The sequence below is a fragment of the Mustela putorius genome, unplaced genomic scaffold, assembly GCF_011764305.1.
Source record: "Mustela putorius furo isolate JIRA1106 unplaced genomic scaffold, ASM1176430v1.1 tig00003893_pilon_pilon_pilon, whole genome shotgun sequence".
In the NCBI taxonomy this organism is placed as follows: domain Eukaryota; kingdom Metazoa; phylum Chordata; class Mammalia; order Carnivora; family Mustelidae; genus Mustela; species Mustela putorius.
The window spans coordinates 67,106-139,194 of record NW_025422042.1 but is presented as its reverse complement, the minus strand read 5'-3'; the positions used below and the strand labels follow the sequence as shown (position 1 = coordinate 139,194).

Here is a 72,089-nt window from a genome sequence, read left to right as displayed (position 1 = left end):
TGTGATTTCTCACTGTCAAATATATAAATAAAATATTTTAAAAAATAGCTTAAAAGTATATGATAAAATAATGATAAACATATACAAAGTAAAGAAAGATACTATACTGTGAATATAAATTAAGTGAAAATTGTTGAAATAAAGAATACAATAAATGGAGACTAAGATGAATATAGCTGTAAAATGAATAAGTGAGTTGGGAAAAACAAACAAACAAACAAATTAATGACTTCTGCCCAAATGCAGCAGAAGAGAAAAAAAATAAAGAAAAATTTTAAATAAGTACTGAGATAAATTTTGGAGAATTAAAGAAAGATAAAAGATACCAGACTTAAAATGATGCCAAACATGAGAAATCAGAAACAAAACAAAACAAAAACCACACACACAAAAAACCACTCATATAGGGCGCCTGGGTGGCTCAGTGGGTTAAGCCGCTGCCTTCGGCTCAGGTCATGATCTCAGGGTCGTGGGATCGAGTCCCACATGGGGCTCTCTGCTCGGCGGGGAGCCTGCTTCCTCCTCTCTCTCTCTCTGCCTGCCTCTCCAACTACTTGTGATTTCTCTCTGTCAAATAAATAAATAAAATCTTTAAAAAAAACACTCATATATATTATGGTGAGCTTTAAGAATATCAAAAACAGAGAAGAGCATAAATGATGCCCAAGAGAAGAACAGATCACCTAAAATGTACAAGAATAATACTGACAGCAGAATTCTCAATAGTAATAGTATATAAAGGAGACAGCTGGGTGTTTTTATAGATGGAAAAGATATTTGAAACTAGATATTATACATCAAGCCAAATTATTGATTAAATTTGAGAGCACAGTAAAAATACAGTGAAGCATGTTAGGTCTTAGAACATTTATCACACAGAGACACACATTTTAGAAAACTTCCTTGGAGGACAGCTCAATTTAGATAGAGAAAACAGAATTATGTACTCAAAGGCACATTTTGAAGGAAGGATTGAATATAGTCTGCACTGCAAATATTCTTTAATCGTATGTTCTGAATTTCCTAAATTTAAGAAGTATTTGTTCAAATATTTATCTTTAAATAAACCCTAGGAGACATTTTCTTGGATTCTGGAAAATCAGTCCATTTGGATACAAATCTTTTTGTCACTGATGGAAATTTTGAAAGCCCTTAACTGTGGAATGTCTAATGTATTGTTACAGCAATTGTGATTTCCAATACATGGGTGATGTGTGTTTGTTGTGCGTGTTTATTTTTATTTTTGATGGTTTTACTCTTCTATGAGATTTTTAAATAGACATAATTTTAATAAATTATGATTTGTTGAAATCTATCTGAGGTTATATATAATAAAATGAAATTTGTGTGAACTGAAGAAGTGCGTCTCCATTTTTTTTTTAACAGTAGACTGGTCTTTAAAACTTGTCCAAAGAAGTACATTATATTCATTATTAAATTTGATAATATACAATAAAGTATTTATGGTCATATAGAACCATATCAAATTCTACTATTAATTCATATTAATAATTACCATAAGAGGAAAAAGGGATATTTTTCAAAATGAAAATTAGTGTATTTTTCAAAATATAATATAGTGTTATTCACTGAACAGAGGGAACAAATGTCAAAGTTTAACACAGTTTACAGAATGTTTTAACATAAATTGAAATTTAAATCTGACCAAATTTCACAGTTTTAAGTAAAATGATAGCACTTTAAATCCTTGAAAAGTGGTAAGTGACCCAAAAAATTGCTTAGAAAAACAAATTTAACACTACATTAGTATGAGATGGTTACGTTATGGTACAACTTGCCATTGTGTATCATCAAATGGTATATTTTTTTCTTTTGGTCTTGTCATTATATTTTATTTTAGCCATTCTGATAAGTGTGTAGTGATATCTCACTGTCATTTTAATTGCATTTCCTTGATGTCTAATTATGTCAAATTATATTATTTTGATGTTTAATGTTCTGAGCTTTCTCAGTTCAAGACCATGAAGCCACTTAGGAAAAATACAGTTGCAGATGCACTCATAGAACAACTCTATTTAGAAATAAGAACAAACATTACTACCCATTCCAACAAAAAATAGATTTGTTATGCAGTAGGGATTTTATAAATTACCTGACACAACTTATATAGTAAGATGAAATGGGACAGGCGGCTTCTTGCAGCTATATACAACATCATTTTAATTTCAATTTTCAGTATAATTTTTCCAAGGTATACACAGAATATATATTTAATGTAAATTGTGAACATTTTAAACTCTGTATATGGAAATTAATCAATTTTAAGTTTATAACAATCAAAATTAACGGAAGATTATTTTAAATTAGTTAGCTTTCTCTGCATTGCAAGACAGAATAATCAAGAATTGGTAAGAAAAAAATAATCTCTGTATAATTACTGGGGGTGCATTATAAAGTGTTCGGTAACCCATCAAACTCACAATTTGGATTGAATGGCAAGTGACTTTTAAAATCTGGAACTCATTGTCAATTTTTTTTTCTTCATTGTGTCTTAAATGTGGAACAACAATGAGGTATTTCAAAGAGGTGAACCACAGATAAATTTCTCTAAGGTTGGGGTGAGGGTTACTCAAAAAGGAACTTGACAAGGCTTTTAAAGATATCGACAATCATTATAACATAACGTGACTGATTGTTACCGTGCTCTTCACTGGGCAAACACTTGTTGGCTTCCAAGATAGACTAACATAGTTGAGATGGTTCTACCGGCCTGCTAGCACAGGGTCTCATGAGGCAGGGATTCTAGACACTTGGTGTGCAAGGCATGAGGCCTGTTAGTGATTCTATTTTTTCCTCTGCAGAATGGGTCTTTCTACATTCCAGGTCCTTTCTACCCCAATAAATAATGCGGCGAATCTCTCAGTGAGTTGTACTTTTGGTTTAAACAGCCAACTGTCTCTTAAAAAGGAATTTTGTTTAAATTCCTTTAAAAAAAAAAGTTCTTTCAAAAAAATATTTTTTTTTATTTTTTATTTTTTAATCCCATATGTTTACTCTGATCCTGGAAATTTGTAATTTTGACCTTCTCTGCTGATAAAAATATTCTTCATCATCAGCACCTACTGCTCTCCTCTCCTGGTGGTCTCTCCGGAAGGGGTCTTCTCTAGCTCTTCTAGCAGGAGATGGGCACTTCCCCTCTACCCCTGTTGCCAGACCAACCCAACCTATCCTGCAGGTTCAGGTCGGCCTGGCCTTTTATCTGTTGTTCTCTTCTGAGTGGTTAGTTTTTCATAGATACGGTGCTTTGCTTTTGGCAGGAATACCCTGGACTATCAAAACCCTTTTCTTGTTCCAGTGAAGCCTAAGAAACAGTCCTGATGAGAGAACCAGGAACTCAAACAGATCATATTTATCCTGAATGTTCCATCCAAAATGAAAAATACATTTCTGAGGAACCTCAAGATCTCTGAGAAGGGAAGTTTCACCAACTCTGTCATGTAGGGGCATCAATTCCAATTCTGTGTCAATTTTCCTACTTTCCCAGCTAGTAATTCTCTACCTCAGAAAGCCCACTCTCAACCGTTTCCTCTCTCAAAGGCAGTTGCTCTTAGAGTCTACACATGGCACTTGGGGCCTGCTGTCGTTGGCTACTGCCCTCTGTACCTTGGGTCTAACAGCTGCGGGGCATCAAGATGAGAACGTCTCTTGTTCAAAGACTTAATATAGTTTGGGGCACATGGTAAGCAATGTTCACTTTTTTTGTTGATCCAAGTGTTCGACATTTCTTAATTATTCTAGTACCACAGTTTACTTGTTCTAAGATTTGTCTCACCCCCCCCATTTTAATATCTCTTAAGGTGGCACTCACCTTGCACTTGAGGACATATCCTAGTTTAACTGACAGCATTTCTCTTTCTTAGTCGAACATAAAATATAGTGCATCTTACCCTTGATGAAAGCTAGGATGCAATTAAATACTCTATTATGGTTACGATTCTGATATTTGAAATCCTCCAGTAGCTCCCTGTGCCCCCACAGTATAGTACCTCACCTCCTCAGCATAGTATACAAACCATCTCAGCCCCAGTGTTAACCCCGGGGCTCAGCCTCCATCCCCAGGTGATGCTGTGAGATCAGCTGTCGGTTGACATGAACTTGTTGTAGTTTCCCGAATGCACTGTGCTGCCACCTGGCACTTTGAAACTTGACACACTCATCCTCATTCTTCGCATTGCCCTTGTCCTTCACCTCAACTGAAAATCTGTTCCTAAGTGGCTTTTTCCAGCTCCAAACTTCCCTTGGCAGTCTTTTATCACCCTGTGGTAAAGCCTGTCACACTGCACCATGGACATGCCTGTTGTCCCCCTGAGAAGAGAAAAGGGACAGTGAGGGCCCCCCAGCATTTGCAGCTCTAGTGCAGAGCCCCATGCCTGGCTTGCAGGAATGCCAAATCATGAACGCAAACGGAGATCATCCTCTGGCTAAAACCAGCTCTTCTTTGCCTAACGCAGGATCTGGTTCAATAAAGAGCAGCCAATTATTATTGCTGTTTTTCTAGGGATTTTTTCCCCATATATTTCCGAGGTCTTTACTCTTTTTATAGCACTTTAATTCAGGCTTCAATCACTTCTTAGTCAGATCAGGTGAAATCATTTTCCTTTCCATACCCCCAATGTATTTCACACCTAGTAATTGTTTTTTTTAAGGATTTTATTTATTTATTTGACAGAGAGAGATCACAAGTTGGGAGAGGCATGCAGAGACAGAGAGAAGAGGAAGCAGGCTCCCTGCTGAGCAGAGAGCCTGATGCGGGACTCGATCCCAGGACCCTGAGATCATGACCTGAGCCGCAGACAGAGGCCTAATCCACTGAGCCCCCCAGGAGCCCCCATATCTGGTAATTTTTAATCAATGTGGATTTGCTGCGTCAAATAGTTCCTTCTTCAAATATAAATATATAAATATATTGATCAAGTCACACGCATGTCTTAGGAGAATGTCATACCTTTAGTAGCAAACTTGAAATCTTGGCCATTGGTTTTGATTTTTGTTTTGGTTTGATTTGGTTCGGTTTTTGTAATTTTAAAAATCCCTCCAGCCCTTGGCTTTGTCTGACCTGATTGCTTTCAGATGTTTCTGCAACAAAATTTTCCCGGCAGCGAAATCTCTCATTGTTTACAGTGGCGCCCCCTTCTGAACAATTTGTTAATAAAAAGCTTTTTTTGGGGGGGGGTGGCTATGGTAAATGTGGAATAACAGTGAGGTATTTAAAAGAGGTGAACCACAGATAAATTTCTCTAAGGGTGGGTTGAGGTTTACTCAAAAAGGAACTTGATAAGGCTTTTAAAGATATCGACAATCATTATAACATAACGTGACTGATTGTTACCGTGCTCTTAACTGGGCAAACACTTGTTGGCTTCCAAGATAGACTAACATAGTTGAGATGGTTCTAGCGGCCTGCTAGCACAGGGTCTCATGAGGCTGGGATTCTAGCCACTGGCTATGCAAGGCATGAGGCCTGTTAGTGATTCTATTTTTTCCTCTACAGAATGGGTCTTTCTACATTCCAGGTCCTTTCTACCCCAATAAATAATGCAGCGATTCTCTCAGTGAGTTGTACTTTTGGTTTAAACAGCCAACTGTCTCTTAAAAAGGACTTTTGTTTAAAGTCCTTTAAAAAAAAGTCCTTTCAAAAAAATCTTTTTTTTTTTAATTTTTTATTTTTTAATCCCATATCTTTACTCTGATCCTGGAACTTTGTCATTTTGACCTTCTCTGCTGATTAAAATATTCTCTCCAAAATGTCAGTTATTTGCAGGTACTTGCACTGTAGACATTCTTTACATATTTTTTTAAAAATCCATTCACGATTCTTAGTGAAAATCCCAGGAATCTGAAAGACTACCATTGCTATTCATCGAACAGTTACTGTCTCCAGTAAGTGACAGGGTTTCAGAGAACGTGAGCTCACAAGAGATGTAACCTTTTTTCCACTTTCTGCTACCATGTTCATTTCTATGTTACTTAGAGGAGCCTTCTTTGTAGAAACATATTATCCAATCTTTTATAAAGCTGAATTTAAATTCTGTCCCTTAATTCCCCACAAAGCTTAAAAAGCCAAGCAAATTTTGTTCCATTTTTTAAAAGCCCATAGATGGCATTTTTTTAATGTTGCATTTTTGAGTTTTCATCACTCTTTATGTTACTTCTACTTCACAGATAAACAATTGCTAATGACAATGTGAACTTCCTACAAATGTGCAATCAAATCCCTAGGTACACATTACTGAAGTTCTTCGTTCCCTTTAAACATTATTTCTCTCTTGATATGCATTCTTGTTTTGTATTATATTGCGTTATAAAGTTTTTTTAACAGACTGCATTTTTTAGAGTAGTTTGGGGATCAAAGTAAAATTCCCTTTCCCCACATACACACAGCCTTCCCCATTATCCACATCTTGTACCACGGTGATAATTTTTCACGCTCACTGACCCTACATTGACACATCATTATCACCCCAAAGTCCACAGTTTACATTAGAGTTCACTCTTGGTGGGGCACCAGGGTGGCTCAGTGGGTAAAGGCTTCTGCCTTCGGCTCAGGTCATAATCTTGTGGTCCTGGGATCGAGCCCCAGACCAGACTCTCTGCTTGGCAGGGAGCCTGCTTTCCCCCAACCCCTGCTTTCCCCGCCTGCCTCTCTGCCTGCTTTGATGCCTGTCAAATAAATAAATAAAATCTTAAAAAAACCTTTTGTCATAGAGTTCACTCTTGGTATAGTATCTTATGCATTTTGACAACTGTGTAGCGATATATATCTAAAATATCATACATGTCATACAGAACATTTTCACTGGCCTAAAAATCCTCTGTGCTCTGCCTGTTCATCCTCCTCCTCTCCTAACTGCTACAAACCGCTGACCTTTATACCATTTGCATAGTTCTGCCTTTTCTAGAAGGTCATATAGTTGGAACCTTGCAACATGAAGCTTTTTCAAATTGACTTCTTTCTCTTATTATGACGGATTTTAAGTTTGTTCCATGTCTTTTCATTGCTTGATAGCCATTTCTCTTTATAGCTGAATCATATCCCATTGTTTCAATGGACCACAGTTTATCTATCCATTCTCCTCCTGAAGGACATCTTCGTTACTTCCAACTCTTGGCACTTATGGGTAAAGCTGTTACAAACACAGGTTTATATGCAGGATTCTGTGTACACAAAGTTTTCGCTCTTTTGGGTGAGTACCGAGGAGCACAATTGCTGGATCATATGGTAAGAATATGTTTAGTTTTGTAAGAACCTGCCCAACTGTCTTCCAAAGTGGTAGCACCATTTTGGTGTTCTCACCAGAATGAATGAAAGTTTCTCTTGTTCCTCATCGTCAAAAGCATTTTATGTTGTTAGTATTTTGGATTTTAGCCATTCTAATAGATGTGTAGTTATATATCATTGTTTTATTTATTTTTTTTAAAAGATTTTATTTATTTATTTGACAGAGAGAGATCACAAGAAGACGGAGAGGCAGTCAGAGAGAGAGAGAAAGGGAAGCAGGCTTCTGCTGAGCAGAGAGCCCAACGTGGAACTCGATCCCAGGACCCTGAGATCATGACCTGAGCCAAAGGCAGCGGCTTAATCCACTGAGCCATCGAGGCGCCCCTCTTTGTTCTTTTAATTTACAATTCCTTAATTAGACATGCTGTGGATCATCACAGCATCTTTTCATATCATTATTGCCATCTCAATATCTTCTTCAGTGAGGTGTCTGTTCCAGTCCTTACCAATTTTTCAATCAGGTCATTCCTTTTCCTGTGTTTGAGTTAATAAATAAATACATAATGATAATAAATAAATAATAAATAAATAATAAATGAATGAATGAATTTATTATATATTATATATGTCATATATGTTACATATAGTATATTATATATATTATTATATATTAAATAATAATTTATTAAAAATAAATTTACTAATGAGGCCAAGATTTCAGAATCACAAATACTTCAGAACTAATAATAACTGCCTTCACTTGATGTTATTCTATAAGATAAACCCTACGATCAAGTTTCAATTTTAAATTCTTACAATTTTAAATTCTTAAATCCTTATGAAGAAGCATCATTTGGAGGGAGCAGTTTTCATAATTTAGCACCCATCAGCCTTTTTTTAAAGATTTTATTTATTTATTGGACACACAGAGAGAGAGAGAGAGAGAGAGATTACAAGTAAGCAGAGAGGCAAGCAAGCAGGGAGGGAAGCAGGCTTCCTTTTGAGCAGAGCCCGATGTGGGGCTGGATCCCAGGACCCAGAGACCATGACTTGAGATGAAGGCAGAGGCTTAACCCACCACCCACGTGATGAGAGAGCCCCTCAGGTGCCCCTCATCCATCAGTCTTAATTGTTTGGAGGAAAATGTGTGGATGAATAACGCCTTAGGGAGCTAATCTCTCTAAAGAATTTTCAAGTCTTTACCCCTTCAAGGTTTTTGTACACTTCTGATAGCCTCTAAATATCCAGCTGATTTCTACAGTGACAGGCCTGTAAAAACCTGTCCTCAAACCAGGAATAGAGCTTGAAACATACCAGTCAAGAGCAACTTTGAGTCTTTTAAGGAATTTATCATCATTTCTTTGTTTTTGGTTAATATCTGAAATAGTTCCATATTACACTTGCATAATTTCTCCAGAGCTGACTTTGAAGGAGACATTCAGTTCCAGCTAGTTCCATATTTTGGCAAGAACTATAATTATATATATAAAAAAACATATTTTAGGGCACCTGGGTGGCTCAATGGGTTAAAATCTCTGCCTTCGGCTCAGGTCATGATTCCAGGTTCCTGGGATTGAGTCCCACAGTGGGCTCTCTTCTCAGCAGGGAGCCTGCTTCCATTACTCTCTCTCTGCCTGCCTCTCTGCCTTCCTGTGATCTCTGTCAAGTAAATAAATAAAATTTTTAAAAAAACATATTTTATACCAGTTATTCATGTTTATTAACTAAGATATCACAATACAAATAATACAAACAGTTGCTCTTTATTAATACCTTCAACCAAGATCAAAAAAATAAGTCATATTTTCTCCAAAAATTTTATATCATCTGATAGGTCAGATAGATATAAAATTACATTTAACGTTTAAAAAATATCAGCAAATATTTTCATTTAAATGCAAATTTCAAAGAAAATCTACTTTTCGAAACACGACTTTTTATCCTATTTTTTTTTTAATTTTGTCGACAACTGCTAAATTGTTTAGCGAGACTATAAATGTTAGATCGAAAAAATGATTGATAGATGTAGGTTCAAATTATTATGTTCCATTAAAAATGATTTAGTCTTTGATGAACATCTGTTTGGTAATATGTTGTATCCCGATACAGTAAATTAATGACATATATAAAATTATAGGGAAATGACACCTTCCGTTCCATTATGAGTAGAGCTTTTAAAATGCTATTTGTCACACCCTGTCATCTTGTCATTATGTAGCATTATGTAGCATTTAAAAAATGTATACTCTTCACTTTGAAGTCTTTTAGAAATCTAAAATATGACATTCTATGGTTTGTGTTTCCATATTCCTTTATTGCCAGTTTGAACAAATCCACATGCTTTGATTCAAAGGTAATAAATTCCTCTTATTTGGAAAAATGATGTTTATTTTTGTTCTCTCACCCTTAGCAGGTGGTTTCATTTTAGCACACTTCAGAGTTATAATTTCATGCTTATTAAAAACATTTATTATGATCTACATAGATGAATGAAACTTTTATTTTATTAAATTATTTGCCAAAAAATCTGTTATTTTTAAAAATGTATTTCCTTTGAAGGGTTATTTTAGAGCATTCAGAGAGGATCTAGGAGTGTGGTATTATGCAATTTTTAAGTAGGTATGAAATGGTTATTTATATGATTGTTTCTTTAAGGCTTATGTATATTGTCCATTATATGCTATAAAATATTTTGAAAGTAAATTTAAGGTATGTTTTACATAGTTTATTTTTTGGAAAAAAATATTGAAATGACTTATGAAATTCAGTATACTCTCAACATTAATTTTTTCTGAAATTTACCAATTGTCTACTGAACCTATTATATGGCAGATATTACTTCAGACTACACTGGTAAATGAAATACTTGGCTTTCTAGAACTTTTATTTAAAGGGTGAGACAATTAAAAGCTATAAACCTTAACAGAAATTGCATAGTGCATTCAAAATGATGAGTACAATGGGGAAAAAGAAAAATTAGATCAGGGTGAAAAAATCAAGGTTGCTAGGCAGGGGATGGGGAGTTAAGAATTTTAATAGGAAGATCAGGGTAGTTACAATGAAGCTGACAATTGAACAAAGGTATGGAAAGGTGATGAATTTGCCCAGAACTATCAGCAATAAGGTCACTCCAGACAAAGGAATTGGCTATCTTGAAGGCCATAAGGTTGGGTCGTGCCTGGCATATCTGAGGAATAGCAAGGAGGCCACTGTGAGGGACTGAAGAGTAGCAGGGAAAGAGGTCACAGAGGTTAAATGAGTGGCTAGATCATGTAAAAGCTTAGAAGTCATTGTAAAACTCTGGCTTTTATATTTGGAAATTTACTGTGTGATAGAATTTCTGCTAATAACTGAGAGTTCAAATGTCCATAAAATTTCAAGGATTCTTATTCTAGTAAGACAGAATAAAGAAAAAGAGTTCATATTTTCACATGGTGTAACAAATGCTCGGAGATCCAAGTGTAGGAAGCTATGGGAGCACAGAAGAAGGCACTAAATTCACACCAATATATTTGATGACTGTGACTATATATAAATTTGTATTTTCTAGATTTTTTTATAGTCATGGAATCACACAGTATATACTATTCATTGCCTGGCTTTTCTTTTCTCAGCACCATTACTTTGAGAATTTCCAATTGTAAATAGTTCATTTTGATGTTGAATAGTAATCTCTTTAATGAATAGATCATAATTTGTCTTTGCTCTATTGATGGACATTGATGAACATTTCCACTGTTTTCAATTCTTAAAAATAAAGCTGCTATGTAATTCATAATCAAGTCCTTGCATGAACATAGGGTTTGTTTCTCTTCGTTAAATGCCTAGAATTAAAATGGCTATTTGTGTAACTGCAACATATTTTGCATTTAAAAAAATTTTCAAACAATTTTCCAAAGTGGTGGTATCATGATATATGTCAACAAGAGTTTAGATTTTTTGTTGCTTCTCAATCTAGCTCAGACGAAGTACAATTAGCCTTTATAATTTTAGCCATTCTAATACATATGTAAGCATGTCTCATTATGATTTTAATTTGTATTTCTTTAATGTCTAAATGTTGAGAAATTTGTCATTTGCTTATATCCTTTTGGTGACATGTCTCTTCAATAATTTTCTTCACATGTAAAATTGGATACTCTGTTTGGTTATTAGTAAGGTTTTTTATTTTTATTCATTTTTTAATAATCAGAGTTGATGTCCATTATCAGATATATAATTTGCAAATCCCTTCTCCATCTTTACGGTTTCTCAATGGAGCTTTGATAGCTGTGTCTTTCAAAAATTATGCTACTTCTTTCCTGGTACACAGAGGTATGACTAGAACATTATCAATGTTGACCTTTGCAAAGAAAATCATGGCTTAAGATATATGTAGTCTGCAGCTGTTGGGAGTGTTCTGTAATATCAAGCATATCTAGTTAGTTGATAATTTTCTTCAAGTCTTACATATCTTACCAATTTGATGACCATTTGTCTATATAATCTTAAAATAAAGGTGTTGCAATTTTTTTTTTCCATTTCTCTTCTAAGGTAGAAGTTATGATTTTTGTTCTTAGTTTTTCCCTATATATCCCCAAATCTGTTATTAAGTATTAAAAGTCAAGAATTATTATACTCCCTGATGAATTCATCCGTTTACTCTTCTGTAATTTTGACTTGATCTTTATGTCTGATAATGAAATTTGCTTTAAAATCACTTTTCATTATATTGATATAACCACCAAAGTTATAGTGTGATTAGTGTTAATATAGCATATTTTTTCTTTTACTTTATAAAGCACTTCTATATTTAATCGTGAAAAAAAAAACGCGCTTTTTAGCTCTGGAAGCATCTTTCTAATTATCTCTTCTTTTTTTTTTTTTTTAATGAATCAGTAGCAATTTTTGTTAAGGGACCTAAACTGAAAGTAGGTTTAGAACTTTATTTATTTATTTATTTATTTAGTGAAAGATTTTATTTTGTTTATTGACAGCGAGAGAGAGAGAGAGAGGGAGAGAGGAAGCGCACAAGAGGGGTAAATCACGTGCAAAGGGAGAGGAAGAAGCAAGCTCCTTGGGGTGCAAGTAGTCCCATGCAGGGCTGGATCCCTGTACACCGGAATCATGACCTCAGCAAAAGGCAAACATCTGCTTAAACAACTGAGTCATCCATGCACCCCAAAAAATTAAAAATAAAAAAGACCTTTTAAAAACATTTTTTAAAAAATATTTTATTTATTTGACAGACAGAGAGACAGGAAGAGAAACTATAAGCAGGGCAAAGGGAAAAGGAGAAGCAGGTTTCCCACTGAGCAGAGAGCCTGATGTGGGGCTCCATCCCAGGACCCTGGGATCATGACCTGAAAAGAAGGGACACTTATGGAGGAAGCCCCCAGACACCTCTTTTCTTTGTTTTTAATATATGGCAACTGATGCTTCCCAGCCACGAGGAGCATATTACCCATTGATTAAATCTTTGATAACAACCTATTTAAAAAGGTGTGTAAATATATACTTACTCAGATTTATACACTTTGTGTTTTCTTCATAGTTTGGGGCTGGACCCCATGGTCACAACACTGCTTCCAGCCTTTGCCTTCCCATCTTTTGATACCAGGTATTTGGTCAGCAAAGCAAATTAGTATCAAAATAAATAAGCCCTTGGCATCATATCTCTGGAGCAGGGGTTGCTCTTAGCCAAGGCCCAGAGCAGTGACCTCCCCTCGCTAGTGCTATAGCCCCAAGGACTAGGTCCCTGCCACCAGAACTCAGTCTTACATGTTATGCTAATCAGATAAAACCAAAACAGGAAAGCTCTGACAGCTCTCACTGGCATGCCTCATCTCCCAATCCCTCGACGTCCAGGCAGTACCAGATGCCAGGGAGGGGTCTTGGTCCAACTTATGGGAGGGAAGGAAGTAGCCATGAGCAAGTACCTGCCTCTCTGTGCCTTTCTTTCATGAGCAGGTTGTAAGGAGGAGGAAGAGGAAGGGGAAGAGAGGTGAACTTCAAGGGGTGAAGGCCTCAGGTAGGCAGCTGGCTCCTGCCAGTAGGAAAGGGACAAAGGAGAAGGCAGTGAGTCTTGCAGGGAGGGTGGGGGGTAAGGGTTACAGCTTATGACGGAATCTGGACAGGAGTAATAGGGATACTAGTCATTTGAGTCCACCATTGGCAAGCTGGGCTGGGTTCGGGGCAGATAGGCCTCCCTGGGCAACGGCACATGAGAGAAGGTGGAATTCTTCTCTGAGGAGCAGGTGGAACTTTGGGTGTTGGGAAAGCATAGACAGTATTGTTCCAGGGCCAAGGAGAGGTCCGGGTACTCCTGGTTGGAGGTCAAGGCCACAGTATGATCCCGGTCTTCTACGAGCAGCTTGAACGTACCACATGCCAGCCACCCCTCATTATTGTATATAACTCTCTGGTGCACTTATTGGCTTATCCATCAAATGACTCCTTCAGCAGCTTGAAAACCACCTCCACAGGCACTCCAGGATATGGGAGGCTTCCAGAGTGAAGATTTTGCACAGGATCACCCGAAAAGACCAGAAGTCACTCTGGTCGATGTAGATCTGGTCAAACATGGCCTTAGGGACCATTCACTTCACAGGCAGTCCACTGTTGGTTGTCTTTTTATAGTAACTAATGTGGTGATATCTCTGGCAAGGCTGAAGTCTGAGATCTTCATCATGCTGTCCTTTGTCACCAGCACTTCCCTGGTGGCCAGGTCTTGGTTATGCACTTCTTGGAGGCAAGGTACTCCATGCCTCAGGCTACCTGATAGGCACAGGATACCAGGTCCTTGGAGGAGAGTTGCTCTGCTGCATTGTGGCTGATATTGTAACAGTACTCCAGGTCAGGAGGCCTCTGGGCCTGCAGGTACTCCTGTATGTTGTCTTTGGAAGCATATTCCATGAGAGTGTACAAAGAACCGTACTGTGTGCAGGACCCAGCAGGTTTATGGTGCACTTGTGCTGTCCAATCATCTTCATCATCTCCATTTCTGAGATTAGGTTTGACAGGCCTTTCTCTGCATCTGACTTCAACATCTTCACACACACTTTAGTCAAATGGTTGGATTTGTCTTTGTCCAGCCCAATGGCCTCCTCCAACACCACCTGCCCAAAGTAGGCCTGTCTTAGGGGTCTGCCTAAACTGCCTACAACCAGCCTGCCTCAAGGCAGTTATGAACTCTAGATTATCCTCAAAAATATTAAACCAGAAGCTAAAAATTGTCTTCACTAGGTCTCTGTCGCAGGTCTAATTTTCTTATCTTTCATCATTTATCTTTTTCCTAATTCTTATTTTCAGTATAGTTTATTTTGCTTCCAGGTGTTTCCCCTCGTTTCTGTATGCTGTTTCATAGGGAAGAATTATCCTGTCATAAAATTATTTCTTGAGCATTCATTATATCTCTCAGATAAAATGGGTTCTTTTATGGTATTGATTCATTTGAGTATTCTCAAAATGGGAAGAATTTTCAAAATGGTGTTTTCCTCAAGGTTCAGAGTATGTCTTAGCCTCATCTTTACTCTTTTTGAAATTCACTTTTCAAATTCTTGTCCCTCTTTTTATCTTTTTAAATTAAAATGTTTTATTTTTACTATTCTTTTATTTGAGTATAGTTGATATTCAGTGTTACATTGGTTTCAGGTTTTCAATATCTCCATACATTATTCTATGATCACTAAAAACATAGGTACTATCTGTCACGATATAACACTATTATAATATCATTGACTATATTCTCTACACTGTCCCTTATCTCTTTAAAATCTCTGATTTTTATGTTTTCTGTTATTCCAATTTTCGACCATCATTTTACTTGGTTACTTTAATAAAATATGCCTGATTACACACTCTTTGCTGAAAACCATAGCATTTGATTTATATTAGTCTTCTTCTTCTTCTTTTTTTTAAAATTAACATATAATGTATTATTAGCCCCAGGGGTACAGGTCTGTGAATCGCCAGGTTTACACACTTCACAGCACTCACCACAGCACATACCCTCCCCAATGTTCATAACCCCACCACCCTCTCCCTACCCTCCCCACCCCCCTGGCAACTCTCAGTTTGTTTTGTGAGATTAAGAGTCTCTTATGGTTTGTCTCCCTCCCGATCCCAACTTGATTCATTTACTCTTTTCCTGTTCCCCATATTGCACCTCCATTTCCTCATATCAGGGAGATCATATGATAGTGTCTTTCTCTGGTTGACTTATTTTGCTAAGCATAATACCCTCTAGTTCCATCCATGTCATCGCAAATGGCAAGATTTTATTTCTTTCGATGGTTGCATAGTATTCCATCATATATATATATATATATATATATATATATATATATATATAATTCATTTGTTGATGGACATCTAGGTTCTTTCCATCGTTTGGCTATTGTGGATATTGCTGCTATAAACATTTGGTGCACGTGCCCCTTTGGATCATATAGTAGTCTTCTTTACCTCTATCAGAACCCCAGGAAGCTTTATTTATTTATTTACTCACATAAACAGATGATCCAACACGAAGTTTTTTGATGTTCAAATGTATTATAATGTCTTACCTCTTAACACTATGCTTACTGCTCTCTTTCACTGTCTGACTAAATCCTCATCACCACTATGCCATTTAATCAGAAAGAACATTTGAACTCAGAGTTCTCTCCATATCAGGGAATGAAGACTCCACCCTTCTGTTTGTGCAGGTAAAATAAATGTTGATATTGTCTGTCCTGCACATACTCCATCCTGTTCACCAGAATATTCACCATCAAAATATATACAAAATAAAAACCATACCTCATCACTTCTATTACCACCCAGCATGCTAAAAACACCATCATATGTTCCTGAATTATTGACTTGATTGATAACCCCACTTCCACACATACTGCACTCCTTTCTCCCTGCAAATTTATTTTGGTACAGCAACTTAACCTAAAAATCAAGTCAGATTATTTTATTCTGCTGTCGAAAGTCTTTTGGTATCTTCCCCTTTCATATTAAATAAAAACTGAAGGCGTTTCAATGTACTAGAAGGTCATGCATCAATACGTTCTTCCTCTCTCCACCACTATGAACTCCTCATTGGCCTCCTTGCTTTTCCTCAAAAGTAACAGAGCAGCTGTTCACACAAAGTCTATATACTTACTTGCTCTGCCTAGAGCAATCTTTTCCTTTAATATGTGTATAACACCCTCCTTCACTTCATGGGACTTTGTGCAAATAACATCTCATAAATGAGATATAACCACCCAACACAAAATAAAATTAACTTCCTCCCAGCATTCTCCAATGGCTTTTACCTTTCTTGTATTTCTTTGTAACACTTATCACCATCAACCATCAATCATTATTCTATTACTGGTTTATTTTCTTATTGGAGACAGAGACAGAGAGAATTGGGAGGGGGCGCAGAGGAAGAAGAAAACACCCCACTGCCTAGAAAGCCTGCTGGGGAGTTACATCCCAGGACCCTGAGATCATGACCCAAGCCAAAGGCAGTCACTCAATGGACTGAGCCACCGAGGTGCCCCTCTATTATTGGTTTATTTCACTATTATATTTCAAAAGAATGTAAGCTCTTTGTGGTCAGGTATTTTATAGTTTTATTAATTGAAGTATTCTCAGAAAGGTAGCTGGCAGATTGTAAGGGCTCAATAAACTGTATTTTGTTGTTATTATTGGGCTCCTTTATGGGCTTTACCTCTTAACGCTAGAAGTCTATCCTTCAGATGTAAGCAATAAGAATAGAGCCCTGCTGCCTGTTCAAATGAGTAAGAAGCCTGTATTAAGTGGATATTTTAAAAGCTAAATGAATGGCTTAATAGTTGTATATAGGGGGAAAGGGAACATATTTTCCACGGTTTAGAAGTGGAGTTCTTTTATTGAGTTCTTGTACAAGCCGACACTACTGTACGATAATGGGCAGTTGTACATTCCAATTATACAAACACTTTGGTAATTTATATCCTTTTTTTGTAATTCATGACTGGATCATTTAATTCCTTAGGAGCATTATAGCATTTCAACTTTTCCTGTTCAATAAACTTACTGGGGTTGCTACCTTTTTTATTCAAATGGAGAAATAGTCATGATTTCATCTAAATAAAGTGTTATTGATTGTGTTGTTTTCTAGGAATGAGTCGCACATGCTAGTTTAAAAGTTTTGTTAAATTCCCAAGTCTGTCACCGATAAAAGCCTTTTGTAGATTAGTAACTTGATCAAAACAGAAAAGTTATGTAACACTCAATTGTTATACTATCTTAGTTTCCATCTTGCATTGTAATAACACCCATCTTAACTCTATTTAAGACAAGTCATCGCCAGATGGCTTTCTGGCATTGATTGCATGATATGAAATCTAATATAACTAAAAGATTTTGGTTTTAGTAGCATATAAATCAATTTAGAAAAATATATGTATTTGAATATAACGTAAAGTTTTAAATTATTTGGCAATAGTAAACTAAACTTTTTTTTTGTAAATTTTTATTTTCTAAAATTTCATTGAGCTCTTTTGCAATAAGAAACAAGTTACAAAAAATTAAGGTTTATTTACCCCAATTCAAAATTATTAGGTATATAATCATAGAGGTTGAAGTATTTAAAATATTGAACCCAAAACATTTTATTAGGTAAATTCGTGAATGCTGAGCATTCACTGTTAAAATATACTAATACTATGGATAGACTGGTAGAAGCCTAAAATCAAATATTTATTAAATATATATATCCATATCTTTTCATGGCGTGGTAATTCATTTCTCTAGCATTAAATAATATTCCATTGTTTGCATGTACTACACTTTATTTCACCATTCAGGTATGGAAGGATATCTTGGTTGCTTCCAAGCTTTTGTCAGTTATGAATAAAACTACTATAGACATCTTTGTTGGTATAGATTTCAACTTCTTTGGATAGATACCAAGAACTGCTACTGCTGAATCATCTGGCAAGATAATGTTTAGTTTTGTAAGAAACTGCCAAGTTGTTTTCCATTCTTTATTCTCAATAGACATGGAAGAACATTCTTGTTGCTCCACATCCTCACCAACATTTCGTGTTCTGTTGTCAGTGTTCTGGATTCTGGGTATGCACTGGTGTCTCTTTTTTGTTTTAATTTGCATTTTCCTGATGACATATGATGTGAAGCATGTTTTTATATGCTTATTTGCCATCTGTAATATTTTCTTTTGTGAGGTATCTGCCAAGGTCTTTGGCTCATTTTTAATCAGGTTTCTCCCCCATTGTTGAGTTTTAAGGGGTCTTTGTGTATTTTTGATTAACAGTCCTTTGCCAGATGTGTATTATGCAAATGTTTTCTCATAGTCTATGCTTTGCCTTTTCATTCTCTTGGCATTGTGTTTCACAGAGTAGACATTTTTAAATTCAGTGCTTGTGCTTTTGTAGCTAAAGTTATTTCCAAAACCAAGGTAATTAAATTTTCTTCTATATTACCTTCTACATGTTTCATGTTTAGGTTTATAATCCAATCTGAGTTAATTTTTGTGAAGAGTGTATGATATCTGCTTGGATTTATTTTATTTTATTATTTTATTTTATTTTTATTTTATATTTTTACATTTAGCTTCACCATTACTCCAGAACCATTTGTTTAAAAGATTGTATTTTGCTCTCTTGTATTGCTTTTGCTTTTATATTAAATATAAAATATAATTGATAATATATATTCCGTTCCTTTAATCTAGTCTTTCTGTGGTATTACAATATCTTGCTTACAATTATCGTTATGGTATACTTTTTTTTAAAGATTTTATTTAATAATTTGGCAGAGAGAGAGATCACAAATAGGCAGAGAGACAGACAGAGAGAGAGATGAGGAGAAGCAGGCTCGATTCTGAGCAGAGAGCCCTATGCGGGACTCGTTCCCAGACCCCTGGGATCATGACCTGAGCCGAAGGCAGAGGCTTAACCCACTCAGCCACCCAGGCACCCCATCATTATGGTAAACTTTGAAGTCAGTCCTCAGTCTCTGTTCTCCTTCAACACTATGTTGACTATTGTGAGTCTTTGCCTCTCCATATAAACTTTAAAATAAGTTTGTTAATAGTAAAAAAAAAAAAAAGAACTTGCTGGAATGCATTAATTGTATAGATAAACTTGGAAACCAGTGACCTCTTGAGCTTAGAAGGAGATAGACCATGGACATCAGTTGTTACAGTGGTGCCTCTGGCAGAACCTATTGCAAATCCCTAGGGAAAATGAGACCTCAAGGATCTGAGAGAATGTCTAAGAAGTACTTGATACATCCCTTGGGTATGGTTTATTGAAGTGTCCACCTGTCTGAAAGCTGGGGAATCAAGATAAGGGAGGGAAAATTAGTTATGATAGTTATGGGAGCGGACACTGTGCCAGCTGCGGAGGTCTGTGAGAATTTGGGGGAAGGATCAAGAACCACAGAAAATGAAATAGGGGGACGCCTGGGTGGCTCAGTTGGTTAAGCAGCTGCCTTTGGCTCAGGCCATGATCCCAGCGTCCTGGGATCAAGTCCCACATCGGGCTCCTTGCTCGGCAGGGAGCCTGCTTCTCCCTCTGTCTCTGCCTGCCACTCTGTCTGCCTGTGCTCGCTCTCGCTCCCTCTCTCTCTCTGACAAATAAATAAAACCTTAAAAAAAAAGATTCTCTTCAAAAAAAGAAAATCAAATAGGTAAATGGCTTCTTCTGAGTGACTTAGATAATTAATACTTCTTGAAATAATTTTAGTGCAGCCAGACCCCTGCAAAGCAGCACAAACAACTCTGATGAGTGCTGCAATCTACCACTTCTTCCTAGGGCTTCAATCAATTGCTTTCAACAAGTGAACATTGAGATATTTAGAGCAACGAAAAAAAATAAATATTGGAAGTTCGCATTTTTTTTTAAGATTTTATTTATTTATTTGACAGAGACACAATGAGATAGGAAATACAAGCAGGGGGAGTGAGAGAGGGAGAAGCAGGTTTTTCCTCTGAGAAGGGAGCCCGACACGGGGCTGGATTCTCAGGCCCCTGGGATCATGACCTGAGCCGAAGGGCAGATGCTTAGCAATTGAGCTACCCAGGCTCCCCTGGAAGTTAGCTTTTTATATTCTTGGAAAATGGGATTTTGTACATTTATGTACTTTTTCTGTCCCCTTGTGGATATTTTCCCTCTTGAAACACACCCAACCCCTGCTCCACAGTTGTCCAGTAAAATAAAGGGATCTGAGTGCCATCCCCAAAGTTCACTTGCGTTTAAAGGAGAAACAATCCTGGGAAGCTGTTTTACACAAAAGAGTAGATTGCTCAGTTGTAGAAACTCAGGTATTATAAGAAAAAGGGAGAGATATTCCTTACTAGAAGGGGGACCTGCTCAGCGTTTCTAAATTCACATTGGTAGATTGTTGAACTGTTGTAGGCTGAGTGTTAAAATCACATCTTTCCCTCCGTTTTCTTACAGAGACAATGATGGTTCTTCCAAGATTGTCTGTGAAAGGCTAGGCACCTGCAAAACCACACATTTGACCTGAGCCATCACCCAAGTAGAATGTAATCCGCTCTCAGATCATAGGAGAAAAAAGAGTGAGAGAGAGAATCCCAAGAAGAAACACTCACGTCAGGAGTTTCATCAAATTTAGTGCACGTCTCACCATTTATCTTCATTTGTGGTAATTTTTTAAATAAACACTAATGTCGAATTGCCCTGCGTTACAACGAGCAACTCAGTTCTCAGAAAACCACGAGTCTCCAACGTTTGTTCTAATTACTAAAGCAGAAGAGCGGACAGAGTTTAGAAAATTTTCAACAAGGCTTAAACAAGAGAGATTTTCCACTTTTTTCTAATCAGGTCAACAAAGATACCACTTTCCCTACAACCTTGTAGGCAGTTGGTATTTTTCAGAGATATCATTTGGTTCTTTATAGAAGGCTTAAAGTTGGAGGTCCATAAAAACGATAATCAACTTTTATGTGTGCCTTCTATAGGCCAGAAACTGTGCTAAATGAACAGTATCTAATTTCATCCTCCTAATAAGCCCTGTGAAGTCAATACTACTGACTATTCTCACTCCAAGGGGGAGCAAAGCAGATGCTTCGAGAGTTGAACTCAGTTTTCCAAGTTCATACAGCTCGTATATGATGGAATCAGGACTTGAGCTCAGTCTAATGCCAGGTTGGACCCTCAGTGGCAGCTACTGTAGTTTTTTTGACCGTCACCTGCTTCCCTCCCCCACCCCCATCCCCATCTCATTCCCATTTAGGGATAATCAGCCATACCTAAATGACAGTGGCCAGGCAGGAAGGGTGGCTACTGGGTTTAATTATTTATATCCAGGGGGAAGAGTCGCCTCGCCCCATACATTCTGCTTCAGCTCTTGCCCTGCCAGGGGAGTAGCCATCCTTCAAACCATCAGTGTTAATTGCTGGTGAGGGATGAATTAGGCGGCAGGGGTCACACACAGTTTACTAGTCATGCATATTTCTTTCAGAATACCTAAGTACCATTCCCTTGGAGATGAGAAGAAATGATGGGAGGGATGTTAAAAGGGACTCCCAGAAATATTTCTGGACCAGTCATGATCACTAGCCCTTAGGATACTCTTGGAGTCATTTTACTGGTTCTTGAAATGAGTGCACTTGCCCTAGGATGGCTTGGCCCCTCCCAGTAATCAGAAGCTCCCAGGATGGGTCAAAGATTACTTTATTTGCTATAATTCTGCAAGTTGAATGTATCTCTCAGCCATTTCCTGTGAATGCTATTATGGGGCAGGCACAGGGGGATGACTATGGGACAGAAACATATCAGGTGAGAGGGATCCTATGCTTTTGTATGAAGCAGAAGCCCATTCTCCTTGGTGATGGGAGTTTCCCTTCTGCTCTGACTCCTGCCCAGCCGGGATCAGTGGGGAGCCTCCTCCTTTGTGCGATAGGTCTCTTTCTTTCTAAATCCTCTTTTTTTGGGCCAAAAAGCAAGACTACCCTTCTTTTCATCTTTCAGCTTTTTCATCCTGGCCAACGACACTCAAACACCCTCGCCCCTAATTTGGGCAGCTAGACTATGCCAAGAGGCCACATACTGGGTATATTACCTCAGGCCCAGTGTTTGGACTTCACTGAACCTTAATTGTAACATCTGAGAAGGGTTGGGGAGGCGGATGTTGTGAGGATTCATTAAGACAATGTTAAATTTTTATCACGGAGTCAAGGAAGATCTCTTGTTAGGAATGTGTTCAATCTTACCAGGATAGAGGACAAAATAGCATTTTACATATATTTTTTTTAATAAAGTATTTCTTTTTTAAAAATTATTTATTTGACAGAGAGACAGAGCAGGAATACAAGCAGGGGGAGTGGGAGAGGGAGAAGAAGGCTTCCTGCTGAGCAGGGAGCCCAATGTGGGCCTCCATCCCAAGACCCTAAGATCATGATCTGAGTGGAAAAAAGACGCTTTAAGCACTGAGCCACCCAGGTTCCCTGCAAAACAGCATTTTTTTAAAAGATTTTATTTATTAATTTAACAGACAGAGATCACAAGTAGGCAGAGAAGCAGGCAGAGAGAGAGGGAGAAGCAGGCTCCCCGCTGAGCAGGGAGCCCGATGCGGGGCTCCATCCCAGGAACCCTGGGATCATGACCTGAGCCGAAGGCAGAGGCTTTAACCCACCGAGCCACCCAGGCACCCCGGAAAACAGCCTTTTAAACAATATTTTTATTTTTATTTTATACATATATATGTAAACATAGAATTGAATGTATACATATAAATATAATTTGTAAACACATTTGACATACATTTATGTTTATCCTAGGATGCAACACTGCCCTCCTGAGCAGCGCAAGAGGGTGGGTTTTTACAGAGAATCACCAAACAGCTTGACCCAACTGAAGGGCCAGCCTTGCACTGCTGCTTAAGAGAAAGCCTTGAGTTGGGAAAGGTTTGACAAATACTGAGAAAAACCAGTCAATTAATGTTAAAAACACTACCCAACCACAGTATGAACCATTTAGACATATGGCTTTAATTTTGACTTTAGTCTCCAAAGCCTAGGGTTCCCTGGGGAAAGGGGGCAGAGGGAGAGACAGGACCAGCTTCTCTGTGGGCCAGGTTTCTGGGGTTGCTCCCAGCCCTGCCCCCAGAGGGAATGCCCCCACCCAGAGCTTTGCTCCCAGAAGGGCCCCTCCCCCAGAAAGCCCCTTCCCAAAGGGCCCTGCCCTTTGGCCACACCCTCAGAGGTCCCATTATCCACCCCCAACCCCCTCACACCCCCCTACCCCGCCAAGCACCGCCCTCAGAAGGGTTCTATGGTGAAGTCAGTGTGCTTCTCTCTCACTGTCTAGGAATTACTCAGTTTTATTTTTTACTTTGTGTTTTTTGAGCGAAGTGGGTGGTGTAAGGACCTATTTTATATTTTTATATTTTAGCCAGAGGCTTCCATTGAGGTTACACAATAACCTTGTTGTTTAACGCTTAAGCTGTCCCTGCTCCCCTTCTCCCAGGGGACTTACTTAAAAACAAGTCCCGGAAATCAACCTCAGGTAACAAAGCCCAAATACAAGGGTGGGTCAGGCCAGGTAAGACATCTGATCAGTGGAGGGTTGCATACTGTCTCCCTAGCTACCAAGGAGTATGGGTCCCACCCTTTGTGAGTCTTTTGGGTGCCAATCCTAACCAAGGTGATAGGCTAGGTCAAATATCTACTAAAAGGTAAGTTGTAATTCAATTGGTCACCTAGCATCACTGTGCAGCTTTCTCTCTGTGTTACAATTTCATTGGCCACCTGTGCATGACCAGGCCCAACCACATGGCCTATGTCCTTAAAAGCTAGTCCGTAAAGGAGAGAGGGGTTGACTTCTCTGTAAGAAAAGCGGCCCTGGCTGGTCAGTTTGATTCTTGATGCTTGGTGCGAAATAAAGCTTTGTTTGACCTTCGCTTTGTATCAGTCTCGCTCTTTTAATCATGGACCCATTATTGGGGCATAACAGGTGGGACAGTGGAGCACGTACATAGCGGAGGGGACAGCCCACTGTGGGTATCCACCATTCCTTGCCTCCTCATTTGCATGTACTGCTTGCCCTGCCCGGTGAGCACAGCATGGAAATGGACACCTCGTGAGTGGTGGTCAACGAGACTCGCTGACCACGTGACGTCTATGACCCAGTCAACCGGAGCTCGCCTTCCCTACAGACCAGAGATTGCTCTGAGCACCAGCAGGAGGCGGTGGCCTCTTGTGAGCAGCCCAGAACCCTGTCTTGTCCTTTCTCACTCATGTCAACTCCCTGTGTTAGCCAAGCCTTGGAAGTGGTGACTTAGGAGGGAAAGGAAAGAAAGGCAGCCCCCGGCTCCTGATCCTGTCAAGTTCCTTACTCATCAGGAAGCCGAGGGAGGCAGGGTCGGTGGAACATGTGTGAGTCCCCAGGTGAGGTAAAGATGGCAGAACTGGTCTTGTGCAGGATTTCCACGGTTCTGATAAGAAGAGGGCACATGGGTGTGCCCCAGCTGTGGAATCCCTGCGTGAATTATTTAACACTGACATTGCACCCTGCAAAGATGAATGGCAAGAATCATGCCCATAATCACATTTTAAAATTTTTATTTGCTTGGAATGACATTAAATGCAAATAGAAAACAGCAGCCATGCCCCTTCAGAAGACAGACCATGGAGGAAATGAGCTTTCTATTTTAGTACCTTTAACAAACACTTCCTCCCTGTTTTTTCCCAAAGGGCCCTATATCTTCATTTTGCATGGGGCTTGTAAATTATGTAGCCAGCCCTGGGGACAGCTGTGCAGTGTCTCAATGACCCAGTGCAGGGAATGGCAGGAGCCTCCCTCCTTGATACAGTAGTATTACACAAGCCCCTGAAGCTGAAACAGAACTTCAGGATAAAGTCTGGGGGGGAGGTCCTCAAATTTCTGAGTCATGGGCTGTCATAAACAAAATATCAACAGCCGGGTGGCTTAGGCAACATGCAATTTATTTTCTCATGGTTCTGGGCGCTGGAAGTCCAAGATCAAGGTGGCAGTAGGGTTCGATTCTTCAAACGTCTCTCCTTGGCTTGCAGATAGCTGTGTTCTCCACTCTGTCTTCAAACGATTGTCCTTCAGTCTGTACTGTCTGTGTCCTAATCTCTTCTTCCTGTAAGCACAACAGTCCTGTTGGCTTGATGCCCACCCCCAGTGAGCTCGTTTTCCCTTTATCACCTCTTTAAAAATCCTGTCTCTGAATACTGCCACATTCTGAGACGCTGGGTGTTAGGACGTCAATGTAGGAATCTGGGGGCATCCAACTAAGCCCATAACAATAGTCAAAACTGTATCCGAAACTGAAATTTAGACACATTTTAAAAAAGTGTATATAAATAGTATATATATATATATATATATATATATATATAATTTTTCTGGTAGGCCTGAGATGGTTGGTAGGCTGAGATGTATTTGTAACCTTTGAGGGAAACATCCTTTGGAATGATCAAAGAGAGCTTCTATGTAATTCCATACATCCACAATTAAACCCCAGAGCTTTCTAATTTGGAATTTGGCTGTTTTGTGCTTGGTGGCAACCAAAACCAGCCTAGGGCTTTTCTTTTGTTTTGACAGAAAAGTAGGAGGCAGAGGACTTGAGCATTTAGACATCTTGCTGCTCTTTGGTTTAATCATACTCTACTGAGTTGCCCGAAACTAATTAAGCTCTTGGCTCTGTAGAGGAGAGATGATGTTCATTACATGTCATTGGCCACATTGTTCCTTTTTTTAATTGTTGTTAACATTTGTGTTATTTTTCAGTATAAGAGGCAAGCTTTATCTTAGTTTGGGCTGATGTAACAAGAGCACCATAAACTAGGTGCTTTAAAGACATACTTATTTCTCTCAGTTCTGGAAGCTGGGAAGTCTATGATCAAAACCCTGGAAGATTCCGTGTCTGTTCAAGTGCCCACTTCCTGGGTCACAGATGACCATCTTCTCCCTATAACCTCCAAGGTGGAGGAGGCGAGGGATCTCTGTGGGGTCTCTCTTATGGAGACACTAATCTCGCCCATGAGGACTCCACCCTCATGACCTAAACATCTCCCAAGGACCCCATCTCCTAGTTATGTCCCTTTGGACATTGAGTTTTCAACTTAAGAATCCTGGAGGGATACACTGTCCACAGTGAGCTTCGTCAAACATCTTTTATGTTCAAGGCACTGTTTTTTGGCAAAATTAATCATTTCCTACACATCCTTTGAAGCAAGAGTATTTCTGCACTTTGTCTTCCTTTAGAACCTTTCTCTAGAGAGGATCCTAAAAAGTTCAGAAAAGACGCAGAAGAAACCTGCTGGTTAGCTCGTTTTTCACAGTAGAGCAGAATTCATTTTGAAGTAGGTTAATCTTAGAAATCCAGGCGAAGACACTTCACTTGAAAATCATCTCAAATGATCAGTTTTGTTAGTATGAGTAATAGTAACTATAAGATCAATAGAACAACTTTTTGTTCTACTGTGGGCCTACTGTGTGCTGGGTACCTCGGAGCACCTGAGTCGAACCATCTCGTGATCCTTTCAACAGCCCACTGAGGGTCACACTGTCTTCTCCTCCACGTTATGGATGAGCCTTAAGTCTGGGCCAGAAATGACACAACTTTCCCAAAGCCATATTGCTACTGAGGGGCCAGCTGGGCTCTACGCCCACTCTGGTGCCAGAGCCTGTGATTGCAAACGTGGGCTGCACTAGCTGTTCAGAACAAAGGACTGTTCATGGAGGTGACACAGCTAACCCGTGAGACCCACCACCCTTTTCCCTAAGATCATCCCGGTACAGCCTGCAGTGATGGCCCAAGTTAAGCATTCGAACTTGGTGCTGCAGAGGGCGTGTTTTAGGGACAAGATTGGTGTTAAGGGGTTCTAATGAAGCCCAGAGGGAATGGAAGGAAACAGGACTTGGGGAAATATCTGGGTCCCTGGAGCAGTGATCTCCTTTTATTACTGTGCACCTCTCTTTCACAAAAATAAATAAATACGTAAATACATACATACATACATACAAAAATATTTGCGTACATACCACCAATTTAAGCAAATTTTTGATAAATTATAGACTCTACTACTCTAAATTATTATGCACATTATAAATGACATGCAAAAGCTAAATAGTTAAATGGATGACATGAAATATGAATAAAACTTATAATATTTTCTTCCAGCCCCTTACTGGACTATTTCTCAAACTCCCTTTGGAGAAGACTTTTTAAATATTTGTTTATTTATTTATTGAGAGAGAGAGAGAGACAGCATGTGTGTGCACATGTGAGTAGGGGGGTGGGGCAAAGGGAAAAGGAGAGAAGCAGACTCCCCATTGAGCACAGAGGCCTCACTAGGGCTCAATCCCATGACCCTGAGATCATGACTTGAGCCAAAATTTTGAGTCAGACATTTAATCAACTGAGACACCCAGGTGCCCTGGAGTAGACTTTTTAAGAAAGAGATAGGACACTTGGAATTATAGCAATAATTCCTAGAATTAATCTTTAAAAGTGGGAAGATAGAAATGTTTTTTTTAATTTTTTAAAAGATTTTCTTTTTTTATTCATAAGAGATGGGAGGCAGAGGCAGAAGCAGGCTTCTCGCAGAGCAGGAAGTCTAGAGTGGGACTTGATCCCAGGACCTGGGATCATGACCTAGCTGGAGATAGACGCTGGAGATATTGATAAACCAAACTTTAGGGAAAAATACTGAACTTTACTGGGAAGATGAAGCAGAACAACAGCATATGGCAGCAACATGAGTTTTAGATAGCTGTTGGTCACCCAGAAGGCTTAAGGTGGAGAGAAAAACAAAAGGCTGTAGTGACCCAAAATTGTCCAAGTTGTGTAATTTGACCCAGGAACTTCTGGGTGACATAAAGCTTTGTTTATTTATTTTGTGGACAGAGCCATGTGGGGAAAGAGCGAGGGGGAATGAGAATTCCATACAAACATGTGAGTGGCTCTTCTCCCATCTCCAGGGGGGAAGGAAGAGATTGGGTTTACTCCAGTAAGCATGGTGATGAGTTGGTGAGGTAGGTTGACTAGATGTCTGGACACCTGAAAAAGCCAGCTAAGGCTGGCTTCCTGGCCATCTTGTCAGTGACTTATTGAAACCTTGTCATGTGCAAGACTTTCTTTTAACAGGTTGCCAGGTGAATCAGACTACCGGCCGCCATGTGTCATTGCTCAGGTGGTCCATGACACAATGTCCTGCAACTAAGGGGATGCACTTAGCATTATAGACATCGTTCTGTCTTTGTTATTTTGAAATTTAGAAAATATCTTATTAATTTGTTCACTCCAAAGAGGCAATTTATTGCTTACTATGACAGTCTTTTGGTAGAGGACACAAAACTGCTTTCTTTGTTATGAAAATCAATGTGTTACACCAATTTTCTGAAAGATGGAAATAAAGTGCCTCCTTCCAGCTGGGTCAGGACACAAGTGTACCCTATGTATTGGTTTTTCAATAGAGTCCATTTACAGAATGTACATGTCTCTCAATACAGAAGACATTTGCTCACATTTATGTGTAGAACATTCCCGAACCTGGTCCAGGTTGCGGATGAAACCGTCACTCTGACTGGCAAGGCATAACGAAGAAGAGTTTTCCTGTAAACAATATGTGGTCATGGAAGGAATCAGCACTGCAATTCGTGGCTGATTCCAAAAGCTCTAAGAGGTGGTAGATGCACAGGCAAAGTGGTGACTTTTGCAGAGGAAGCAGGCTGGGGAGAGATAGCAAAACAGAAGTTTGAGAGGGCCCTAAAATCTCCTCCTGTGGGATCATTGGCCATTGAGCTTGAGAAAGGCTATGGGGAAAACTTGAAAGAGCATCAGATCAAACCCTTGGCCACTGGAGGTTGAAACTGACATGAGCAGCACTATCTCTATTCTTGACCCAAGGCCACAGGATGACAAGCTTTGCTTTTTCAATGTGGTCTCATGTCTCTATACTGCCCTATAAAGAAATTAATACAAATAAATTGGGAGCTCCCCTTGGCCATTTCCTAAGTTTTGTCCACTCCGAAGTGAGTATCACTTTGGTGAGTGCGTTGCAGGAAATGGCCTTAATGATCAATGGCAGAATCCACTCCAGAGTGACATAAAAAGCAATCTGCACCTTCTTCCTGATTTGTCTGTAATAAAACTTGCTTTCCTCAGGTCCCAGCATTCGAGGCAGATAAATATGTTCCCTTTTGTTGGCTCTTACTCATACTTCAGCAAGATTTTCTATGTGCTTTCCTTGGCTGGCTGGGAAACTGGACCACAATTTATGGCATCTTAGGGGACAGGCATGTAGAATTCCAGTGGGATCCCAGAACAGAACCTAATTGGAGATTAGAGACCATTGCGGTGAGAAGCTTTTCTTTGAGATCGAAAGAGGTGCATGTTATGCAAAGATTAGCAAGTGTAAGTTCACACTGTCTATTGAAAATTTATAGACTCATTATGGTCACGAAGGCTGGAAGATAAGTAGATTTTGGGAAAGATGCAGGTAAATTCAGGGAGGTGGCAAATTACCCCAGGGAAAGTAGAATGGCTAAAGAGTATGGCCCAAGCTTTTTAAAAAGATTTTATTCACTTATTTGACACACAGAGAGCCAGAAAGCACAAGTGGGGGGAATGGCAGAGGGAGAAGGAAAAAGCAGGCTTTCCGCTGAGCAGGGAGGCAAATGTGTGGGACTCGATCCCAGGACCCTGGGATCATGACCTAAGCTGAAGGCAGACACTTAACCGACTGAGCCACCTAGGCGCCCCCTGGCTCCAATTTCCAAATATGGTGTATGAGATACCTTTGGTGGGAAGGAATGAAGATCAGCAACTGTCCTTGATTCTGCTTCTCAGGAAGGCATTGTGATGTGGTGCCCAGGACTTTGGAGACAGACACACGCTTGGTGCCCTCCGGCTCTGCCGCAAAATCAACACCTTCCAGAGGGCAGCTGCAGGCACCGGGTGGCGTCACACAGGGTCAAACCCGGGAGGCACTCAGCCACGTACCCATTCCACCATCCTGCTGGGTTTGGAAGAGCGCGATCAAAGTCCCTGCTGCCGAAGGACCATCCAGAGTGACATGTCCCATGGGGCATGCCGGCATTCCTTTACCCCTTCAGGTTATTGGCAGCAAGGCTGGAAATTTTTTTAATTGCCTGGGAAAATGATAGCAAATGGCTCCAAAAAGGAGTTTCAAAACGCAGACTTCATACTATGTTTTGAGTACATTTCATTCATTTGGCAGGTACTGACAGGGTGCTTAAGTGCCAGGTGCTGCTGCATTAGAAACGGACTTGAGGAGTTAACAGGAGGGGGCTCCAGCCCTCAACCAGCACAAAGTCGATCAATGGATGCATGTGACAGACAGAGCACTGTGACGGGGAGTACTAGGTGCTCTCATAAGAAGGGTGTGCTAGGAGTTAAGGGAACACTCGGGGGGAGCCAGCACCAACACTCGGGGAGAGCTGTGGGAAATATGATGGATGCAGATGGCTCCAGGGGAAACCAGAGAACTGCTCAGATCCCTGCTTCTTAACAGCTCCAAGTGCCCACAGCTTCAGAGTGGGGGCTGGGCGAGCAGGGAGCTGGGGTGGGCGCAGCGATGCCTGATTTCTGACCTCCAGCCCCTGCGCTGTTTCACCTGTCCCTTGAGGAGTACAATGACATAGGATGTCACCAACGGAGGATCTACCCCTGCATCCTGGTACTGGAAAAGCACGCGAGGGCTGCGGAGCTGAAAGAGTTGGTAGTTCCAGTAATGTGTGCAGGGTTTTAAAAAACTATATACGGGAAAATATCCGGTCTTATTTGCATGTGTTTGTATCATGCACCATTTTTAACTGCAATCCTCCTTTTACCTTCTTCCCTGTTGTTAAGACTCTCCTCTCCTCACCGCTGCCTTTGTCCCTATAATACCTGTTGACAGCCTGGTGCTCATCCATGAGCTCATTCGACTCCATCCACACACGCATGGGGCTCTGTCACTGTTTGACAAATATGGGCTCATTTTATCTACCTCTTGATCTAGTGCTTCCCGGTTAAGAATCCCTCCTGCATAACGTCCTTCTGTTTTTATCTTCATTTTTATAAATAATGGCTGCTCACCTTTTATCAGGTGCCTTTATTTTTTATCAAATGCATTTATTGCTATGGTCTTAAGAGTTTTTTCACAGTTAATTTAGTGATGAGGTAAATCTTATTGATTTTCTGGTCTTGAGCTCCCTTTATTTTCCTGGAATGAATCCAAGTTGGTCTCAGGATATAGTCCTTTGATAGATGCCTGACTTCTGTTATTTGCTAACATTAGTTCAGTTTCTGTTAACTAATCTGTCCTAAGCCAGATTTGTTAATAGCTTCCCCGTTCCTCTCTCTCAGGTTTGGGTATTAAAATTGAGCTCAGCGTCATCAAGTGAATTGACTTATTATTGTTTAATTGCCTGTTGTCATTTAACAGTAGAATGACAGTTATCCAGCTGCAAATCTGTCTGATCTTGGAACTCATCTGAATTTTCCATTCTTGAATCATTTGGATGATTTTGTTTTCCTAGGAAATCATCGTTTCTTCTAGGTTATCAAATTGATTAGTATAAAGTGCGTTGCAGTTTAGTGATTCTTTTATATTATGCATTTGCTTTTATATCTCTGTTACCAACCCTTATCTGTTTTGCAACTCTCTCTCTCTCTCTGTCCCCTCCTCCCTGAAACCCCCCTTTCCCCATCCCCCTTCCCTCTCTCCCCACACCTCCTCCCACACCCCATCTTCCCCCTCTCTTATCCTAAATAGGGCATGTGAAGTTTTTTTTATTATTTCATTAGTCTTTCATAAAAACAACTTTGAGTTTATTTGCCCCTCATATTTTTTATTAGTTAAAAAATTTATCTTTATTATAATTACTTCCTTTCTTTTGATTGAGCTGCCCTTTTCTGATGGGTTTAAATGAGTAGTTTCTTTTATTCAAAAAAATGTTTGAAATTGATGACATTTGACACTAAAGTCTCCTTAGATAACTTCTGGTGTCTTCTGTAAGTTTTGGTATGAAATAATTTCCTTTCCATTGCTTTCAAGATTTTCTTCAGTCGTCTTATGATTTCTTCTTTGACTGAAGACTGTATTTCTTCACTTGTATGTAGTTTCAATTTTTTGTTACCAGGTTATCTAATTCTGATTCTACTGGATTGTGATCAAAGAACTGTTCTTTAAATCTTTAATTTGGAAGGCTTGTAAAGGTTTCCTTTGTTGCCTAGTATGCAATTCATCTTTACAAATATGGCTTTCCTTAGGTGTAAGAAAGAAATGTTTTCCGAGGGAAATAAGGATGTCTATTTTCTTTTTTTTTTAAAGATTTTATTTATTTATTTGACAGACAGAGATCACAAGTAGGCAGAGAGGCAGGCAGAGAGTGAGAGAGAGGAGGAAGCAGGCTCCCCGCGGAGCAGAGAGCCCGATGTGGGGCTCAATCCTAGGACCCTGGGATCATGACCTGAGCCAAAGGCAGAGGCTTTAACCCACTGAGCCACCCAGGCGCCCCAGGATGTCTATTTTCTGTGTGTCCTTGTTTTTTCCCTCTCCTTCTAGTAGATACTCCCATTTGAAAAGCTAAAATTTTACCTTGTTATTGCATTTTTAGAGTCTTTAGGTATTATGTTGTTAGATGTATACCTGCTTATACCTTTTACATCTTCTTTCCAAACTCTGCCTTTAAAAATGTCCCTCTTCATCTTAGTACCTATAACTTTAGACCCAACTTGTCTGCGATGAATTTTGCCATTCCGGCTTTCTCTTTTGCATGGTATCTCCTCACCTGATACATTCTCAATCCCTTTTGCATTTTAAGTATGTTTCTTGAACAGCGTGGATCTGTAACCCCCTGATAGGTGCTTTAATAGAAAAAGTCAGTCTGTACACATTTAAATTAATGATAAACAGTCATGATTTTATTCCTTCCATCTTATTTTGTTTGTTTTTATTTTCCCCATTTTTGATGTTTTTAATCAAGTTCATTCTTTTTCTACTTGATAAATATAGAAGTTCTTTGCATTTTTTGATGACAGCTTAATTGAGATATAATTCACAGGCCATACCACTCACCATCTAATGTGGACAATTTAATGGCTTTCACTATAGTTAACTATACTATACTGAACTACCTACACATTTTCATCATCCTCAAAAGAAAACTTTAGCCATCACCACCAGTCTTAGGCAACCGCTAATCTACTTTCGGTCTCTGTAGATTTAGCTATTCTGGAAATTCCATATAAATCAAATTATGCAGTATGTGGTCTTCTGTGACTGACTTCTCTCAATCAGCAGAATGTTTTCAAGGCTCCTCTGTGTCGTGGCACATATCAAAATTCTATTCCTTTTCAAAGCTGAATAATATTCCACTGGCTGGATGGATCACATTTTATTTATCTGTTCATCAGTTGATGAACATCTGGGTTGTTCTCACCTTTTCACTATTACGAATAAACCCTAAACCTTCATGCACAAGTTTTGGTGTGAGCATAGTTTTTTTCTTGGCTCTATACACAGGAGTGATATTGGTGTGTCATATGGCAACTCTGTGTTCTGCATTTTGAGGAGCTACTAAACCATTTCTAATGTGGCTGCGCTATTTTCCAAGCCCAACAGCAATTTACAGGTTCCAGCTCTTCACATCCTTCCAACACCTGCTTTTGGGTTTTTTGATAGTAGCCATCCACGAGGGTGGGAGGTGTTATCTCACCATGGTTTTGATTTGCATTTCCCGAATGATTAGTGATGTTGAGCATATTTTCACGTGCTTATTGTCCCATATATTTTATATATACCTTATATGTATCTTTAAATATATATATTTCATATTTTATTTATATTTAAATACATATTTAAGAATGTAAATATATTTACATAAATGTTTATATAAATATATGATAATGTAAAATATATTTATATATACATTTATATATTAATGTATACATTTGAATATTGGAGAAATGTATATTCAAGTTCTTTGCTCATATTTTTTTAAAGATTTTATTTATTTATTTGAGAGAGATCACAAGCAGGCAGAGAGGCAGGCAGAGAGAAAGAAGCAGGCTCCCTGCTGAGCAGAGAGCCTGAGGCGGGGATCGATCCCAGGACTCCGAGTTCATGACCTGAGCCGAAGGCAGCAGCTTAACCCGCTGAGCCACCCAGGCGCCCCTCTTTGCTCATTTCTTAACTTGGTTGTCTTTTTATTTGAGTTGTAAGAATTCTTCACACAGTCTGAAGGCATGTTCCTTATATATGACCTGCAAATATTTTCTTCCATTTAGTGGCTTGTCTTTTGACTTTGTCAATGGGGTCCTTGGAAGCACAAAACTGGGATATTTTGGTTGAGTCCCATTTATTTGTTTATTATTTTTTTTAAGTTGCTTGACTTTGGTGTTTGGTTGAGGAGCCGTTGTTAGATTCAAGACCACTAACATTTACCTTTGTGTTTTCTTCTGAAAACTTTATCATTTTACTTTATTTTTATTTTTTAAAAGATTTTATTTATTTGAGAATGAGACAATGAGAGAGAGCATGAGTGAGGAGAAGGTCAGAGGGAGAAGCAGACTCCCCGTGGAGCTTGGAGCCTGATGCAGGACTCGATCCGGGAACTCCGGGATCATGACCTGAGGAGAAGGCAGCCGTCCAACCAACTGAGCTACCCAGGCATCTCGAACTTTATCATTTTAATGCTTACATTTATGTCTTTGATGCATTTTGGGTTATTTTCTCTGTATGGTGTGAGGCAGGACTCCTGTTTCATTATTTGCATGTGGCTGCTTGGGAGTAAAATACTGTTCTTACCCCCATTGAATTGTTTGGCACCCTTGTCAAACATTAGTTGACTGTAATTTATTTTCCTTTTTTTTTCACGTGCCATGTATATTATATTTCTAGGAAAAAGGAATCCCAGGATTTTCCCTCCTGCCTGGATTCTTCCTTCTTCATGGTGCATGATGCCAGAAGAATTTTTCCATGCAGTGAAACCAAACTGAGGGGATGGAAATATTCTGTCACTTTTCTAGATCTTTCAGTTATACAAGTCTAGGGCTGGTCATGCCACACTTGTTTAACTTGCCCGTGAGGTTCACAGCAGTTTTCCCAGCTCTGTGGTCATCAATAATTTCAAATTTGCCAATGTACTCATGCTTCATCATCACAGTGAGGAAACGGGACGATGACTTTGGTGCAGGGCCTCCTAAGAACCTGGCCTTCGCCCCCCCTTTCAGCAGTGTTAATGTTCTTGAGGAGATCTGTGGGACATTTGTTCACACTGTTACTGTGGCACGGAAAGATGGCAGAAAATGCTTTTTTCCCTTTTATTAATATTTGGTCTTGTTCTCCTTCCCTTTCTCATAACCGAATGCGTATTTCCCCTCCGTCATTTGAAAACTGCATACTGTTCTCCAGCTGTTTTCCCCAGACGAGACCTTGTGTATCAAGAATCCTTATTTCACGGTTATTATACACAATCTTAAAGATTTATGACTGTCCTCTTATTTTACACATGCATACACACGAAGCACTAAATACGGACTTTATCTGAATGGCTAAATGTTGGCCAAGACAGAAGCCAGTTGTATGGGGAACTTCTAGGATAAAGATATAGTCTGAAGTTTTTTTTCTTTAAAAAAAACCTTCATGGGGCACCTGGGTGGCTCAGTGGGCTAAAGCCTCTTGCCTTCAGCCCAGGTCATGATCCCAGGGTCCTGGGATCGAGTCCCACGTCGGGCTCTCTGCTCAGCGGGGAGCCTGCTTCCTCCTCTCTCTCTCTCTGCCTGCCTCTCTGCCTACTTGTGATCTCTCTGTCAAATTAATAGGTAAAATCTTTAAAAAAAAAAAAAAAAGCCCTTCATGGGGCGCCTTTGTGGCTCAGTGGGCTAAAGCCTCTTGCATTCAGCCCAGGTCATGATCCCAGGGTCCTGGGATCAAGCCCCGCATCGGATTCTCTGTTCAGTGGGGAGCCTGCTTCGTCCTCTCTCTGCTTGCCTCTCTGCCTACTTGTGATCTCTGTCTTTTAAATAAATAAAATCTTAAAAAAAAAGGCCTTCATATTTTATTAAAAATTTTAGGTGTCCGAATTCAAAAGGTTAACAATATGGTACAATAATAATAATAATATCATTTAATAATAATAATAATATAATAATAATTTCTCCTGCATAGTCACTGCTGCACACTAGTAAAATGAGATGTTTCTTTTCTTTTCTTTTTTAAAGATTTTATTTATTTTATTTATTTGACAGACAGAGATCACAAGTAGGCAGAGAGGCAGGGAGAGAGAGAAGGAGGGAAGTGGGCTCCCCGCTGAGCAAAGAGCCCGACGTGGGGCTCGATCCCAGCCAAAGGCAGAAGCTTAACCCACCCAGGCGCCCCGAGATGTTTATTTTCATTTGGGATTATGGAGGGGCAAGGTGTTTTTGGCTCTCCTGCTGAAGGAGGGACTCAGTCAGTATTGTCTCCACCTTTTTCCCTAATAGTAGCTCTGAAGATGAAGATGTCCCTCCATCTCCCAGACATGAGGGTTTGACGAGGACATGGGATGGTATAAGCTCATTGACATAGTCTCATGAACTAAGCCCTGGTTTATTGGTCAAAGTCGTTCTCCAATTTAAAAATTGTATAGGGTTATACCTGGTCATGGAATTTTTTTTTGTTCCTGGGTTTTTAAAGGTGGCAGAGTTGACTTTCTGATTTTTTTTTTAAGATTTTATTTATTTATTTGACAGAGAGAGATCACAAGTAGACAGAGAGGCAGGCAGAGAGAGAGAGAGGGAAGCAGGCTCCCTGCTGAGCAGAGAGCCCGATGCGGGCCTCGATCCCAGGACCCTGAGATCATGACCTGAGCCGAAGGCAGCGGCTTAACCCACTGAGCCACCCAGGCGCCCATGACTTTCTGATTTTAATTCATCTTCACTAGATGAAGAATTCACAAATAGGACTTTTTCTTGAAATAACCATAGCCTGGGGGCGCTTGGGTGGCTCAGTTCATGATCTCAGGGTCCTGGGATCGAGTCCCACATTGGGCTCCCTGCTCAGTGGGGAGCTTGCTATACTCTTTGCCTCCCCCTCTGCTTATGCTTTCTCTAATAAGTAAATAAATAAATAACCTAAAAAAAAAGAAGTTGTATTTGACTGGAGCTTCATGTGGAGTGACAGATCAACAGAAAGACAAAGGGATATGAGACAGGAAGCAATGAAGGAAAACACAGAGGCACACAGTATAGACTGATGTTCCTCAGCTTATGACGGCCTCGGCTTCTAATAAACCCATTGTTCAGCTGGAAATCTCTTTAGTTGAAAATGCATGGAAAACTCCTAAGCGACTGAACATCAGAGCTTAGCCCCGCCTAACTTAAATGTGTTGAGAAACTTACAGTATTGCACAATTGGGCAAAATCCTCTAACACAAAGCCTATTTCACAATAAAATGTCTGGTATCTCATGTAACTTACTGAACAGTGCACTGAAAGCCAGAACAGGACGGTTCAAGTGTGTTGGTTGCTGACCCTCGTGATCACGTGGTTTGCCTGGGGGCTGTGCTCGCTGCCCCTGCCCAGCATTACAAAAGAGGACCCTACTGTAGATCGCCAGCCTGGGAAAAGATCCAAACTAAATGCATATCACTTCTGCACTATTATAAATGTCAAAAAACCATAAACTGAACCAAGGTGAAGTCAGGGATCTTCTGTACCAGGTGTGTTAGGGAAGGTCAAGCGCTCCTGTCTGGCCAGGAACCATAGTGGTATGGGGGAAAGTTCCACAGTTAAAAAGTTCTACAGCGGAGAACCACTAGGACTCTAGCACCAAGGGTCACAGGTTGCGCAGGAAGACTGGATGCTCCTCTGTGGGCGATGAGAAGCCACGAGCGACTCAGGAAGGCTGCAGAGCTCTGGGCAGGTGGGACAGCTGAAGGCTGCAATGAAGAGGGACAGGTGGAGCTGGGAGACCAGGTGGGGAGAGCCCGCTACCCTCGAACAAAAGGCGACAAAGGTCTGGACTGGGATGACGGAGATGGTGGAAGGTAATGGGATATTCATGAAACAGAACTGGAAAGCCATGGAAATGAAATAAGAGAGGGAGGGAAAACCGAACATGACTTTAATTGCCATCAGTATAAAACGTGTTGAATTAAAATGAATTGGTATTTCTAGACCGATGATGACATCACAATAATGGAAGGAAACCAATTCTGATTTTGAACCTGGTTAAGGAGAAAGTATAGACAAGAGAAAAGCAGAGGCTCTGGAGTCACACAAATGTCACCGTTGAGATTCGTCCCCACTCTTCATTCCCTTCCCTGTAAACCCAGGCAAGCGACACCTGCCTCACAGCACTGGTAACAAATAGGGAAGAGCACACGTTCCCACGTTCCCGGGTCAGACAGGACAGCCAGGGATCAGCGGCACATGAGGAGGTGACAGGTGGTCACTAAACTGAGCTCAGGTGCATACACAGCATTTTACGTCACCTTGAGATGGCTCCTCCTGTGACCTCTCGAAGAAGGCGGCAGTGGTGAGGAACGAACTCCAGGAGCTTATTAGCATACATGATCTTCAGGCCGTCCGGATGAGACTCAACGATCTGCTCTACAATCACCTAGCAGAAGGAAGAGCGTTTTATTTTATTTGTTTTTTTGTTTGTTTGTGTTTTTGTTTGTTTTTAAAGCACCTAAAAGAGAAGTATGAACTATACACTACAGAGAAAAGAATCGAGTAAACCTTACAAATGCACTTCGTCCTTCCTCCTCCCCACTCAGTATGCTTTCTAAACAGGAGGTAAGTAACAACGGCATGAAAATCTGGGTCCCGGGATTTGGGAATCCTGCTCCAACCCTGGGGGACACAGAGGCTGAGGGACAGAGACTGGCCTGAAGCTAAAACATCACACACACTCATCTGCTTCCCTTCTGAGCTTAAAAGCAAAAACTGTATCTGCAGACAACAGCTCTGTACCATCTTCACCCTGGCCTTATCCTCTACCGTCTCCAGAACAGGAAAGGGCTGAGATGGAAAGTGATGGAAGAAAACACATCTTATTTTGCTTTAGTATTTTATTTTTTTTTGGTGAGGCTGAGTTGCAGGAGGTGAATGACAAGCATACAAACTTAAAATACAAACGTGGCCACAGTTCACTTAACGACACGGAAACGTAAAGTACTTCCCTAATTTAGCATATTAGATTCAGTTCAATGAAAAGGGCATAAATTAAACAACTAAAATATTTTCACTTAGTGACAAGGAATAATGTAATCTTTTTCACCCCCACAGAGAGAGCTATGAACTATAATAGGATACATACAAAGAACTGACAGATCATTTACTTTTAGTAGTCTTAATGAAGCTGAGAAGATTACTGAAATTAATCCTTCAATTTCACTTCTATCACTGGGATACTGTCTCGTTTTAAAACTGGAAGCCTTTCATCCTGAAGTCATGGTGGGTAGCTTTATACTTACCGGACAGAAAGAACACTCACACTGGCAGGTGACTGGAAGAAAGCCCTCAAACGCTGAGACTGGCTTCATGACTTCTGTCAGCCTGAACTAGATGAAACCAATGCTCTCTACGTTGGAAGCTGCTGATTGCTGGCGGTCTCACATGGTGCAGCCCATACTCTGGCCGCTCAGAGGCAGGATACACTGACTCCCTGTATTTAACTGTATCCTTATAGGTCAAGAACACTGGGTAACCAAGTTCCGGACTTAAGGTACTACCCCACTAACTCGCCCTTCAAAGCCCTTTATCTTTGAATATTCCCTCCCTCCCACCTTCCTAGCCTGGCAAACTCCCCCATGGTCTTCAAGACTTAAGCCACATCAATTCTGCGAAGACGCCTCCCCTCACAGACTTTCCCTGCGCACAGAGATGTCTTCCAGCTCCTCCAGTGGGCACGGGCGCCTTGGTGGGGTCACGCTTTTTGGCAACTTCATTAACGTATAACTTATGGAAGTGGAAATTGACCTGAAAATGTTCTGATCCGTACCTTCTTCCGAGGCAAGTCCCTCACCCCTACTAAATTAAGATGATCCCTGAGTTATGGCATCACTGGAAGAGAAAAGAGCGCATGCCTGATTCCTGCCATGCTGATGGGCTCCAAGCGGGACCAACCTTTTCTTACATCCAGAAGAGCAGGAACTAAGAGCATCTTCAAGGAAAAGCCCTGAGCTGTCTCGCACCCAGTCAAGAAACGAAGCCAGATTAGATGCTCTGTGTTTGTGGAATGAGGTGCATGGGGGCACAAACCTCATCCATGTACAGTTTCACCAGTACTTGCCCAACGAACGCCTCTGCATCCCGTGTCTTGTCAAATGTAGCTTAAGTCCGGAGGCAGTGCCGTATGATGTCCACATTGGAAGTCTGAAGCCCTTCTAGCAACAGGCCTCCCAGGGACTGCTGCAGCATGGCCGTAATGTGGGCTATACGCTGCAAGAACAGAGAGACCAGGAAAGAAGGTCCAGGCACAACAGTTTCTAAAAGCTCCAATATATGTGTATAATTTATATACATATGTGTTATATATATAAATCGAGCCTCTAATTCTACCAGAATATATGTAAGATTAAAATCCCAACATTTCCTAGAGAATAACAATGAATCTCTTCTCCCCATGATTGCTTTCTTTCTTTCTTTCTTTTTTTTTAAGGGTTTTTTTATTTATTTATTTGTCGAGAGAGAGCACAAGCACATAAGGAGGCATAGGCAGAAAGAGAAGCAGGCTTCCTGCCAAGCAAGGAGCCCAAGGTGGGACTTGATCCCAGGACCCTGGGATCATGACCTAAGCCAGAGGCAGTGGCTTAACTGACCGAGCCACTGAGGCGTCCCCTCCGTATGATTTCTTTGAAAGTAAGTCGGCTTCATCAAAGTGAAGTTTAGACAATTACGGAATGACAAAAAGTTATTTGCCTCTTAAGCTACGGAGTAAAAATCTGACAAACGTGCATTTAAAACCCAGTCAAGGGCTTTGGATAAATGAACTCCGACTACATCATATGATGTGTCAAGTTACATGAAATTCAGAATTAATTTTACTTGCATAGTTTGGAGACTATGCTTGTGTCTTTACACAAAATCTATCTAGTGTGACATAATGGAAGAAGGGTCCCAAGCAGGAGATACTGAAAAAAAAAAAAAAATTCAAAGCTAGCTTCAAAATCCTGTAAAGTAGCAATTATCAGGGGCAATGCTAGGTCAAACCAAAATCATCCAGGAAATTCGCAAACAGCAAATTGAAAATCGAAACCAACACTTACTGGTCTTACTTTGTCCAGAAGAGGCATGCCTTTGCTCTGAACAACATGAAACTGTAACTGGTTAAATTCTGTGGCAATTCTCTCCAAAATCTCTCTAGTCCAGAGAGGGCTAGTAGAGACAATTAGAGAAGTGTAATTCCCAAAGTTAAAACCTGCTACCCCCACCGCCCCCCATGCCTTACAGCGCTCAGGCACCTGCACCTGCACGCCATCAATTTTCAGGACAAATTGTCTGTGCAGCAGGCCCCAGGTGTGAGGGGTGAGGAGCGGGGAGGTCATAGAAGCCACCGACGCAGCCTGGCCCGGGCCACAGGGCCCAGGCAAGGGGATGGAGCTATTTTAGGTCAGTGTGGGTACAACTGCAGGTTTCCACCACGTTCCTCGGGCTCTCCCATTCGTGTCCTTCTTCTCCCTTCTTCTCCCATTCTCTAACCCCCTCCTCTCTCTTGCCCTGTCCTACCGTTCATACCCGAAGCCCCCTCTTCTTTTCCACCTGCCTCATTCTCCCTCCCAAGTACCTCCCCAGTACCAACTACTGCTGTCTCCTCAATCAGCTAAAACTGACTGCCTAGCAGCAACCTGGGAAATCGCTCAGAGCAGCGGACTCCAAGTTTACATTTACCCAATGGCAGAAAGAGCAAGCTCGGTGCTCCGGGAGCTGGTGAGAAATCACTCACAGTGCATCTGCCATCAAGTGGACTGGATACACTTCCCTCTTGCCCCCCACATTAGAAAGCATCAACCCCATTCAAAAGGAAGCCAAACAGTGAAAGAAAAAAAAAAAACATAACAAAGACCCCAAAGCCCCTGCTGGGCTCTATGAGGCATCCCACATCTGAGGATGGGCAGTCAGGTAGTGAGGAAACACACTGTAAGGAAACCCAAAAATGTCTGGAGACCTGCCACGGTGTGCCCCGTCCCAGAGCATCAGAACTGGTGTGGAGGGAAGGCAGGCGCTAGGCAGGACCAATGCCAAAGCCTAATCCCAACCTCTACTGACTGATCCCATGCGCATTTCCTATTTATCCTTATCTTGGCATTTCTGGGCCTAGCAGAGCATGATGGATTTACCATGCGCTGACTCTGCTCTGGCTTTCCTGACTCCAGAGCTCAGAGCTGCTCTTCTGGAGAAAAAAGTCCTCCAAGGTAATTCTGAGCAAGAAAGCACACAATGTCTGTTTATCAAGGACAGTGCTGCAAAGGGACAGGATTGTAGACACAGAGCTCACTGAGGTGTTTCTATCCGAGGAGCACAGCAGCAACAGCAAAGACGGGAAGAACACTGGAAGGCCAGCTCCCCACGGGCCGAACGTGGACATGGCCGGAGGGGCTGCAGGTGCTGCCAAGGGCTGCAGCAAAGCAGAGCCGCTGGAGACACATGGGCTGCAGAAGGGCCGCGTACAGACTGTCTGCTAAGTGTGGACGAACGGGGCAGAAGCACGAGTGCAACGGGCTAGAGACACAAGCACAGTGGAGGCTGACCACTTAGTTGAATGCCTTGATGTGAAAGGGGGCAGAGACCCAGGACCAGAGAATCGCTTCCTTTGGGATGTGTCCGTTCTTAATCTCCATCATGAGACATGTGGAGCATATGGTCTCTCAAGTTCCTTCCAAATCTAAAACCTTAATTCCTAAAATTTAGAAACCTAACTCCGCCTGCAGGGGGAGGGACTGTTAGCCTCACATAACAGAGCACGCAGGGCACGCAGGGCACCATGCGACCTTGACGCAGGCAGCCCAGCTGGTATGTGCAGAACCAGCCCGGGCTACTCCCACTGCACCACTGTGTGCCTCACGGTGCTGACAGGACCTAACTACTCATTTTCTGAGTCACTCATCTACCCTGGCTGATTGAAAATTCACACCAGGAAGGGAACAAGACAATCACAGTATAACAAAGAGAGCCATCATCTTTTTCCTATTTCATAAGCTTTTTCTTTCCTGTTTGTAAATTTCAACTGGATGTGCCCTATACTGTTTCATAATAATATAATGCTGGTGCAAAATACATCAATGATAATACTCTGGGCATGTCTAGGAAAAAAAATGAGATGGAGAAAAACCAAGATGAATGGTAGGTATGCCTTAAAGATCAACAGGACTTTGCTAGTCCTCAGGGAAGGTGATTCCAAATATACTTTTCCACTGCAAGCATAATGACGTGTTGGAACTGTGGTCTATAACCAAAGGGTTTATAGCAACGTGTTATAGATTTCACCATTTCATGCTCTCCACTCTCCTGGAGCTACATTCTAGCCACAAACCTGGATTTTCTTCTTGTTTAGAAATGAATTCTAACTAAGCTGTCCCCGCCTAATTAGACTGGATTTGAAGTATTAATTTATGTGCTACTTAGTTAAAAAAAAATGCTTACCTGCTTGCTTCTAGTGCAGAGGTTTCTTTAGAACTTTGTGAATTTAAGATTTTTTTCAATCTTTTCAACTGATCAAATAACTTGTATAAGCCTCAACACACACATCTATAAAAATAAAAATTAAGCAAAGAAAAAACGTCACCATCTTTACTCTTAATCATCTTTATTTCCCATGCTAAATGCAGGAAAATATAAGACCAAAAGTTAACTTCAAATATATAGGGCATGCTATATTTTGAATATTTCTATGAAACAAAGAATTCTCAAGAATGCAAATCTTAGTTCTAGAATAAGCATACTTCCATATTCTATTGCAGGTTTATAGAGAAAAAAAAAAAAAAACCCTAGACTTTGCTTTCTCATATTCTATACTCTTATTTCTTCTTTTCCCCATCCTGAATCTTTTTTTTTTTTTCTCAAAGATTTTATTTATTTATTTGTCAGAGAGAGAGCGAGCGAGAGCGAGCACAGGCAGACAGAGTGGAAGGCAGAGTCAGAGGGAGAAGCAGGCTCCCCGCGGAGCAAGGAGCCCGATGTGGGACTCGATCCCAGGTCGCTGGGATCATGACCTGAGCCGAAGGCAGCTGCTTAACCAACTGAGCCACCCAGGCGTCCCATCCCCATCCTGAATCTTTCTATTGGCATTTCTTTCCTATTTTTTTAAAAAGATTTGTTTATTTGAGAGAGAGAGAGACTGCATGTGCACGTGCAGGGGAGGGGCAGAGGGAGAGAGAGAATCTCGAGTACACATCCTGCTGAGCATAGAGCTCAATGTGGGGCTCAATCTCATGACCCTGAGATCATGACCTGAGCCAAAATCAAGAGTCGGACGTTTAACCAACTGAGCCACCAGGCGCCCCTCCATTTGTTTTCTTATGGCCCTTTATTCATGTTTTAACTTTGGCTTCCGATCGTACTGATCCTCTCAGTTTACATGTGCATATACCTATATGGCCAAGCACCAAATCATTAAAGACCTTTTACACTACAAATATTATCAAAGAGGTTGAGGGACATTATGAAAACTCTCATCCTTAAAGAACAAAAAAATACAAAGTCATCCATTCAATAGTTACTGAACACCCCTGGGAGCTCGACATTCATTCCGACAGGGGGTGGGGGAGGAGGGGGACATGAGAAAATAAAGCAAGAAATACACCCTGCTCTCATAAAGCTTACTGTTTTGTCTGGAAGCGCATGACAAGCATTCTTTGGAAAAAAGCTGTGAGGAGATCCAGAGGCGAATTAAACAGAAGGTCCCTCAAACAGGCTTTCTCCCCACTGAGATTTTAACAAATATGCTAATAATACACATAGAAAACATAGTACAGAGCAGCAGGCGAGAGTCAGAAGCCCAGACTCCCAATGCCCGCTGTGCCCCTACATCGTTATGATCATGAATGACATCGGGGACTCTTGAAACTGGAGATAGCACTAAGGGGCACACTCCCGGGGTGAGCCCTCAGATGTACAGAGCCGTTGCCTGTCTCACACACCTGAAACTAAGCCAACATCACATGCTAACTACTGGGAATCGAAAAAATTAAAGTGAACACCAGAACATAAAGAACACAGGATCAGAAAATAACAACAAACCTACGGCAGAATCCTGAGTTTGCTTTGGAAAGCCCACTTCTCCCCTAGTCTCTAATATAGGCCTATTTTCTTTACAGGGCCGCTGACAATTTATACAGTCGTTAACTGTCAGGCGCTGCACCGACAACATTTATCACGGTTTCTTGTTCTGGAAAAAGTGGGTGATCTTGAGATTGTGTGGGTACCTCTGAAATTCTGTCTTATTATTTCAGGTAGATAACGTGACGTAATGCATAAAATGCACATGCGTGAGAGCTTTGAAAAAAAGCTGAATAGTGCTGACAAGTTCGTGGAGACAAGAGGAGAGGGCTTCAACTGGCATGCAGCATAAGAAATCTACTGGAGGGTACCTTTTTCTTCCTTATGTCCTGTTGTTTACACATTAGTTCATCTACTGCCCGAATTCCTTCACTGACTGATGACCTGAGACTCTTTAAAAGAATAAAAAATAAAACGTATTACAGACATTGTTTTGTCACATCATCAAGTTCCTACATCTCATTCAATTCCACAGAACTTAATACCTGTGCTCCAGTACTATGCAGATATTGACCAAAAAAAAAAAAAAAAAAACATGATATACCAGACATAGTTACTGTTGAGGGGACTCATGATCTGGGGGCATAATGACACGAAGGCAGGGTCGCATGGCCAGAAGAAGAATGACACATATACAGTGAAAGTTATGGGGATGAGGGGGCTTAGAATGGAGAACAGATAATATGAAGCAAAGTACAGGAGAGTCTGGAAATGCAACGGGGCTTGAATCGGACTCTGAAAGCCATGTGTACACAGCTGCCGAGGTGGGGAGGGGATGGGGAGCAGATTAAGTGCAGACATACTCAGGGGCAGGGTCAGACAGGCACACAGCCATGTGCACTGCAGGCTTCCTTCTGGAGAGAAGCAAAAATAGGAATGGACGGCCAACTTCACTGAGATGAGGTCTTTAGATTCTGCATATTTTGGAGAATGAGAGAATGTCAAAGCACTGATGCATGATGATGAAATGTGGGTATGGAAATACCAGGAATCAAGAATGAAGAACAGAAGACCAGAAAAAGGCAGAGCACAGAGGTAGAGAAACATGTCCAGAAGCTAATGAATAAAGAGATAATTAGGAATTAGGGCCAAAACAAAGGTTAACAGAAACAACTAGAATGAAGTAGGCATATCACAAAAATTCCACAGGAAGGTGAATTAATTCACTCCATCAACATTATGAAACACCTCCTGGACGTCAGTATGGTGGCAGCCCACAGGGATACAATGAAGACAGATATAGTCGTATCCCTCAGAGGTCTGAGAATCTCACAGAACAGCTTCAGAGTTGGGACCAGAAAGGCAGGTCAGGCCTGTGGCTGAGCAGGACCAAAGTGGCCATAAAAACAGGCCATGGAAAAGGGAGGGCATACAGTGATGGCAGGGGGTGAGGTGGGACGGGAGCCTGTGTGAGTAGAGCAAATCTGCCTCCAGGGAGAGAAGAGTGGGAGGCCAAAGGAAGGCTAGGCTTGGGAAACAACACCACTATGAGGCCCCGGGAGGAAGAGGCACACCAAGGAGGCAGTGGGAGAGCCCCACAGCGGCTGGTGTGGAATCCAACAGCGGACCATGAAAATCCCTTCCATTCCAAGGAAAAGTACCTTTAACAAGATTTTGTAAAATTCAAATGAGACATAAACCATGGAAAGTATTGGCTACCTCAAGGCACAACTCAAGATTTTTACCTGTTTCACGAACTCTTTCCTGCCTGCCCCTCCCCTAGGCTTCTCAGCACTGATATTTCCATTACTCCGCATTTTTCTTGGTTCTAACCATGTACTGTGTCTTCCCTTAAATTATGTTCTCCTTATATTCTCTCTAGGATGCAGGCACTGTCTTAGCGGAGGGATGCACGAGGCCACTCAAGCTAGAGGAGACAGACAAGGAAGGATGGTGTAGTTTATGACAAATTTACGACAGGGCATCAGAACGGACAGAGGCCGTAAGTCAGGGCACCAGACACAGACGGGGGGGGATGGGGTGGGAGACAGGGCAGCACAGTTTTCTGTTAGAAGTGATGCCACAACTGCCCCTCCACTGTTCACCCAGGTGGAGTTCCTATTCCCAATGGCTTAGAGGTGGGGAGTCCCATTCCCACAACAGAGATTTTTCTGAGAGAACATGCAAATGTAACATTTATTAAGTATTACTTTTTATTTATATTATCCTTCAGTTCCATTAGGGATTACACAGTTTTTGTAGATCAGCCCAGGAACCTAACCACATGTAGATTACGTGGGGTGGGGGGGGGTATTTACAAGATTACAAACTTTTAAAATACAAGTCATTCGTAAGTTAGAAACCACTTACATATGACCAAAGTGGCATTAATAAGTTGAATTTGGAAATATGCTTCCTCTCCCCTGACATTTTAAGGTTGACTACTCTGAGAATATGTCTTCTTCAAATCGAACATGTTTTTTTTAGGTTTTTAGCATATGCAAAAACAAAATCATTTACAACTCTTCTGAAGGTGAATATTATAATCATGAACCGTTAAAATACAACCACCAGTACCACCAAACTAACAGATGAAAAGAATTCTTAGAGAAAAGCCGACGAGGACAACAGGCGTCACAGCAGACTGTTTTCATTAATTGGGGACTTACCAGAACTTCTCGTAACTGTCCCAAAGGCACAGAAAGTTCATTGAGGGCTTTGTCCATGCCAACCTAAAAGCAAAACCAGGTTGGCACAAACACATCACGATAAGGAGTAATAGTGACGTATCTATTTAACGATCAAAGCAGTACCAGATTTAAGTTATTTTTTTGGCACAACCGTATTTTGCTACATAACTAGCTAAACAACAGAAGTGTTATTTGGCCATTAATGTTGTTCATAGAATATGAAAAAAATCTTTTGAAATACATGGAACTATAAAAATAAGGGAAGTCATGAGAAACGAAAGTTTCCTTAAGAACAATTTGCCTTTAGATGACATTTTAAATGAATGTGAAAAATTTTCACAGAAGGTAAACAGTTCTCTGTCTGTAATTGATGATACTCAGCCAGCTGATGTGAAAGTCTGACGGGCTACGTCTCTCTTAAACATTATTATAAGCCTTGAGAAAAATAGAAATTAAACAGAAGTAAAATTTTCTAGGTTTTTAATCCTATTGGGATATTTATCTTAGTGGTATATTTCCCAAAAGCAAATGTGCATCATTAATTTTAATGCTTCTTGAAATTCCCACGGAGCTGCAACTTTCTGTGCTTCTCTGGACAAACAGATTTAAAACAAAATGAAGCATCAACAAGGAGACTTTTCTGCCAAGTAACAAAATTCAACATTTCTTTTTTTTTTTTTTTTTTAAGATTTTATTTATTTATTTGACAGACAGAGATCACAAGTAGGCAGAGAGGCAGGCAGAGAGAGAGGAGGAAGCAGGCTCCCTGCTGAGCAGAGAGCCCGATGTGGGACTCGATCCCAGGACCCTGAGATCATGACCTGAGCCGAAGGCAACGGCTTAACCCACTGAGCCACCCAGGCGCCCCAAAATTCAACATTTCTAAACAGCTTTTACAAACAATTGATAAGCTCACTGCAAATCATTCTTATATTTTTATAAAACCAAACTTTTAAAATATCAATATTGGCCAATGTTCCCTCAACCTAGCTCTGGCTAACAGATATACCTGGGAGTAAATTAAACATTGTAAGAGTGGTGGACATTTGCTCCTACAAATTAGTCTAAATCAAGGAAGACTTCAGGACTTAGCAACTAATAAAACAACCCCTTGGGTATTATTATCCTTTACTTTTCACTGTTGACTAATGAATTTGAAACATAATCAAACTAGAGCAACCTTAAATGAATAAAAACTAAAACAAACAAAAAAATGTATTCCAAAAAGTTTAGTTCTTTTATTAATGAAATTGGTAATTTCTTCAAGTTTCTGGTGGGGTTGGTGGGGTAATCAACTGAAAGGTTTCTAAAAACTGCCCTTTTAATAAATATGAAGGAGAGAGAAAATTGTGTGTGTGTGTGTGTGTGTGTAGAGGACTTGTGAATTTCAGGTTTACCAAGTTTGTGGAAAGGTTGACAAAATCTGCATAATCCTTGTTGATGAGCTCAACCATGGCTGTTTTAAAAGTTTATAGTAGAGTTCCAGATCTCCTCTTAGTTCCTCCAGCTGGACACGCTTCCTACAGTCAGACACAACGTGATCGACGTCGAAATCTTCCTGAAAATCAAACCAGAGAGAAAAAATGATTGCACTGATACCACATTTTACATAGAAAAATTAAGATCAGAGAAAGAATAAGAGGCCGTATTACTGCAGGGGAACACACACAGGGACATCAGGGGGTCTGCTCACTTCCTAAGATTATGGGAAAGGGGGCCCCTCACCAAGACCATTCTCTCCAGTTGCCTAACTCTACAGGCATTTTATTTCTTTTAATTATACATTTCAAAGAGGCTCTTCTCAAAATAGAAACAGCTTTTTCTTCTTAATTTAATTTTACTTTTTTTTAAGTTTTTATTTATTTATTGGACACAGAGAGAGAGAGACCGCAAGTAGGGAGAGAGGCAGGCAGAGAGAGAGAAGGGGGAAGCAGGCTCCCCGCTGAGCAGAGAGCCTGATGCGGGGGGCTCGATCCCAGGACCCTGAGATCACGACCTGAGCCGAAGGCAGAGGCTTAACCCCCTGAGCCACCCAGGCGCCCCTTCTTCTTAATTTTAAAAGTAACAAATGTTCACTGTCAAACTTTCAACCAACCAAGAAATACTTATGTAAGAGAGAGAAAAAAAAATCACCCACTCTCTAATTCTCTGCAGTTAAGCACTAATATTTATTTTTCTTCACTATTTAACACAGCGATTCACATCCTTCCAGACTTTGTTTTGGTCTTTCTCTTTACTTTTTTTTTTTTTTAAGATTTTATTTATTTGAGAGAGAGAGATGGAGAGAACAAGTGGGAGGAGGGGCAGAGGGAGAAGCCGGCTCTCTGCTGAGCTGGGAGCCTGATGCCAGGGTTCATTCCAAGACCCTGAAATCAAGATCTCAACCGAAGGCAGTCGCTTAACTGACTGAGACACCCAGGTGCCCTAGTCTTTCTCTTTAAAATATAAATTACTTTTGGGGTGCCTGGCTGGTTCAGTGGGTTAAGGCCTCTGTCGTTAGCTCAGGTCATGATCCCAGGGTTATAGGTTCAAGCCCTGCATTGGGCTTTCTGCTCAGCAGAGAGCCTGCTTCCCTGTCTCTCTCTCTGCCTGCCTCTCTGCCTACTTGTGATCTCTGTCTAATAAATAAATAATTTTTAAAAAAAATAAAATATCAATTACTTTTTAAAGAAACTGACTTATAATGGACACATGTTAGTTTCAGGCATACAACATAAAAATTCCATATTTTTATCTGTTGTGAAATGATCACCCTAAGACTAGTTAATATCCATCACCAAACATACACATTTTTTTCTTGTGCTAAGAACTCTTAAGCTTTAGCAACTTTAAATATATAATAATATACGGCACCTGGGTAGCTCAGTGAGTTAAGGCCTCTGCCTTCGGCTCAGGTCATGATTCCAGGGTCCTGGAATCGAGCCCCACATCAGGCTCTCTCCTCAGCAGGGAGCCTGTTTCCTCCTCTCTCTCTGCCTGCCTCTCTTCCTACTTGTGATCTATGTCAAATAAATAAATAAAATCTTAAAAAAAATATATATATATATAATATACTATGCAGCCATCAAAAGAAATGAAATCTTGCCATGTGCAATGACCTGGATGGAACTAGAGGGTATGCTGAGTGAAATAATCAGAGAAAGACAATTATCATACAATCTCCCTGATATGAGGAATTTGAGAGGCAAAGTGGGGGGTGTGGGGGTAGGGAAGGAAAAATGAAACAAGATTGGATTCGGAGGGGGGCACCTGGGTGGCTCAGTGGGTTAAAGCCTCTGCCTTCGGCTCAGGTCATGATCACACGGTCCTGGAATTGAGCCCCACATCGGGCTCTCTGCTCAACGGGGATCCTGCTTCCTCCTCTCTCTCTGCCTGCCTCTCTGCCTACTTGTGATTTCTGTCTGTCCAATAAATAAATAAAATCTTTAAAAAAAAAAAGATTGGATTGGGAGGGAGACAAACCATAAGAGACTCTTAATCTCACAAAACAAACTGAGGGTTGCTGGGGGGAGGGGTGTAGGGAGAGGGTGGTGGGGTTGTGGACATTGGGGAAGGTATGTACTACAGTGAGTGCTGGGAAGTGTGTAAGCCTGACAATTCACAGATCTGTAACCCTGGGGCTAATAATACATATTTCTAATAAAAATAATAAAATTAATATACAATAATACACAGTATTATTTACTACAGTCACTATGATGTACATTACATCCCCAAGGCTTATCTTATTAACTGGAAGTTTATACCACTGGACCCCTTCATCTATTTCCTCCACAACCTCGCCTCTGGCAACCACCAATCTGTTCTCTATGACTTCATTTTGTTTTGTTTTTTAGATTCCACATGTGAGGGAGATCATACAGTATTTCTCTTTCTCTGTCTGACTTATTTCACTCAGCACAATATCCTCAAGGTCCATCCATGTTGTTGCAAATGGCAAGACTTCCTTCTTTTTATGGTTGAGTAATATTCCATCGTATACACACACATTTTCTTTATCCATTCACCCCGTTGGTGGACACTTTAGTTATTTCCAAGTCTTGGTTGTTGTAAATACTGTGATACTCACTACCGTGAGTGTGAGTCTTGTTGGCCGCTAGAGCCAGGTGATCTAGAGGTATACCCTGGGTAACTGCAAACCTCGGGGCATCATACGAGCATTCAAGCTCCTTTCCAGGAGATACCAGAAAGCAGAAGCGAGGTAGAGGGACAGCGCAAAGATGGTACCCATCAGCTCCATCTTTGGAGAATACCTTACTAGGCTCCCAGATCCAGGTTAAATTAGATGCCTGCCCCTCAGGGCTTTAAGATAAGCAAATGAGCCTCTTTCACAGAAATCTGAACCCATTTCAGTCTGCTGCTTCTGTGCTGAGTTCCAGGATGGGTCAGTCTATTCGCGGGCGACTGCTTTAAGAACTGTTTCTCAGTTTGCTATAGCCTTGTGGGTCTCATGGGTGCAAGCTCTGATGGCTTTCAAAGCTGGATGTTTTGGGGTCTTGTCTCTTAGATGTACGTCTTGGAAGTTGGGGTGCCAGAAGTGGGGCTCAAACCCTTTGCTCCTCAGGGAGAAGCCTGGGGTTTTGAGTACCCTCCCAATCCCAGGTCGCTGTACCAGGGGTGGGGTTTGTGGCAAGACTGATTCTTACTTCAACATAGGTTTTTTTCCTTACTCACCTAATGTGTAGGAGTCACTCAGCTAGTTGTAGGGTTTTTTCCATCTTGAATGGAAACCCCATACCTTCTCTATGTATGTGTGTACACACACATATGTGTATACACACACACACACACAAATATTCATGCTCTTCTAAACTATTTCCCATCTAGGGGCACCTGGGTGGCTCAGTGGGTTAAGCCTCTGCCTTCAGCTCAGGTCATATCTCAGGGTCCTGAGATCAAGCCTCACATCAGGCTCTCTGCTCAGCTGGGAGCCTACTTTCCCCCCTCTCTCTTCCTGTCTCTCTGCCTCCTTGTGACCTCTCTCTCTCTCTCTGTCAAATAAATAAATAAAATCTTAAAAAAAGAATAAAAAAATAAAAAATAAAAACCCATTCTTTTAAAAAAATTCCCATCTAAAAATATAACTTGAATGTCTTTACATAAAACACATACATTTTTATTAATATTTTATGTGCATGCTGAGTGTCCCATTGAACAGATGTTCCAAATCTTTCATAACCTATTTCCAAGTATTGGTCTCACAGGATTAGCTATCCTGTGTTTCCCCTTTACAATACTGTGATACCCCGGTAGGCTTATATGCTTAGAGGCAATAAATTACTATCTACTTCCCCTGTGACTCTGCTACTCCATGACCTGTTTAGTCAGCAAGAATCAAATGTGATGATTCCCAAACTAGTTAAGGACACCTACACTTACTTTTCATTAAACAACAAACCAACAAAATATGATTGCAAAAAAAAAAAATCACTGTTCTTTTGAAAACTAACACAGCTACTTTGGAAAGATTTGATACAAAGAAATCAATAAGAAAATTTTTGCTAAGTTAGGTATGGGTGAGATGACCAAGTACCAGGCAGGGAGGGAGTGATCACAGGATTCTCACTCAATTCAGTTAAAGAAACTGAAACTGAATGCAAAAAAAGACAACATAGAAAGCTTTTTTTAAAGATTCTTTTTATTTACTTGAGACACAGACAGACAGTATGAGCAGGGAAAGGGGCAATGGGAGGAAATTCCCTGCAGAACAGGGAGCCCAATGCGGGACTCCATCCCAGGACCCCGGGGTCATGACCTGAACTGAAGGTAGATGCCTAACCTATTGAGCGACCCAAGTGCTGTGATAACTCAGAAATCTAATCTGCAGGCCAGTTTCCAGAGAAAAGACCTGGCACTCTGTTTCAATGGAGAATAAATGTACATATATTTTTTCCAATTAAATGCTAAGAACTGTATGTACCATTCCCTAAGAGTACTTGTTTAAACTGACTTTTTTAGTTAATCAACCAAAGACTGACCCTGCTAGTGTCGGAGAGAAGGACTTCATACCAAACCATAATTTCACAGTCATCTACAGAGAGCCACCTGCTCCTTACACTGGTGACCAAATTAGCCTGGACCTTTCTCTCCTGAGACCATCTCAGACCTTACATCATAGTTATGTAGTACATCACGGGAGGGGGTCTCGGTTCATAATCCTGGCCATCCTACTCACCAACTGTATACCTTTAGGTCGATCACTTTCCCTGCCTCAGTTACACATTGTTGAAGTTCTTGAACTTCATGATGGCATTCTAAATTGTATAACTGGGGTGCCTATGTGGTTAAGCATCTGCCTTTGGCTCAGGTCATGATCCCAGTCTCTTGGGTTTGAGTTCCACATCAGGCGCTCTGCTGAGCAAGGAGCCTGCTTCTCCCTCTGTCCCTTCCTCCTGCTCCTGCACTCTCTCACTCTCAAATAAAATCTTAAATAAATAAATAAATAAATCATATAACTTAGCCTCAGTGAACAAATGCTATTAGGTAATATTAGTACTCAACTTACCATTTATGCATTTGTTCTCAGATAAACAAAAGTTGCATAACACATGACTAAATAACTCGGAACATCTGTGAATACTGGGTTAGGCAGCATTTGCTGTGAAAAGCAAACCCAAACTCACAGTGCCATAATAGAGACCCATTTCACTTAACCAAGAATGGTTTTACTACTTTAGGAATGGTTTTACTTTATAGTGTAGATTTCCCAAGTATTCAAAAAGAAAGTATTTACAACCCATACATTTATGGTCAACTGATTTTTCACAAGGATGCCAAGACCATTTAATGGGGGGAAAAACAGTCTTTTCGAGTGCCTACTACTGGGACAAGTGAATATCTACATGCAAAAGAATGAACTTGGAACAGCAACGTCACACATACACAAAAATATAACTCAAAATGGATCAAAGATTTAAATGTAAGAGTCAAAACTGTAACACTCAGAGAAAACAGGTGAAAATCTGTATGACTTTGGATCGGGAAAGCATTCTTAGACATGATACACAAAGCAATAAGAAATATTAGATAAACTGAACTTGATCAAGTGTCAAAGGACACTACGGAGAATGTGAAAAGACAATCCACAGAATAGGAGAGAGTATCTGCAAATCATTTGTCTGACAAGGACCTAATAACCAGAATATGCAAATATACTCTTAGAACTCAACAACAAAAAGACAAATAACCTAATTTAAAAACAATCCAAAGACTTTTGAATAGACATTTCTCCAAAGATGATACACAGACGGTCAAGAGCACACGTCGGGATGTTCGACATCCTTAGTCATTGGGGAAATGCGAATCAAAAGCACATGCAGATGCCACGTCACACCCACTAGGACAACTATGGTAAAATAAGAAAAAGAAAAAGAAAAAAAAAGAAGAAGAAAAGTGCTGGCAAGAAGGCGGAGAAGCTGGAACCCTCCTGTATTGTTGGTGAGAATGTAAAACAGTGTGGCTAAGGCAGCAAACAGCTCGGTAGCTCCTCAAGAAGTTACACACGTACAATTACCCAGCAGTTCTACGTCTAGGGTTATGACACCGACAGAACTGACAACAGATTGGGAATTGCCACCACCCAATCTCAAGACTTACTATTAAAGCTATAGTGATTAAGACAGAAGGTGCCTGGCAAAAGAGACAGGTCCTTGGAACAGAGTGGAGAGCCCAGAAAAACATCCACACACACAGGCAAAGGCAACTCAATGGCAAGGACAGTCTTCAACAAATGGAACCGAACAATGGGACATTGATAAGAAAAAACAAAGAAATGAAAAGAATAAAAACAAACTTTTCACACCTTTCACAAAACCTAAACGTAAAATGCAAAACTTCTTAAAGATGACATAAGAAAAAATGTAGGGATCCTTGGATTTGGCAATGACTTTTCAGATATAAAACCAAAAGCATGATCTACGAAAGAAAAAAATTGATGAGAGGGACTTTGTTAAAATTAAACTTCTCTGTAAAAGACACTGTTAAGAGAATGAAAAGACGGGATGCCTGGGTGGCTCAGTTGGTTAAGCAGCTGCCTTCGGCTCAGGTCATGATCCCAGCGTCCTAGGATGGAGTCCTGCATCGGGATCCTTGCTCCGCAGGGAGCCTGCTTCACCCTCTGACTCTGCCTTCCACTCTGTCTGACTGTGCTCACTCTCGCTCGCTCTCTCTCTGACAAATAAATAAAATCTTAAAAATCAAAAAAAGAGAGAGAGAATGAAAAGACCAGTCACAGAGTAGAGAAAATATCTGCAAAACACATCCATGGTAAAGGACTTAAAATAAGAAATATAATATAAAGATGTCTTAGTAGCAACAAGAAATCAAACCTAATTTAAAAATGTGAAAAGAGCGGTGGCTGGGAAACCCAGTCAGTTAAGCATCTGCCTTTAGCTCAGGTCCTGGGACTGAACCCCACACGGGGCCCCCAGCTCAGCGAGGAGCCTGCTTTTTTCCCTCTCCTGCTGCCTGCTGCTACCTCTCCATGTGCTTGTGCTGTTAATAAATAAATAGAATCTTTAAAACAGAAAAAAAAAGGATCTGAAAAGATGCTCAACTTTGTATGTCATTAATAAATTGCAAATTTAAACTAGGTACTATTACATATCACGTAGAATATAAAAAATCCAAAGCACTAGTAATACCAAATGCTAGCAAGAATGTGGGACAACCGAACACTCATTCACTGTTTGGTCAGAATGCAAAATGGGAGGCACTGTGTGAGACAGCATAGCAGTTTCTCACAGAACTAAACACATTCTCACTGTAAGATCAGTAATTGTGCTCCTTTGTATTTACCCAAAAGAGCTTAAAACTAGTGTCCACACAAAAACCTGCACACGAATGTTTACAGCAGCTTTATTCTCTGAAGCGCCAAAACTTGGAAGCAATCCAATCTCCTTCAGTAGGTGAACAGGTACACTGTGCCACACCCACACAACGGATTATTCGACAATTAAAAGATGAATTATTAAGCCACAAGACTTCGAAGAACCTTAAATGCATATTGCTAAGTGAAAGACCATTCTCAAAGGCTAAATACTACATGATTCCAACTCTATGGCATTCTGGAAAAGGTAAAAATTAACCAACATTATTTATTTTTATTTATTTTTTAGGTCATCTCTATACCCAATGTGGTGGATAGAACTCACAACCCCGAGATCAAGAGTCAGATGCCCTAGCAACTAAGCGATCCAGGTGCCTCTGAAAAGGTAAAACTCTAGACAGTAAAAACATCCCGGGCTGAGGGGTGAGCGAGGAGGGTGCAGAGAGAGGAGAAGAAACAAGGCAATGAAACTAGGCTGTAAGATACCAACAGTAGGTAAATAACATTATACATTTGTCAAAACCCACAGAACTTTAGAAAGAGGAGTGAACCCTAATGTAAACCATGGATTATTAATTAATACTGTATCAATGCTGGTTCATCAGTTGTAACACATGTACCACAACAATGTAATACATTAATAATAGGAGATAGTGAAGTTAGAAGAAAAATATCTTCTCTTTGTACTCAGGTGTATTTCCTATCTGAACCCAGTTAAAGTACAAATCCCCCAAAAGGCCAGAAGTTGGTAGATCACAAGAGGTGTTGGAACACAGGAAAATAAATGAGCAAACCAGACAAGCTGCAGGTAATTAAGAACCATTAACCATCAGAGAAGCAGTGACATCACTCAAAATTAAAACCAAGTAGAGTTTAAAAGTTTAGCTACTTTACTAACTAGCTGCAATCAGGGATGGCAAACAAAGACTAATTCAAAGTAACCTGGGAATTAATCATTTAAAACTTACCAATAATCTGAAATTAGTAGCTTTAATGCTATGAAAATTACATGGAATTTGGAAAGATTGAAGTTCTCTAAACTGCCAAGAAGTAAAACACTCCTTCCCAGATACATGGACTTATAAAATCACTATATACTATCTCCACGAGAAGCAGAATCCCCAGAACCATCACTCTGTAAAGATGAGAAGTACTAAGAGGGCATATGAAATTTATGAGCTCTGCCCTGAAACATGTCCCATTTCATCGAGACAAAAAACCAAAATAGTTAAGCACTAATCTGCACACTACATAGGGGTTGAAAGACATAGAAAGTTTGTGTGAGCTCACGTATGTGTGTGTTTCCAACCATTCTTGAAAACAATGGACAACAGAGATGAATAAATGTCCCTGTATATCCCATAAATATTCCTCAAATATTTATCATGCAACTCCAGCTCTGCTCTAAGACCTGGGGACACAGTCATGAAAAGAAAAGACAAGGTCTCTGCTTTTAAGAAGCAGATATTCTAATGCAGAAATGAGAAAATAAATATGTAAACAAACATTATATTAATGAACAGTGATCAAATAGTGATTAATGAATAGTGATCACAGCTAAAAAGAAAACAGGACAGAGTAAAGGTCTAAGTGACAAATGGGATGTATTTTAACTTGGATGAACCAGGAAATATAGAACAATGAGTTGAGATCCAAATGACACAAAGGAGCTAGCCACAGGAAGTGTGGGAAGAGTGTTCCCGCCCAAGGTATCAGCATGTATACAAAAATGTCCTTGGAGCTCTTCCCTCCAGCGCCTGCTCTCAAATCTCTGACCCAGCTAGGTGGGGACATAATCTAGGACTTGTGTCTCCCAAAACTCATTCTAAATCTTTGTTCCGTGACTAAATTATTCAAGCTTGAGAAATTAAAAACATATGCTAACAAGATCTTCCCACCATCTACAGAGAGATCATCTTAAAAGCATCATGAAATAGTAACACTGAAATTCTAAAAATCTTCTGTTCTAACATTTTCATCAATTTTATATCAAACTCCTTTGTTGAATTTATATACCCATTTAACATATTTATGAAGAGACAAAAAAAAAAAAAAAAAACAAAACCTACATTCTGTAAATGTATTTATCCATCTAACAAATATTTGAGTACCTAAATACACTCTGTTCCAGCTGGTTTCTTCTCCTTATCTCTTTTTTCCCCTCAATTTAACACCAATCATAATCTATGTAGTCTTTTAGTTCGCTTTTCAAAATTAATTTCTTGAGCTATTTAAAGGAATTATCCAGTGCTAGAGTTCTCAACACTGGTCACACATTAGAATCACTTAAGGAACTTTTTTTTTTAAGATTTTATTTATTTGACACAGAGAGAGAGATCACAAGTAGGCAGAGAGGGAGGGAATCATGCTCCATGCTGAGCAGAGTGTCCCATGCAGAGCTCGATCCCAGGACCCTGAGACCATGACCTGAGCTGAAGGCAGAAGCTTAACCCTCTGAGCCACTAAGGCACCCCCTCACCTGAGGAACTTAAAAACAAAAAGCCCAAAGGGCACCTGGCTCATTCAGTCACTGGAGTGTGAAGGTCTTGATCTCAGGGTTGTGAGTTCAAGTCCCATGTTGGGTATAGAGATTACTTAAAAAAAAAAAAAAAGAAAGAAAGAGCCCAAGTCCCAGTTTGTGATTAATTTGTTTAAATGTTTCAAGAAATTTGATGCTAAATGTTGTAAGACTAGTTAAATAACAAAAAGATATATTTACATAATACTTCTTGCTCTCAAATTTTGAACAAAGAACTTACTAATAATCAATAACTTAGTAGACCAACATTTTATTTAAATAAGTTTTATGGTACTACAAAGAGTGAATTAGAAAATCAAAAGCAAGGAGAAATGGGCATGATGTGAACATGGGGAAGCAAGAGAAAGCAAGAAAGTATGTGACCGGGAAGCGAATGCTTAGCTCTGAGATCCTTCTCTGAGAGAAGGACAGATTAAAACCTAAAAAGAAAGAAAAGAAGGATCCCATGCACTCAAGGAAAGAGAAGTCCCCCAACATCCCTCCTGCTTTTTCCAATATAAACACACAGCTGGGCCGACTTACCACATCCTGGTTGGTACCGACTTTATCAACTTTTCTATTTAGGCCAAACTTGACCGGTCAATGATGGACGGGCTGTGTGCCAAGTGTACCAGTTGTACAACTGACTGTGTAATGGCTAAAACTGAGAAACCGGGGTGAAAATATCAAGAGGCTCTAAGGATTGCGGAAGAGCCAAGATTCAAATGATTACCACATACACACAAGACAAACTATGCAGATGACTGCTCAGTACGGAAGTAATTCAGAGTGTTATACTGTGGCATCAGCTGACCCAGACCCAGACCCAGAAGATTGCTGGAGTTCCCATCATGGACATCTCTAACCATATAGACGACACTGAGCAAATGCCAGATGATGATGGAGCCCCTCACTCCTATGTCTTAATAGAGTTCCTCAGCTCTCCTTTACCAACTTTTCCTGTTGCCAGTTCATATAAGCAATTTTCCTTACCCAGTTCCTCTGTTCTGAGCTATGGCTAAAGACACTCACTTTTTTATGTTTTGAAACTGATTATCTTGTACCATTTTACTTTTTGTTGCATCTTTTTATAAATCAGATGACCGCTCACAAGACAAAAAAAAAAAAAAAAAAAAAAAAAAAAAAAGGAATGGAAAGGAAAGATCAAAAGGGAGGACAAAAACAACAAAAAAAAGTTCTTTTTTGCTGGGAACCCTTCTTACAAGTGCCAATCAGATAAACTTTATCTGATGTTACATCGTCACAACTCCTCTACCATCAGGGAAAGTAGTTCACATAAGAAAATTTCTCTATAAAATGAGTTCCAGGCTTACATTCCATATTTGACTTATTAGAATTTCATTACGATGTCTGTCTCAAACTGATGCGGAAGAGAATGGAATCTTGTCATCAAGACGTGACATCGAACTAAGAACCCACAGGGTAAGCACTCAGCTCCTGTGATACGAAGACAGCTCCTGGGGATGGGCGGCCCTGGGCAACAGTGGCTGACCTGCGGGCCTGCGGCTATCTGCCCTCTGCCACTCTTCCCTCTTCCTCCTCTGTCAGCTGCTATCTCCAGCCACCGTCAACAAAGTCCACCTCAAACAGCCATCACTTCCCTCTGGTCCCATTTACCATAGCTAAGCTCCAGGCCAGGCATCCAGATCACCAGCCCTGTGGGAACTTCTTCTAAGGTAAGAGGTGGCCCTATTGGTGAAATGCAGGTGCCAAGGCATGCGGACATTGTGCCATCTTCTGCGCTATTCTTAATGTTCTGATTGTCCCACTTCCCTCAGTTCCCACCTGTGGCCTCTGGAAAGGAACATATTACAGTAGGATTTCCAAGGACTGATGCATGGGGGTCAGGAGATCGGGCCTGTGATTGGCCCCAACTAGCTGTGTGGCTTTAAAGGAAGTCATCACACCTCAGGCCTCATTTTCCTTATATGCAAGCCAGGATGGACTAGAGTCTTTTCAGAGGAGCCGGCAAAGATCACATAGATAAGCACCACCTCATTATACTAACAAGCAAACAGAAGGCTGGAGGCGAGTGATTTGCCCCAAGTCAGACATAAGCAGGCAGAGAGCAGAGCCGAGGATGGGACCCACATCTGCAGGTCACAGCTAATCAGCCAGCACAGTACAAACAGATCTGAGCAGCTGCTCATTCTTCCCCTTTTCCGTTTTGTCCATCAGAATGCATGCTCCTTGCAAACAAGGACACACAGGACCTGCTGCCTGTCTCAAAATTCCCAGTTCACCCAATTAGAACAGGGAGGAGCCTCAAGGACTTACCCCCCCACCCCCACACACGGTTCCTTTACCTATGGAACATGAGGGTACATACATTCACCGTCCAGAGGGCTCCTGCCTTCACTTCTCATGGAAAAGGTCATCATGTGCCTACCCGGGGTGCCAACGAAGCCACAGGTTCCAGAGAGGAACTGACACAGAGAAGTTCGAAGGAGGCAGACTGGCTCAGCGCAGAAAGAAACTGTCTACCAAGGAAAACTACCCCATGGGGGACTGATTCTCTTTGAAATACGTTCGAGTGCGTGGGAAAATGGTTTTTCAAGAGCTGGTGGACTGACCAGTCACCTGGTACATACAAGATCACATCCGCATTCTGACAAGAGTGGCTTGCCTGCAGTGTAGACCAGGGGCCAGAAAGACAAGGAAGGCGCATGGAGACTGGGTGAGAAGCTTCTACGGTGTGATGGCAAGGGCGCGCTGCAAAGGTACGAGAAGAGATGGAAAGAAGTATATGGACTCAAGAGGTTTAGGAAGCGAAATCCACAGGACTTGGTGTGACAGACTAGATTTTGGAAAGGTGACAGAGTAGGAGTTGACTTCTGGTTGCCCAACTCCAGGCTAAACGGATGAAGTGTTTCCCGAGAGAGGCAATAGAATAAGAAAGGTGGTTTTCAGTGGAGGAGGTGCTCATGAATTCCGTCTTGAACCTGATGAGTCTGAGGGGCCACAGACACATCCGAGAAGAAAGGTCAGCAAGTCCGATACACAGAACTGGTGCTCAGGAGGTGTGTGGGCCAGAGACAGGAATCTGCCTGACCTGCTGATAGGTGGTCATGAAGCTGCACAAAAGGTCATCTAGGGAAAGAAAGGAACACGAGGCTGAGCCCATAATCAGCATTCAGTGGCTACCAGGAGCATGACTTTGCACAGGAGACACATCAGAGAGGTAGAAGAAAGACAGGAAGCAATGCAGAGCATTTGGTCTACTGTGATGTCGAGTAAGGAGACAGAGAAAGGTCAGGTGCGCTGACTTAGAAACAGTTTTGGTAAGAACTCTTTAGTGGAACGACAGGGCCTGAAGGGTGGAAGGTGGGAAAGTCAAGTCAACCCCTGAGCACTGGCTGTGATGCGTGACAGTGACAGGGCAATACCTAGAGGTGGGGCAGTCAAGTGGGAGAGGATCAAACAGGAGCGCATGATGGGAAGGAGTGCAGGGGAGAGGATCCTCGCAGGCTCCTGGAAGGGCAGGAGGGCATGGACTCCAAGCCAGAGTGAAGACTGAACCCGAGGAGGAAGGAGAGCCCCTCCCTGTACCAGGTGAGGAGGAGAAGGGGACAAATACAAGAATGGGATCATGATCAGCAGGATGGAGGAGGTCCCGTGGGATGGCTGCTAATTTTTCTGTACGACTGGAGATGAAGTCATATGTTGAGATGGAAGAGGAAGGCTACATGTGATGTCAATAGCACACCCATGTAAATGGTCTAATTTATCTGTTATGACACTTTCTCCCCCTACTACCAATACCTTATGTCCTGCTTATCTCTTAGTTGGCTGTCAACCCAAAGGATTTTCGTATTTCTAAGCCGACAAAGTATGATGTTGCCAGTGCCTCTGCCCCAGGTGACCCTTCCCCATCTGCCATTCCTGCACTTTGATCACCTACCTCTTTTGCATACCTTTCCCCTTCTATTTCTCATTAGATCTCATAAACATGACTTTTTAAGTAGTCTCCTGCCACCAGTCAGCTCGAACTCAACAGATATGACCATGCAACTTCCTGCTGTAAACCTGACTGCAGCTCTACCGTGAAGACTGCATCAACGTGGACCCCTCAATGTATGCAGTGTCCAAGGTGCAACCCACAGCCCCACCCCATCTCCCTTTACCATCCCAGTCTCATTCCAAAATGTGCCAAACAAGACACCTATGTAGAAATACAACCCTGCCAGCAAGCTCTCCACTCATTTCTGCCTCGGAACTGTAACTTAACAAAACATCTCTCTGATGGAAACACAAATTGCATATAACCTTTATCTCCAGCTCCCACATAGGGGATCAATACCACTTTACACAGAACAGCTGTTCTATGTATTTTCCTTCTATGTATGAAGGGGTCACGTTCATTAACACTACAAATTGTACATTATATTCAGAAATGTCAGAGCCTTGAAAGAATATGGAATTGCTGGCATTCTAGCCACTTTCCCAGTTTGCTCTCTTCCTACCTCTAAGTCCTACTTTAGAACTGCTATTTTGAGATTTCTATTTTCCGAAGCTGCTTTGACCAAAGGTATTCTGTCAGCTCAGAGTGAGAAAGATGGCGGGGCGAGGAAGTGCGAGAAAATGCTAGTGTTAGGCCCAAAGAAAGCCTGACGAAGTCCAAAGACAGACAAGCTAAAGAGACTTCCGTGCTTTGAGATTCTTTAAGTCTGTGTGTGTGCCTTTTCTTCTTCCAATGACCTCTCTCCTCATCACGTGTCCTTCGTTAACAAAAGGTTTCTGGATCCGAGAATTCACTCTGTGCTCTCCTTCAGACACTCCATTCAATTTACACCTTTTATTACAGTGGCTTAACATCACCATACAAGAACAAGAGTACAATATACCTTCGTCTAGGCATCCCTACATATTAAAAATGATATGGCCACACTGCAGAGGATCCAGACATAAGCACTTTTAAAGCCAGAGTTTGGGAGATGTGATCTGAATGCAAGTATCAAAAAGGAACTAGCTGGTTAACCCAAAAAAGAAAAAAACATATTAAGACTTGAAGCCATAAAAAAGTAAGAAATTCAAACTCTTTTCAGAATTTTGGGTACCTACAGAGCCAAAACTTTTTAACACTGAAACCAGCTACTAAATCCCAATCCTTAGAAATTAAACATATACGTTTTGATAGTTTAACTACAGACCCAGAGGGATACAGAAAACAGATAAAGCTCCTCCTGGCTCTGATTCAAACCTTGGGACATTTTCAAGGCTATGTCTGATGAACCTTTCCTGTCAGTAAAGTCTTTTCAGTTTAAATTTCTATTCTGTAAGTTTATGTCCTACAGTTATCTGCTGCCAGCTTCAGGCTGACCTCACCAAGAGAAGTAGGGCAACTTTAGAAAAGGAGCTTGGTATGCTTTGTAGTACTGGACCAGAACCAGTAACGACAGTACAGTCTTTCAGATTTCTCATTCCGGGAGCTTAAGACGAAAGTCAGGCATAAACGTTAGGTTAAGTGCCTTTTTGACCCGATTCCTGGTAAGTACGTGCGTTCAGAGATGTGTTCAACGCTCAGTCGCTCAGCTTCTAGGCACAAGGCACTGGGAGGCTTCTGTCAGGCTGGGGGAGCGGCGGTCTGACTGTGCCGCACGGTACCAGAGGCGGGTCCTACGGGTCCGGGGCTTTTACGTTTAGCTCAAAACCACTTGCCCTGAACTTTCAGGCGTTTTCATTCAATGTGCACGATTTCACAGGAGTGCTTTCTCCAGGCTGCACCTAGCCCACCCGAGGCCAAGAGACTCACTGCGAAGTGCAGTGAGGTCCCCGCCGAGGACCCGTCTGGGGCGGGGACGCCCCAGGAAGCCCGCAGGAGAAGCCCGAGGAGAGGCCCTGGAGGGCCAACGCGGGCAGGCCACCCACGGCCCCGTTCCGGGGAGCAGAGCCCAGGCGTGAACCTTCATGAACTCGTCCTTGTGGAAGCAGAGCGTGTCCAGCCCCTTGGGCAGGTTCATCCTACTTCTCTCCATCCCGCCGGCCACCGCCTCTCAGCACCGACACTCGAGCGAGGAGAAAAGGTAGGAGGCTGCGCTCCCCAACGCTACCGGTGAAGCCACGGCGTTTCCACCGCACAGAAGGCACTGCTTCCTCCAACATGGCAGCGACCGCGCCGCGGCCAATGAAAGAGGATGCCGCAGGCCCGCCTCCGCCTGCCTCCGCCAAGAGAGGGGTGCGGACCGCTGCCGCTGGGCCAGCAGGTGATGCTGCCCCCATGCGGCAGAGGGCGACACTACAACCTCGCATAAGTTTCTGCGGAGCAGCCGGGACGCTGGTGATGCTGGGTGAGCGGGAGAAGGGAGGGCGGGGAGGGTCAGGGGCGCTCCCTCCCCACCTCGCCCTTTCCCTCGGAAAATCGGCCTGCGAGCCTCTTCCAGGACCTTCTCCCGAGATTGTCCCGCGGGAAGCACAGCCGTGGCCGGATGCTGGCCCTTTACTTCTGCGGCCGATTGTCCAGAGTGGGGGGCGCGTCCCGGTGTCAGGCCTCCGGTCCCCGTGCGCCGCCCCTGCAGCCACCTGGGCGAGGAGGCCTCTGTGGGAACCCGGCTTCTGCCCTTAGCCCTGGCACCCACCTGCGAGCGTGGCTTCTCCCCCGCCGAGCTTGGCTCCAGCGATCAGTAGGGAGGAAGGTGGTCAGCTGGCAGCCTCGGGTCGTCTGGGCAGCTCCCAGCTCCACTTTGGCTCAGCTGCGGGGAGGCCACAAGTTTGGGTTCTCAGAGCTCTTAAAGAGTCACCTTGCTACCGGCTGACAAAACACAGCCGACAAGTAGATGTGCGAGCATGTTTATGTCCAGTCCGCTCTAGAATGGGCGGAATCCTGTGTTTGTGGCTAGCGTTGGTTCGATCGCCACACCTGCCCCCAATTTCCGAGACCCCATCCTCCTCCTGCCATCTACCCCACATTTATTTTGAGATTTTTCTTTTCTCTTCCCTTGCTCTTTCTCCCACTGTCCTCACCTTTAGTGGGAATGTCATGGTCAAATGATGATTCATTTCTCTTTTTTTTTTTCTCCGTGAGGCTCTGACAGCTCAAACCACAGATCTCACGCGAGCCCTTCAGGCTGCAGCTTTGCTGTAGTAGCCCAGGCCTGGGCTGCCCCTCCCAATGCTGTGATCTCCCAGAGATAGCACAAGCAGTCCTTAGAAAGGGATGGGACACAGCAAGACAATGGCTTACAGTGAGTCTTGCATTCGAGTCACTCCAAACGGGAAACTGGTCACTTTTTTTAAAACGTGAGTACAGGGATGCCTGGGTGGCTCAGTTGGTTAAGCAGCTGCCTTCGGCTCAGGTCATGATCCCAGCGTCCTCGGATAGAATCCCACAAGGGCTCCTTGCTCTGCAGGGAGCCTGCTTCTCCCTCTGCCTCTGCCTGCCATTCTGTCAGCCTGTGCTCGCTCTCCCCCTCCTCTGATAAATAAATAAATAAATAATCTTTAAAACCTGAGTACAGAATCTGAAACAATACATTCCCTAGCGTGGGCCTGGCAAGGCCTTGTTGAGGAAAACGTTCCCAGTCAATATCCAGAGACTATGACTGGTAGGATGAGAGCTGGAATCTTATTTGGAGAATCAGAATAAATTGCCAGGGGAGCAACTATGAAAGTGCATTCTATGCCCTGTTGTGGTCATTTGGATATAGGGAATGAAAGCCTCATTATTTGGTCTTTGTTTGTTTACTCTTATTATGAAAATTCTCAAGAATACACCAAAGTGTGTAGAGCAGAAGGATCCCGGCCCTTCCGAGTACTTATCACTCTGCTTCCCCAACTCTTTCATAGGCCCTCCTCCTTCTACTGCCCCCGAAGGGGCTGTATTTTTGCTTTTGGGGAGGGGGGAGGTTTGGAATATATTTTAAAGTAAATCCCAAACATCACATCATTCCCTGCTCCCCAAATATCTTGGTTTACACATCAAAGAAGGAGGAGGAAGAGGTGGAGGAGGGGAAGACTGAGAAGGAGGAGGGATGAAGAAGAGAGATTTCCGCACAGGCCCACTATGCCAGAATCAATAGGTCTAATAAGCTATTCCAATTGGCTCTGAGAGGCATGACTTTTAGCCTCTCAGACATTTAGGGCCACAGTGCTAATAAGCGACAAGGGCAAATTCAGGCAGCGCAAACAGCAAGGCCCACACTCATCACCAAGGCACCGAGGGGGGGGGCAAGTGTGCCAGACCGACGGAACAAAGTTGTCTGGGAACCCCACCTGCCCTAGAAGTCCAGATGAGCGAGTAGTTGAACTGTTTTTTTTTACTTCATTGTCATTCCTTTCTGAAATTATTGCCGGCCTTTGGTAAAGACATGAACCTGAGCTTGTGCAGCCTGGGGTTCTGATCTTGGGGTTGCTGAAGAGAGTAGGTGCCAACAAAGAATGAAAATCCCTGCTGCCTGTTCTCCTTCCAAGAGTAAGGAGGGAACAGTCAAGAGCCCATACAGTTCACTGCCACTTGGAGCCCTGGCTGTGGCAGTGGCGTGGCCCACCAAAGCCAGGAGCAACAGGCAAGACCCCAGACCCCAAATGCTAATGGAACACCCTGGGGAGGACGAAGGAAAGGCAGAGAGTCAGCGGAAACCTTCCCAAAGGACATTTCCCTCAGTTTCATCTGGGAGCTGACATTCAGCTGGTACACACCCCTTCAGCCACACAAAGTTTGGTGACTAGCCTCTGGCCAGAACCTGCTGTGTGTCTCCCTACCCTAAACCCTTCCCAAGATCCCTACCATGGCCTCACGGTCCAGGCACTGGGCATGTAACACTTGACTCTGCAGGGGTCCCCGGGCCAGCTTTTGGTTAGTTAGTTGTCCGCGCTGTTAAAGATTTGACTACTGTTACATGTTTGACTCTCGTCTTTGGTGATGGTACCTATTTCATAGGAAATAGAAGCTGAAATCCAGGAAACAGGCTGGAAGATTAAATTAAAAAGTGGATACAAAGCTTCTAATCAGAGCCAGACACAATCAGTGATCAACTATATCCCAGTCTCTCCCCTCTTCTCTGATATGTACTTTCCTTAATGAGGAATGAGACTTTAAGTTGACTTTTTTTTTTATCTTCAAGTCTCTCTCTCTCGATTCCCTAACTTCCCTCTCTTGCCTTCATTTCATCCTAGAACTTGTGCCCATGACTTCTTTTCTAAGTAAATATTAACCCCCTTTGACTCTGAATCTCTGGAAGATTCTCAGTTCCCTATTTTTGCTGGCACTGTGACAGGTCCTCAATTCTCCTTCCCACTCCTCTCTATTTATAGTTTTCACTTTTTTTTTGGCAGGTTGGCTACAGAACACTCAAAAATTGCAAAGAGAAATATTGTGTTCTGGAAATTCGCCCGAGCATTTTTTTCCAATATCGTCCTTATGCTCTTCTGATCCTCTCTTGAACTGTTGGACTAAAGCAGCTGACGCTTCCACCAGCAACCAGAGTCATCCTGTCCACTACTGTGGGACCAGAGGGTTTCCATTTGGAACTGCAGACTGAGCCTAAAGTCTGGTGGCCCTTTGGTGCCAGGATAGCAGGTATGGGATGGGTGGGACATGGAGTACAAGCATCATGGTAGAGGTCTCCATTCGACCAGGAAAGCTCACAATAAGCCAACAGGTCCATTTCAACATCTTCTGTATTTTCCTTATAGCCTGTTTCATTCCAGAGTGGATTTGAGATCATTTAATTTGATTCTTAAATATTTCCCATTCCAACCGGAAACAGACTCATTCTAGGGGCTCCCAAATTCTGCCTCATCTTCCTAATCAGTTAGTACCCCAAATTGGGTATGATAGTGCCAGAACATTCTTCCATGTGTATTTTATAACAGACTAGTATTTTATTAGTTTTTTTTTTCAAACTAATAAGAATAAGGGTAACTTTTTTTTTTTTTTTAGCATAGGCAAAATCACGAAAGACATTGAAATGAACCTAAAAGATTATACTGTCTTCCAAGGGAAAACAGGTGTTGTCTCATGTACCCTTCTGGGCTGACCAATTCTATGGGACATTCTGTGCCTTTCTTGTCTTTGAGCTATTTTGCAACTCTATAGATTGTACATAATTGATGTGGATGCAGATGATCTTGTCTAGCTATATGTAAATGAATTTTGTCCACTGGAAGTACAGTTGACCCCCTTTCCTTTGGTAGAAGGCAGTTTTGCATCCATTTGCATTCTATTTGCATATCTATTTGCATCTATCAAAGCAAATTCGTTTAAGTATTACTGATTGTATATGTGTCTGCCTGGAGATTTTTGCTTGAAATGGTGGTAACATCTTAGTGGTTCCCGAGCTAATGAATGAATTAAACAAAATCCCTTCAGGCATTCATCTCATATTTGTAAAATGGTCCTTATTTAATCTTTTCGAGAAAATGATACACTAGCAAACCATGACAAGATTCTTGTAAATGAAAAGTGCAATGAAATCAAATCGGAATGAATTTTAGAATTACCTTCAATGTGGCCCATGCTATGCCAGAGGCAGAGAATGAATGAGTCTCAAAGCCATGGCTTCTGGCCTCCAGAAGTTACAATAATATGTGTCAACATTGGCATGCCTGAGAAATGCATGTGACTTTCCCATCAGGGTTTCCCCGGGGGTTCAGTTAACCTTTCTCTTCCAAGCTACCCTCTCTTGTAGTGATATCAACTGTGCCCTTGGTTTCAGCTCCCATTCCCTAGCCAACATCTCTCCCACTGATACATGACCATCTGTTTCTTTCCTACCCACCAGGCCCGTGTAACTGACTACCTACTCATGCTATTTCACTGATGTCCCACCTGTGCCTCAAAACCCAGCATGTTCAAAACTTGATTCATCATCGTTTCTGAAAGAACGGCTTATCCTCTTTTGTTTTGTTTCTTTAGAAATGATTCTACCAATGCCAGCGGCATGCACCAGAAACCAGGAAGGAATCATACAGCTGAGCCAACCTGATGTACTTTAAAACACTTTGACCACAATTCTCCAGTGGATACTCAACTCTGGCTTCAAACTCCCTTGTCTCTCTCCGGTGAGTTTGCTTTCCCTCTAATGGATGACCGTTTCACACCTTCAAGACTTGCCTCAACAATCCCTACCCCCACCTCTTCTGAACTATGTCACCTCACTCCCAGCTCCTGTCCTAGGGATGAGGGAGCAGAAGGCAAGCTGAGGACAAAGCAGAAGCTGGCGCCCTACACCCTCTCCCCATGCCATATGTGTAACATTCCTCATGCATGCCTCCTGGCTGCCCTAAAGGAAAAAACGATGCTTAACTGATAGAGATCCCAGTCCTGCAGGACAGGAGTCTCCCTCCATCTACAAATGTCCTAGCGACTTACAAGGAAGGAAGAAGCTTTCTCATCAATAGCCTGACTTCCAGACACCCCATACCTCAGTTTCCGGAAGTCCTAACATCATTCTCCCCTCCATAAAATTGAGGGAGGCTAAGGGGGAGGGAAGTGTAAATAAAACTGAATTTCTTCTAAGCCCAAAGCCCACTGACAAGGATGTGTGATAGGAGGAATGTAACATATCTCCAGGAAACTCCCAGCTGTCTTCATGCTTTCCCTCATTAGAGGCAAAAACAGCCTTGACTTGACAATAACCAGGTCTCCCTTATCCTGAAATTCTTCTTTAGCATATGACAGTCCTTCTGGACACCCCATTTGTCCTCACCTTCCTCAGCTCCCAGTCAACCATGCCTCTGTCTGAGCAGCTCTTTCTGCCCCTGGGTCCTGTCCCTGTGTTCTAATAAAACCACCATTTGCACCTAAGACGTCTCAAGAATCCTTTCTTGGTCATCGGCTCTGGACCTCACCCCACCAAACCTCACCTGTGTTCCAAAACTTCATCACTAGTGTCACACTTCAAGAAAATAAAAGCCCTTTGTGCAGGAATTCCCTTATCTTACCACCACCCAATCAAATCTATACCTACATTTGTATCCATTTTTAATTTGTTTTTAGACATTTACTCAACAAATATTTAGTCAGTACCTACTGTGTGCTACACACTGCCCTGAGTGTTTGTAAATCTGTGGCGAACGACACAGAAAAGTCCCTGGCATCATCAAATTTACATGGTAATTGGAGAAATGTACAAGAAACACAGAAAGAGTTGAAGACAGAGCAGGTTTATTGAGAAGAGCAGACATCCCCAGCTAGGGTTTGTTCTTCCTTGTGCCTGGGATTTGTTCCTTCCAGCCCTCTCCAGGACTCCACTCCCAGGGTCAATATCAAGTTCTTGTTCCAATGGATCCTTCCAGTCAGAAGACAAATGACCTTTTTCTTAAAAACAAAAGGAAAAAACACAAAACAAAGACTTCCTTTAACCTTCTACCTTCCTATAACAACCTCCATATTTCTCTCCCCACCTCATTCCCAGCATAGCTTGTAAAATATTTGTCTACACCTGTGGGTGTAGGGTACCATGTCCCCAAGGGTAGTTGAAAAATCTCTATAAAGAATCCTTATGTGCAGATCATTTTAAGGGAGTCCATTTCCAGATCCAAACTCCATGTGTGCTCTGTAGGATAGGTGATATGCCCATTCTTGGGTCTGATATCAGGATACTCCTCTCCTTCCTGGAAGATCAAGACACTCCTCTCAGATCTTATTAGAGTGTAGGACTTGGGCTGATACCAAAGTTG

General features: G+C 41.6%; 1 protein-coding gene across 5 annotated transcripts; it reads right to left on the bottom strand.

Moving 5' to 3' along the window:
• Positions 1–24,774: 24,774 nt before the first annotated feature.
• LOC123388184 (conserved oligomeric Golgi complex subunit 2-like) lies at positions 24,775–65,569 on the bottom strand. 5 transcript variants are annotated; one of them, XR_006602746.1, is made up of 7 exons: positions 65,375–65,568; positions 49,503–49,663; positions 48,085–48,147; positions 45,787–45,867; positions 43,841–43,945; positions 41,467–41,575; positions 40,391–40,639 (listed from the first exon to the last, which is right to left on the bottom strand). XR_006602746.1 is itself a non-coding variant. In XM_045067385.1 (5 exons), the coding sequence occupies exons 2-5, from the start codon at positions 49,557–49,559 to the stop codon at positions 25,183–25,185; spliced, it is 402 nt and encodes a 133-aa protein (XP_044923320.1). In that variant the 5' UTR covers positions 49,560–49,663; positions 65,375–65,554; the 3' UTR covers positions 24,775–25,182. The 5 variants fall into 5 exon arrangements, 2 of the variants coding, with proteins under 2 accessions (XP_044923320.1, XP_044923321.1); XR_006602747.1 differs by lacking the exon at positions 41,467–41,575 and having other exon boundaries at positions 65,375–65,564; XR_006602745.1 differs by lacking the exon at positions 40,391–40,639 and having other exon boundaries at positions 41,201–41,575; positions 65,375–65,564.
• Positions 65,570–72,089: the final 6,520 nt, after the last annotated feature.

What these genes read in the sequence shown, in the direction of transcription:
- LOC123388184 (XM_045067385.1), bottom strand. Translation starts at nt 49,559, where the DNA reads ATGGTTGAGCTCATCAACAAGGATTATGCAGATTTTGTCAACCTTTCC. An exon ending in TCAACCTTTCCACAAACTTG is followed by an intron (nt 48,148 to 49,502) that starts GTAAACCTGAAA and finishes TTTTGCTTTTAG; the next exon opens with GTTGGCATGGACAAAGCCCT. An exon ending in GACAGTTACGAGAAGTTCTG is followed by an intron (nt 38,814 to 48,084) that starts GTAAGTCCCCAA and finishes TCCTTCTGCTAG; the next exon opens with GTGATTGTAGAGCAGATCGT.